This window comes from Amblyomma americanum, chromosome 1 (genome assembly GCF_052857255.1).
Source record: "Amblyomma americanum isolate KBUSLIRL-KWMA chromosome 1, ASM5285725v1, whole genome shotgun sequence".
NCBI classification, from domain to species: domain Eukaryota; kingdom Metazoa; phylum Arthropoda; class Arachnida; order Ixodida; family Ixodidae; genus Amblyomma; species Amblyomma americanum.
Genome location: NC_135497.1, coordinates 53,916,300 through 53,986,818, shown reverse-complemented (window position 1 = coordinate 53,986,818; position 70,519 = coordinate 53,916,300). Strand labels below are relative to the sequence as shown.

The following is a 70,519-nucleotide window of genomic DNA, read 5'->3' as shown; positions in this document are numbered from 1 at the left end:
TGGTAAGCTTATTTGTTAGCGGTTTTCGATGAGAGCCCTTAGAAAAATTTTGCTGATGGCTCATGGCTGCAATAACGTTACTGCGCTATAAGACGAAGATAACCCCGAAAAGAGCAGGACATACGTACGTGGTTATCCTATAGCGCAGTGACGTTCGTCCAGTCATGAGCCATCCCCAACAAGCGCAACTTGCTGCTTTACTGTAGCGATGGGGCTGATGCGCTCCAGCAAAACGTATTTTAACAGAGACATTCACTAGAATAAATCGTGATAAGAAATGAGAAGGCTTTTTCGTTTCGATGCAAAGGGAAAGATGACGATAGTGTCTGCCAATTGTGCAGGGTAGTGCAGGGCCTCTGCCCGCTGATTACTGGCACCACGCCTGGCTGTGGGTGCGGTCGATACACAAACTGGGAAGTTGTCCCTTGCGCATTTTTATCCCCGAGCATTTTTTTTTTTCACCACAGCCCTCTTTGCCTTCATTTCTTGTCTCATAATGTGTTCTTGCTTCAGTTGTTCAGCATGCATTACTTCTCGAGTTCTACTGGGGGAAAATCATGCTCACCCTCCCGCCGTCGGATTGCTATCCGGCCTCTCTCTATCCCAGTGTTTAACCTGTGGCAAAGCAGTATGGACTGGAGAAGCTGGCATAGCACCGCGGCGTGATCTTTGCCACGTTGTTTAGTCTCACATGATTGAGAAATGACGGGAAGCAATTGGCCATCTGCTCTTTTCCGCACGAGCTTCCGGTCTTTCGTCAGTTTCGGCAAGTAACCTCACATAATAAGCGATCTCCGCCTTATGTACATTTCAAATAATTTCCCATAAGTGGCGTGCAGTTCGGTGAACAGCAGCCTAATTTTAAGACAGAAGTGATTTTAATGAAATGATTTCGTTATACTGAGCGAACAAAAAGCTGGAGCAGAGTTCTTGCTTTGGTATAGGGGAGGATATGCTATGAAGGATTAATGCAATGGCCGGAAGAGGCAGTGATTACCTCCGCAGAAACACTGGTATGGTTGAGGTCGATACGAAGCCAATGCTGAGGCCTCTCGACGATGCGCTTCCATGCCCAGCACACTCGGCGACAAATCAGAAGGTCCTCGGTTGACAGGAACTGGACGACTGTTTCGAGGACATTTTCTGCAGGAGGGAACCAATGCTACAGAACTTCATATTTGCACTTAAATTGAAGACGATTAAGAGTAAATGACTGAATTTCAGTCGCAAAGGATAGCGAAGGGCTGAACCCGATAACTTGGTTGTAATAAAGTCACTTCGTTTTAAGCTATTGCAAGCATTCCCGACACTGCTCGGAAGTCTGTAGTCGACAACCCCGTCTGTGAAGTCAGTCCAAAACGTGTGCATACGTTTGGCCACGAAGTGTGCCTTACTCGGTCAATTAGAAAAGGTTGTCTTTTATGCAAGGTGCCCTTTTTATAATATTTTTCAAATTTTAATCGCGGAAGGCTCGTGCAAGTGCAGATAGATTGCGCCAGAATGCATCACTTTATATCCAGACAGATTCATTCATCACCATAAGCGTTTGCTTAGCTCAGTCCACTGCAGGAAAAAAATTTATGATAGATGATTACGATAGCCAATATTACGATGTTTTAGCTCTGGTCTTCACGTATTTTAGTCTTGCCACCCACCTTCCCGTGCAGCCCCCCTCCAGCTGTCCATTCCTCAGCTTTCGCCGTGACAGGTGACGTTTCGCTCTGCTACTACCTGGCAGGTGAAAGGGGGACCCACAACCTGTCGGGTGGTGCGTTACGCTGGTAACCACCCTTTGGGATCTTCCGGTTGCAGACACCTTCCAGGTTTCGTTTCGTTATTTGGGAAATGCGTTACGCCGACGACTACGCCAACGCCGACTACGACTTGGAGTCCAGGAGCGCGGCTGCACCCTAAGAAGTCTACTTCTAGTACTGCCTAAGTAAGCTTTCGGACTTTTCCCTAACGTTTAACCATTAACTTCCATCCTACTGGTATACTTTGCCTCCTTAGGTCTTCAATCATGCTCAGTGGTTCTTCCCTTCGTTAATTAGCAGTGAATTTTTTAACCGAATTGGATGCTGCTGAGGTGTTCCACGTTTACTCTTGTACCTGTTTTATTCCCAATACAATTCTTCGAATACCGCTGTAAACGTGCAATGCAGCTATTGTGGTCATCCTGACCCTTGCAAATTGCTGTTTGGACGTGGCCGTGATTTAATATCATCACCACCACCACCACCATAATCATACATACCCCTGAACTACGTCCCCTGCATGACTAAGGCCTCCTCCAAAGATTTACAACTGCGCCAGCTGCGACCACCCTGTCTCCGCAGACTTGGTCTTCTCTACCGCCCCCGATACGTTTTGCCTTTTATTGGAGAGCAGCGTCACTCTAATGAGCAATCAGTTGCCTTTTCACAGCATCACTTACGTAGAACTGGTTGGGCAGTGGCTCTGACCGCAAGTCGACGGTGGAGGCGCCTGGCATGTGCAGGGTGCCTATTGAGAGAGGAACCTGTCCTGTATCGTCAGCTACAGACAGACACCTTTTCACCGCCCCACAACCGAATTGCCAATCGCCCCATCGGCACATCTCCAAAATTTATCTTTAGTAGAGGTGTGAGAATATTCGAAAATTTCGAACAGTGAATCGAATATCTTTCTATTCGATTACTAAAACGAATCGAATAATTTATTTTGAGAATTATTCGAAATGAATCGAGTATAAGTTCAAACTTATAGAACAGTTTTCGAATAATCGGCAGGAGGTTCGAATAAGGCCCACGGTATTTTTCTTTGACGACTGTTCCAGAAGCGGCTCAAGCCGACGCCACGCACCATCCTTCCGCGAAAAGTATGAACGAGATGAAGAGCCACACTATCAGTCAACCTTCATCCGGAATGAAGGTTTCAGCGCTACGACGCGGTCCATTTACGTGCCGGCTTTCACAATGCTTGTATATATTCTTTAAAGCTGGATCAGGCGGAAAAATTTGGGCAAATTCAGCAAAATCCTGCCTTGATACTCGATATCCGAGGCCATGGTTCCTACGTAGATGCACCCAGTCTCGTTTTCTAAGGTGCGGCTCTAGTAGCGCCGGGTACCCGCCGGGTATCTAATGGGCACAAGGTTTCCTCAGGCTTGGTGCTCGGCTTTTCTGGAGTGAAACGTCCGCGAAAAGGGTCTTAGATGAATCATATAGATTATTGTTGCGTCTTTAGCAGCTATAATTTTAACTTGATAAGTTTTAAACTTATAGTACCAGACAGCAGTGCCACCACTGGCGCTTCACTGTTTCGCACAATTGTTCGTTCTGTACGAGTATTAGCACAGGTATTAACGAATATTAGTACTAATATTTGATTCGTACTGAATTCGGGCCTATCATTAATCTATTTGTATTCGATTCAGTTTTTGGCTACGCTGTTCATATTCGATTTGGTTTGGAAAAGTACTATTCGCACATACCTAGCAACTCAAAGTAACTACGTAATTATTCCCACGAGCTCACGAGCTCGAACGACTACATTCACTGCTTCATTTTTCTTCCGAACCGCCAGACTGGAATGGCCTTCCCCAGACATCGCTGCTACCACGTGCACATCTTCGTTTTTACAGCTTTTAAATGACCATGTTATTGAAAGATTACTTGTCACGAGATGAAAAAAAGCCCACCTTTTATGTAATGCCCCTACGGGAAGCTTTAAGTTAATTAACTGAACTGAACTGAATTCCGCTCAATGTGCACCTTTTTTTTCCTCATGTTCTGCTTCAAGTTCACCGCGGTTTCCAGACAATTTTTCCATTGTTCGCCGAGAACTGGTGCTCAAAACACCTGATTCAATGCAGCCGAGGCGGGCTGTGAATGCTCCACGCGTGCCGTCGCCCAGGCGTTCTAGAAAAGAGTGCCAATAAGCATAAGCCGCTTGCCTCAGACACCAAGAAGCCGCCGCGGTGGCTGAGTCGTTATGGCGCTCGGCTGCTGGCCCGAAAGACGCGGGTTCGATCCCGGCCGCGGCGGTCGTATTTCGATGGAGGCGAGATTCTAGAGGCCCGTGTGCTGTACGATGTCAGTGCACGTTAAAGAACCCCAGGTGGTCGAAATTTCCGGAGCCCTTCACTACGGCATCTCTCATAGCCTGAGTCGCTTTGGGACGTCAAACCCCCATAAACCATCAGACACCAAGAACCCGAAGTCCGAAAGCGAAAGGCAGATATAAGCCGGCCGACAGAGAATTCCATATTCAGAAGTTCGACAATAGCGTGCCGAAGCCGCCCACAAGCGCTTGGAAACTATTTTTTTTATAGGCAGAATCATTTCTGCACGTCGGCATAACTTGAAATAATGTCTTCGCAGCTAAATTGTATTGCAAAGGCACCTTTCTCTAATTAATCATTATCGCATGTGCCAGCTGGCGCTTGCATCCCCCGCATTATACCTTTGTGTAATCGCCATTTAATTTGTTTCTCTTTAGTATCTCTATCGCTGCTGAAAGCCCGTCTTTCGTTGCACATTTCCGTCGCTTGCAACAAAGAATGCCCGGATTCAGAAAAAAAAAATCCAGAAATGTACTCAGTCTTTACTTCATAACATCAGTAGTACTATCTGGGGTTCAGCGTGTCGAAGTGACACGGGGGTTATGAGGGACGCTGTACTGGAGGACTTAGACCACCTGGGTTTCTTCAGCTCACTTTGCTCACGCACAGCCCTCGCGCGTTTTTAAACTTCGCCACAACCGAAATGGGACCGCCGCGGCCGGGGTCGAAGCCGCGACCTTCTGGTCAGCACCCGAGAGCCCCAGCCACTGAGCCATCGTGGCGCGCCTTATTTTGTATCTGCTGCATAAGGCAACGAATGCCTCCGAAATTAAGTGTTGCACGACGTGGTTGAGTCGTTGCACCTGTGTTTCACACATTCATGGTGCATGATGCAAATAAAGAGAAGCTATATTCTCACTCAGAGCTTTATGAGATAGAGCAGTGCTAAAAATTTGATTGAATATATGTGCAAACATGTGAATGCAATACACGAAAGATTTCACATCAGTTTGACGTAAAATGTATTAGAATTGCCGAAAGGACATTACAGAAGCGCCAATTAGGTTACTTTCTTAGACACCTGACTTCCCACAATTTTGTTGCGGCGCATTGGGGGCCATTTTCTCTCTGCCTAGCGCCGACAGCCTTGAGTGTCTAATCCTATGCGTTAGCGCATCTCATTTCGTCTTTAAAAAAAGTATTTCGCGTTGCGAGAACGGTGGCGCTGAACCGAGTATCGAAACTGTTCGGAACGGTTCCTTTGAATCGTTCAGTTCTAAGATGGAGAAAAAATATGGGTTAAGTTCGGTTCCAGTTTCGGGAAAAAATACGGATTCGGTTCCGGTTTCGGGTTTTGGTTCGATTCAGGTCCTATACCCTGCTGCGGAGTGGTGCTCAGCCATTCGCAAACATGGCGTTCGCCGAGTCGGTCGTCCGTCCGTCCGCGCCGTCTGTCGAAAGTGCATGGCTTCCTGGCTTCCTGAAGTAAGCGAAGCAGTTAGCCTTGAAAATCTTCAAATTGCATTGCATCGGGAAAAGAATTAAGGGGTACCTAATCTCCGCTTTAACGATATGACGCGATAGAATTAATGGGTTGTAGCGCCTACCAAAGGGGGAAAGCAGCTGGGGAGGGTCAGCTAACAGCAGATGTGTTGAAGGAAGGTGGGGAGATTGTGCGACAACTAACCACACTGTATATGAAACAACTTATCACCTCGAGCGTGCCAAAAATTTTGAAGAACGCTAACTAACATTACCTGAATTAATAAGAAAGGAGACGTCAAGGACTTCAAAAATTGCTGACAGAACAGCTTAGTGTCTGTTGCGTAAAGGGTATTTACTAAAGTGATCGCCAATACAGTCAGGGCAACCTGACTCTATCGACCAAATGATCAAGTCAACCAAATGATCAGGCAGGCTTTCGTAAACAGTACTTGACAATGACCATATTCACACAGTCAATCAGCTGTTAGAGAAATACGCAGGATATAACCAATCCCTACTTATAACCTTCATTGATTACGAGACAGCAGTTGACTCGGTGGAAACCTTAGCAGTCACGCAGGCATTACGGAATCAGGGTGCAGAAGAGTCTTATACGAAAATACGAAGATATTTATAACGATGGCACAGCTACCATAACGCTTTGTAAAGTCAACAATAAAATTCAAATAAGGAAATGTTCTCAGGCAGGGAGACACTATCTCGCCAATGCTATTCACCGCCTGTTTACTGAAGATATTCCGAAGCCTGGATTGGGAAAATTTTGGGGTAAGAGTTAATGGACAATACCTAAGTAATCTGCGATTCGGTGATGACATTGCTTTGCTAAACCACTCAGGAGATGAACTTCAAAGCATGATAGTGACTTAGACAGGCAGAGCAGAACGGTAGGTCTAAAAATTAACATGCAGGAAACCAAAGTAATGTTCAAGAATCTCGCAAGGAAATAGCGGTTCACAATTGGTAGCAAGGTGCTGGAAGTGATAAAGGAATACATAGGGCAGGTGGGGACCGCTGATCGAGAGTGAGAGAAGGAATAACTAGAAGAATAAGATTGGGGTGGAGAGCATTTGGCAGGTTCTCTAAGATCATGAGTAGTAGTTTACCAATATCCCTCAAGAGAAAATTATACAACAGCTCTATCTTACGAGGCTCACCTATGGGACAGAAACGTAGGGGCTAACGAATAGGATTCAGCTCAAGTTATGGACAACGCAGCGAGCTATGGAAAAAAAAAATGATAGGTGTAACATTAAGAGACCGGAAGAGGGAAAAGTGGGTGAAAGATAAAACAGGGTTTAATATCCTAGTCGAAAGCAAGAGGAAGAAATGGGCTTGGGCTGGTCATGTACTGCTAATGCGAGATAACCGCTGGTCTTGTAACGGAGGGTAACGGTAAGGGTAACGGAGTGGATTCCAAGACAAGGCAAGAGCAGTATGGAACGGCAGAAAGGTTGGCGGATTAGATTAAGAAGTTTGTGGGGATACGGTGGCCGCAGCTGCAAAGGACAGGGTTAAATGGCGAGACATGGGAGAGGCCCTGCAGGGGGCGTAGTCAGGCTGCTGCTGCTGATGATGATTATGATAGCGAACACATGGAGTGACGCTGGAAAAGAAGAGGAGGTGTTGGACACCTTTAAGGTACTCGGACAGAGAGGACGTGTTCGCTGGCCGCCGTCCATCGCGTCTCAAGCCATCTGCAACAAACGTGGGGCTACGTCTATAGCGCCCACAATTGGTCATCCTCTACTTTACATTCTCTGGGAGTCCTCGTACCACTTCCGGCGCAGTGGGGCAGAGTTATCAAGCGATGCGCCACTGCCCTGCGATGGCAGATGCTGCCAGCGGTTGCACTTGTGCGACCGCTGTTACTCGTCCCGACCGACCTCTCGCGAACAATCATTAATTTAAATGACACCTGCCACGATGGGCAGTATGCTCACAATCCGCTGTGCTGGTTGTAATGAATTCGGAAGATCACGTGACCTAGGTGGCTCACCTAGGCTGCTTCTGTGGGGATTCTTCGCTCATGGTCAATGACGTCGACGGCGGTGTCGACAACGGACGCCGACGACAACTTTTCTACGACACGGGCTATACTTAACGCCCCCGTTAAAATTGACACAGACACCAAGCGCCACTTGCTGTGAAGATAAAGCAGCTGACTACTGGTACTCTTTTTAGAGGGCAGCTCTTAGGCGCCCTTTCCTGCGTTGCGCGTCGTACTCGTAGGCTTAAGCAGCAGAGCTAAAGGCCCCTGGAAGGTGGCTGCCCCGGAAAGGTGCCGGAGGGCGCCTAGGAGCGTAACACGCCACCGTGTGAAGAGTTAAACTCAAACCTCGCATTACCGACTATCGTAATCGTCTGTCCTTTTTTTTTTCCACAGAGATAGAGGCACCTGTCGGTGAATACGGCCGCGGAGGAGCACAATTATAGAGCGCGCGACATCCTGATTGGTTCAGGTGGCCGTAGTACCTACACTGCTGCTGCAAGCTACTCCTGAGACGAAGTATAGTCCCACCGTTCTGCTTTGCATGTTTAATTCCTCAATCATGTGTTCCGATTCCTCCCCAGTATTCGCTGGTACCGCAGTGCATTATATGCGGGCCTCATAACAAAAGGGGAAGCACGAATGCGACGGGTGCTGAAAAGTGCACAAGGTTCTCACCGGCGAGGTCCGCTGACTTCGAGGGCGCTGTGTCCCGGGCGTTGAGCGCGAACTTCACTCGAGGCTTTCCCGCAAGGCGCCTCGGGCGTGGTTTTGTCTGTGTGGCTCGTTCGATGACTTCGTCGCCGTGGCTCGAGTCATAAGAGCCTGTCATGTCCTTGGCTGGACAATACGCGTCCTTGGGGAAGTTAAACAGCTCATTGCTTTGGTGTCTGCGGATTTCAGCGGCTTGAACAGCAGCTTCTGCTTTGTCCCGAGATCCAACATTGCTAGAGTCAGTAACAGTATGAACAGGGTGTTGCCCCTCTTTGGGAACCGTGAGCGGACAGAACTCTTGGTAGACGGTGGCTGCAGGTGGTCTTTCTCGCGGGTAGATGTGCGGCGGCGAAGTGTCGGCGGCGTACATCTGATATGACAGCGCTTCACGGTCCAACTTCATTCTAGCTTCAGTGCGATGAAAGAAGTCAATCTTGGCACGTAGCTTGCCCTGTTCACGCAAGTAAGCGTCTCGTTTCCTCACAAGATAGTAATTTGGAACGCCCTGAAATGTAAAGCATAAAAAATAGAAATAGAACATTGAAAACAAAAGCCCTTTAGGCAGCAAGAGAGTGAAGAGGTGCTTAATGCTTCAGCGGCGTGCGCTTTTACCAGTCGTCATGTGGCGGCCTTTTTTTTTTACAACGTACGACCCACGACAGGCCTCGTGGTGAAAGGCTGCACCGGATTATAACTGCTGTACTGTAACAACTCCATTATCACCCAACAATTTTAAACTGAAACGTTTCCTGTATTCTCACTGAAATCCTTCAACCTAACCTGTTAGGAAACGCGTTGTTAACATGGTGCTCAGCGACAGAAGAACTGGAAAGCGAAATGTTGGGTCAAGATGTGCACAGGTGTCTGCTTTACACGGCGGCTGAGTTTCGCGTATTCGTGGAAGATCTAAGTCATGAGGCGTAGTGCATGGTGGCAGCTGTCAGATGTGCATCACAAAACTTCGATGAGCAGGTTGCGTACCCGCCCAGAAGCGAATACAGGAGTGCCTGAAGCCGCTCCAAATTATACCGGTAAGTCTTTTCCTTGCTTCAGCACAGATTTTGCTTTTCGTCACCGAATTTCCGTGCACAATGATCTCCAAGGTCCAGCCGGCATACTGGCAAACTTGACCTCGGCTTGTCAAGAAATGCAGGCGAGCCGTAATTTGATCCCCCACTCAAATGCGCGAAGTGCAATGATAAGCTTTCATAAGGCACCCACAAAACCTATTCGAATGATGCGCTTTGATTATATGCAGGAAGCTATGGTCTAATGGCCGTTGGAAGTAGAATTTTGATTTCTGTTTTCAGTGTTTCGTCGAAAATGTCAGAAGTTCGTAAAAATTGAAAATATTGGTTCCGTTTGTACAGCTCTATACCTCCGCGGAGAGAACAGAAGAATAAATTTGGTGCATTACATCTGTTAGATCTCTGAGCGGTTGAAAAAAAGTCTGCATGGTATTTTGTTGTAATCGGCGCAAGCTGGAAAAATATCAGATGCTTCACCGCTGTATGGCACCAGACCAACTGCGAAATAACTACAGAAACCTCCGACATTCTAGCGCATAGCCCAGAGAACCAAAAGCTGCAAAGGAGTTACAATTAAGAAAAACAAAAAAGAGGGTAGGAGGAGGGAGGGGGTGGGCGCGGGTTGAAAGGGTCTTTAAATTCAACCTGTGGTACTTGCAGATATCGACCACACTACAAGAAGTGGCTCATCCAAGCTGTTGGTGGGACTTTAAAAGCTGCCCGTTGTTAATATAGCAGAGTCGCGACACGTGCTTTCTCTACCACTGCAACGAGGCGTGCCATGCATACCTCGGCATGCCTGCTTGTCTTCGGCTAACCCGTAGAATTCGACGTGACGAAAGGCGCGATCATAAACACATGAATGAAGTACGCACTGCCAGTCTCTTCATGCTTGCTCAGTGCGGTGTTCATTACTACGCGATACCAGTGCAAAATGACGGAGGCTATTATTCCCTTTGAACTACGAGTTACAGCTCACGAGGCACGTGCCTTCTGGCCGGCGCGTCAATGCAAGGCACCCCCAGGGCTATTGGCTCGTGCAAGCGGGAAGCGAAGCGAATCTTCCGCTTACGTCGCTTTCGCCGCGATGCTCCGGGGCGGGCGGCGAGTCGTGACAGAAGCCGTGCCACCACTGCACGTGGTGCAACAGCGAACGGAAGCTCTTGCTGGCAGCCTGGCAGATGGGACAGCGGTACACGGGCGGCGCCATGGCGCGCTCGGGGAGGCAGCAGTGACAGCCGGATGTCAACACAGTTGTCATGACTACGCGCCCCTCCGGACCCGTGCGCGGCAAGTTTGAAGCAGGTTGTGCGCATTCTTCCCTGCCAGACTTATACGGAACATTTCTGCCAATCAGAAAGCTCCCCTGATAGTGTGACGCACTATACAGAAGTACCAGGGAATTACGGCTGTTGGAGAAGTACTATAGAACACCACTGGCACTCAATGCTCGTCTTATGGCCGAGATTTTTAGAGCGCACAGTATCTTTTTCAGTAATTAATAAAAAAATACCACACAAAATAAAATGGAAACTACAACCAGAAATCAGCCCGAAAGCTAATCCGCATTCGGCAAGTAAAGATAGCTTCTGGACGTGCACTGACATTGCACAGCACACGGGCGCCTTAGTGTTTTTCCTCCATAAAAACGCAGCCGCCGCGGTCGGGTTCGAACCCGGAAACGCCAAATCAGTAGTCGAGCGCCCTAACCACTGAGCCACCGAGGCGGGGAGCTCCACCCAAGCGGTTGCGGTTTAATGTTAATGAGCCGTTAAAAAAATAAATTCCCAGTTTTTTTTGCCAACACTAATCTCAATGCATCATAAACCACTCAGAAATGCATCATGAATTCAGCATGTATGGAAAAGAAATTAATGTGAATCTCAACAGGAAAAAAATACATCACGTCTTTATCCGAAGCTCGGTGGCCAATATTAATCACCAATGCATTAGAAACTCAACTCAGAAGTCGTCAGAAATACCCAATGAGTGTGACGGCTGAAATCATTGACATTTCGTCAGAAACTTGTCACAAATTTTTGTAAGGGTTCCAAGGCCTACCTTTAATCAAGTCGAACGGTAGTTTCCTAGAAGAAGAGAGCTGGCGCCTTGGCACACGCTGTCCCTTCCTGCTTTCATGGGGCAGCGGTTCGAATCCCTGCTCGACCATTTTTCTTTTGAGCGCAATTTCGTTTCTTCAGAGCCACTACGTAATGGCGGCAGAATGACGTGACGACCCTTTAGCCCTATAAGGAATTGTGTAGAGACGTCATCACTGCTGTGCTGTGTGATGGTTGTGGGTTGTTTGAGTTGAATGTTTTGAACGACGTCTGGAATTGGTTTTTGAACTATCTCTGCCGCCCCGCCGCGGTGGCTCAGTGGTTAGGGCGCTCGACTACTGATCCGGAGTTCCCGGGTTCGAACCCGACCGCGGCGGCTGCGTTTTTATGGAGGAAAAACGCTAAGGCGCCCGTGTGCTGTGCGATGTCAGCGCACGTTAAAGATCCCCAGGTGGTCGAAATTATTCCGGAGCCCTCCACTACGGCACCTCTCTCTTCCTTTCTTCTTTCACTCCCTCCTTCATCCCTTCCCTTACAGCGCGGTTCAGGTGTCCAACGATATATGAGACAGATACTGCGCCATTTCCTTTACCCCAAAACCAATTATTATTATTATTATTATTATCTCTGCCCGTTCCGCGTTGCAGCGCTCCCCGGTCCTTGCCCCTTCGCTGCCTCACTGCGGGCAAGGCCAATTTTAGAGATGTTTAGCATACCGGAGACGTCCAAGCGGAGAGGTACACCGGTTTTACGTACGCCTGTTGCGCACGCACAGAGGTCCTACCTGACTGCACTGTTGCCACTGCGCATGCGCAGCTGCCGTACGTAAATCGGCATAAGTCTCCGGTACGCTAACGCTCTCTTGTCACGTAGCGGGTTGGGCGCGGAGTAACCTGATTTGCCGGATGTCACTCTGCACTCTCCGCTTGCGCGCTGTTTTGGAATGGCGCGAGAAATGGCACAAATTAGTTGAGCCACAGCGGCAAGGATAATCGCGTTTGCGAAATTGTAAAATGTAATATGGCTATTACCAACGGTCGCCTACAAATCTCGTTGAAATCAGGCGCTTTTCGATAATAGTTATTGGTAATTAAGAATTTAGTTAATCACTTTATAAGTTAGCATAATTTTATTGGTTTCTGAGGTCCGCCAACAGTGGTATTACTACGCCGCAAAAAGCATCTCTTTACCTCAAAACCCTATTTTTAAAATTAGTGGTGGGCTTCCTTGAAACGTCTGGTAAGTTTTGTGGTTCGCCAAAGTGAAAATCGCACCAAAAGGAAAATCTTCATAATTTTACTTGCTGTCAAAGTCGCAGGACAATGGCGGGCGAAAAGATATAGGCCACTTGTCCGTGTTTAAAAGGGAAATGGCCATAGCACAGAAGAATACACAGGTATAAAAATCAGGCAAAGAGGTACAAGGAGAGTAGCGTACGCAGTGAAGTGTTCACGAACGTATCCTTCGAGCATGCAGCAGAGTTCAGACTGTCACTCGCTAAGAGAAACATTCCATAAGTTCAAATATTTCTCTATATCACTGAGGAGCTCAACCTCGAAGTCGTAGTGCTGGCCCTCGCTATAATGAGGTGGCTTATAGCGGCGGGCCTCGGACTTGTACAGGCGCTCCACCTGCAAAAGTTCGCTCCGAATAGCAGAAAGGGTTCCCACAAGTTTCTCATTGATGACATCGTCACTTAGGCTGGTATGGGAACGCAGAATCGTCTTCATTGAATTGCACGAAATTACACACCTAAGCGAATAGGCAGCTGCTCTGCTGAGCTTCGCGCCCAGAAGCAAGTCAGCCGCCAAGCAGGCCATCGTACGGTTCACGCGGAGCGATTGCTTTATGGTCGCGTCACACACTTCGAGACAATCTGGGCCGTGCAAAATGATCAATTCAGAGATGCTATGATTCTCGGCCAGGCCCGCTGCCAGGCGTTTCAGGAACACTTTCAGCTCGCCCAAGTCTCCTTGCACGACAGTCAGTTGCACGATACTTGAGTTGACGCGGAGTAAGTCTTCAAAAGCAATGGGCACGACATCGTCCGTCCCGCCGATCATCCAACCACTCCGGGTCAGAGACGAGACTGAGCGAGACTCTGCAAGACCCTGGAGCAAAACCAGTGATGTGTCCGGAGTTGAACGAAAGTCGAGCTTGACGTTCTCTAAAATCAAGCTGTCTCTGAACAGTTTGGCTAGAGCCTGGGTGCCTGTATCACACATAACTTCGTTACAGTCGATAGACAGTTCGGTCAAGGTGTCCTTGAGGCAAGGAAGAACCCCGAAGACGATGTCCGCTTCCGGGCCGTAGGCGCAACAGAATTTAAAATTTCGGAATCGAACGCCATTGTTTGTGATGGCTTTTCCTAGCAACCAAGCCTGACAGCCCATATAGCAGACTGAGACCCTGTCACACAATCTGTTGTCGCCCATAAACTGTAGCAGCTCTCGATACTCGCCTTCCCTTCCGCTTAGTTCCGCGAGGTCCAATAACTGTAGCGTCGAGTTACACCTTAGGCCCCCCAACAGTTCCATAGCACCATGGCAAGAGATCTGGCACCTATGAAAGTGAAGGTCCCGAAGACACTGGTTTCTCGCAATCTCATTCTTCAAGAGTTCCAGAGCGACATTCGTCATATTGGACACCGTGATTCGAAGCATCCGTAGAGCGCGTGCTTGCCCCACAATGGCTGCAAGTTCTTCCCAGATCCGGTCGTCGTCTATCGCCCAGGAAGTGTCTAAATCAAGCTCGAGGCTCTCCAGAGTCTCGCTAATGCTCACAGCACGCACAAGGCGATGCAGGGAGAAAGCCAGTGTGGAGCGGGAAACAATCGCAAGTTCAACCAGATCGATGTTTGTTACAAGAGCATCCAAGAACGGTTCCCAGTCACATTCCACACCTAAGCGAAGTTTCGTGATGTGAGCTTCGAGCAAGCGGGCAATACTTTTGCCGTCAGCCGTCCTTCGAAGAGCCGTCAATTCTAACTCGTCGAGTCCATCGTGACCATCGATGCTAGCGACAATCTCCTCCATCGAGGCTGCGTCTATGTAAAGGTCCACGAGAGCTAACTTCTTCAGACCTTTGTTGCGGGCCACGAGAGCTGCAAGGTGAGTTGCGTCCGCCACAGACAGGTTGAAACCCATCAGGACTAGTACGGTTAGTCGTTCCGCGTGTTCATGGAACACGCGGTGAATGGAGAAACTGTTTTCCTCGACATCCCGAAGCTCGACACTCTTAACTAATTCGCTTAGTAGCAGGAGGCTCCAAAACTTCTTGAGGGGGTGAGGCGCCATAATAGACGCATTCACGATGACGCTTCGAATGCACTGATGCTGGCGAAGTAACCACAAGAGAACAGTGGGGATCATAGCATCGTCAGTACCTTGGGGAACGTCGGTGCAGCTTATAGTTTGGCACAGAAGCGCGCTCTCCTGCATCTCGAACAATTCGACACCACGTTCGTTCAACATCCGGTTCAACATTCGCTGGTAGTTGAGTGCCCAGCACCGAGTGCGTTCGCCGTCGCCGTTACAAGGGGCCGTAAGCGGAGGGACGTCATCGTTGGTGCCGCGGAACAGCTCGTCGCCGCGTTGGAAGATCTTCAGTGCGCTCTCCGGGGAGTCGAACACGCTGGCGTCCGTTTCGTGGAGCAGTCGGCTGAACTCGATGGAAGCAGCGTTGATAGTTCGGCGTGGAACCTGAGGAGACAACATAAGAATCACAGCTTGTTTTCTCCATTGTTCCTCGCGTTCGCGAAGGTATCGTAAAACTGAAATTTGTGGCTGTTGGTACCCATACGGCGCGTTTCAGGAGTCCAACGATATATGAGACAGATACTGCACCATTTCCTTCCCCCAAAACCAATTATTATTATTATTATTATTATTATTATTATTATTATTATTATTATTATTATTATTATTATTATTATTATTATTATTATTATTATTATTATTATTATGTTGGCAAGTGTGCGTGGCGAGCACTTAGTGAAGAGAACGTTGTGCGAAGGGGAAGCTACATTCATAGGCGCTGCACGTTCACTATGAGAAGTTGGTGTTAAGATCGTGATAAAGGATGATAAGCACACACTGAGTAACGTGCAAAGACGCTGCAGATGTGTAATTAGGTCCCGCGTTTTCAGAAAAAAAAGTACCCTGATTTGCTTAGCCTAGCTTGGATTCAAGGATGTCAGTACGAAATGTCTGGATTGCGTAGGTTGCGTTACTACTTTCATTTATCATTAGGCTCAGTAGTGCAACATCACGCACTAACAATTATGAGCCTTAAAATGTGGTAGTTAATATTTGTCCAAGCACACATCAAGCTAAAGTTTCAGTCAAGGCTTCGACAACGCTATGCCCAATCACCTTGTGTGGTTGAAACTTGCAGCAGAGCGCTAAAAAAGAAAAATTCATGGATGTGTCCGCAAAACTATCACTCCGCCACCGTAATACAACAGTAACATTCCTTTAAGATAGGTTGTCAATAATACCTCGGCATCTACATCAGTACACACTTGAACTGGTCTCTCTCACTCCAAATTGCGACACTATAACGGGACATTCTTAATAAGAGTCCAACTACTTAAATCTAGAAAGCTCAAAATAACTTATTCGTGTGTAATGGAATAGACCGGCGTCAGTCCATGGGGCCCAGAAACGAGGCAGACGAAGACGAGCTAGTAGCCCGAGTGACGTCTGGTTGGTACCGGTACCGCCGTTCTACCAACCAACCCACGGAATAAAATCCACTTTACAACTAGTGGAGATTCTGGGCTTTCCTCCATTCTGCACTAGAGCTCCGAAGCGACAACCTATAAGTAGGGTCGCCCACTGCGGTGAGTATATATATGTCCCGAACTGAGATGACTTAACGTCATGAAAGCATCGAATTGCGTTGCGAATTCATCGCGATAGATAGGATCTGCTGAGTCACGGACGACTCCGGACACACAGCCGGAAAAACCGGACATGCCCAAGACCGCAGTGATACTCAAGTTGACGCTTCTGACAAAGCATCGCTTACAGCAGTGTTGAACTTGACGCTGGTTAGAGCGTATAAGCTTTGAGTCAAACTCTTCACTTTGCAGTGAAACACGAACCACCTTTGCAGGCTGAGTGTTCGAAACTGGGTTTGCACCCGACGTCCCGTCTGTTCTCCGTCAGGTAGTTACACTCAGTGACCGAACGCTCCGCGAGTTCTACGTTGAACTATTAATAACTGGACGCCCCACTCCAGTTGTAGCCAACACAGTGCTGTGGCCGTGTGTGATTTAATTCCTCCAACATGAACTAATGACGCGCACTACCTGTACACATTTCTTATTGTGTAAATAGTTTGTGTATACTACTTCTCCCCCATCCTCTCTTCCTGTCCCCTCACCTCTTTCATTTCATTTCTCTATTATGACTGCTATTCTTTATTTCCGCTGCCCCAGCTCAGGTGCTTCAATCGATGGCAGATGCCGGGCTAGAAAAAATCTTCTCCTTCCTTTTTACTATTATTTTAATGAAAAAAACCACTACCACCACCACCCAAAAGGGCGCAGCGGGGTTTGTAGAGCCTCCTCCAAGCACACATCCCTGAAGAAACCGGTCGCCGCGCCGGTGGTGGCTTGTACCCATTTTTACCGGTGGGTGGCCGGCGGTGGGTTTCGAACCAACCACCTTCCGCAGCCGAAGCGGAGGCACAGACCACTAGGTCACGACTGCGACTGAAAGCATCACCGGTGGTTCTGTTGATACCCATGTTGTTCTTTGCCAGCAACCACTCCCGACCGCCCGACCGGTATTAACTACCTGTCATGGTGGGCAGGTGGTGACGTCACAAGGTCACGTGACCTAGGTAGAAGGTGGGCCATCTGCTTTTGCGCTCTAAATCCGATGCTGGATTTTCTGTAGAACGGGAACTACATTGATATCGCAGAAATAAATAAATAAATAACCGCTTTCCGAAGTATCGCCCTTCAGGGATCTCGGCCGCCCAACGCAGAGGAAACCCTTGCGAGTGCGAGCACTTAATACTTCTGCCGCTGTGCCACTGCTCCGCCGCGCTGTTGCGTCACGGTATGTGGGCCCAGTGTCATCCAGCGCTATTTTCAGCAGGTTATCTTTATAGCAAGCATAACCGCTCAAGCAACGGAGGACGGCGGGAGGATAGAGTAGCCCATTGGCCTAAAGCTGCCAATCCGCTGTCAGCGTATTCAAAGCGTGTGCGCAGTATAATCCGCTTCAACGACACGAGTGAAGCTAGAACTGCTATAGAACTGGATAACCACGAAGAAAATATCGCGCAACGCAGCCACTAACCTCTTTCTCATGTGTTCCTTCGTGGCAAGAGCGCACATTTCGGATACTGGGAACTTCATCTTCCTTTGAGTTAAGCGCACACAGCAAAGGAAGCAACGTTGTACACTGGCACTGGTGTGTATGTGCCGTCCTTTGTGTTGTGTGAATACCTTCTGCGCGCTTCACTCAAAGAAAAATGCAGAAAAGGAACACTTGGCCCATGAAGCAATATCGATGTGCACCCTGAGAGCATAAAATGCTGCATTGCATAGTAGCTCGCAAGACGAGATTTTGACGCTCAAGCGCTGGCTCCAGTCGCATAATGATTGGAGCGGCATGGGAAAATTATTGCCTTTTTCTGCGCCAGAGCTACACCTGTGCCTTTTACACGGTGCCTGCAGCTGCGGCGCCGTAGTAAAGATGTATTAGTTTCAACCACCTGCTGTTTTGCACTGAGCGACGCTGCAGATTAATTCATGCTCCAAAGCTTTCGGTGGCGCTGAAGTATACATTACACCTGCTACTGTTTCGAAGAACTAGTGTAAGAACACATAGTGAAGGCACCCAAAAAAGCGAAAATCCTACCATATCAAACGACAAAAATGTTCGACACGCTGTTGGTGGCTAGGGAAAAAAACTTCACTCACTTGGGGCGGCGGTACAATTGGTTCCGGCATGGTAGTCTGGAAATCTGCGGCCGCTCGGCTGAGCCAAAGGCGGCGCAGACAAGATAGCAGCAGAAGCGCTATTTTCGATGTGCGTGCAAAGACAAGCAGGAGGAGCTTTGGCTCCTCAGTGTCCCGTACTACTGCCAGCCGACAACTATCGTGGTGCTAACTGACATCATTCGAAGACAGCATGGAATGATGGTATTGACGGGTACGACGTCACAGCGCTAACAGACTGGACGAGAGAGGCGAAGGCAAACACATGCAAAGTCCGGCCTGTCTGTTAGCGCTGTGACGTGAAATCCGTCAAGACGAATTTATCAGCCGGACCCAGCTGTCTTCCGCAAACACGGTGTAGGCTTATTTTAACTACACACCCAAAAATGAATGGGCCACCACCATGTTCTTCGCCACCCGTGGTCAACAGTTTAACGCTTCCGTTTCGAAGACTACCCCAGGAAACGATCTCAGATACGCCTACCGCCGAGGCCGCCAACAATGACCCCAGGACAGCCCCGGCAACTTCGCCGCGCCAACATCGCTCTGCAGCGGCACAGATAACGCGGCGCAATCTATCGCTCTGCTTGACGGCGACGCAAGCATGACGGATGAAGATTCCAGCCAAGTGACTGCGGCGATACCTGTGTCCAATCTCCTCTCTGTTCTTTGCACGGAAAACATGCCTGGAACTAACCCTTGTCAGGTAGGATCTTGTACTTCTAGGTTTTCGAAATTTGCCAACCAACCTATGATGGGGTTAGGCACTTCCCAGATCGCTCAAGAAAACGCTGGCTTTGAAGAACAAACGACACGGCTTAAAACTTTGCCGCTCGTAGACAGCTATAAATGCTCGCTACGCGGGTGCTCATTTTCGATCGCGGGGCTCTGCCTCGGCGCCCACGGTCACCACATTAGGCAGAATCAATCACTGTGCTGATAACGACCTTTCTGAGGAGGATTATTGGCAGCCTGTTAAACGAAAGAACAAAGCTACGGCTGCCGATCCAGTCAGTGTTAAATGCGCTGTGATATTTAAGCTAACTTCTCCTGGACAACTTCGCACACTGGCTGCACGGAGCCATTGCCGATGAGCTTCAAAAGATTCATTTTCCCTCAGGCCTTCAAGTACGGCCTCTTCAAAGAAGCAATCAGTTTGCAGTCGACATATCGCATACGCATGACAGGGATCATAGCTTCTTGGTCTACAGTGTCTCTTAATTTCTGGAAAGGCGCCTTCTATGCAGGTTTATGAAACCATTCGCCTCGGCCAGATCCGCGGTGCCATATACCGTGCCACCGGGTTAACAAGCCAACAGCTTAGGGCCAACCTCACGTGCTGCTAATGCAATATGAGTAACTCCTGGCCCATGGGCAAGAACAGAGCAGCCGTCATCGCGTTTCAGAGCTCCAGACTTCCCCGCAAAATTAATCTATAGAGCATATATACTCCTACCGGTAGCGCCTTATCACCCGAAATCTGTAATTTGTGAGACCGGTCACAAAATCGGGCACAGGACAAATCCGCGTCCACTAGTCGACCAACGTCGATGCTCGTTCCGCGGTCGCCGCGCAAGTGGCAACCTCGAGGTCTGTCCGACAGGAACACTATGCCGAAGTTGCAAAGGTCACCACATAGCCACAGATCCGAAGTGCCCTGCTCGGCGACAGGCTACCAAAACCCTGAGGAACAGCACTTCCCGCTGTATCCGAGTGTCACGACGAAAGGAGCGCAAGCAACAAGCCGAGCTTCTACGTGGCAACCAAACGTTGTTGTTGACTGGGCACAATTGAGAGCCCTGCCAGCACACGGCAACCAGCCTCAGAGCCATTTGTGCTTGTCAGTGAGGACTTCCCCCAAATACAAAGTCAGCCGTTACCAAAAACACGAGGCAGAGAACATAAAACTAAAAGACAAGGCGCACAAAAGCGCTCCACACAATCTGAGGGCATTAGTCTCAGGGATGCCGTTCTTTCATCCCTAACAACTTTCGAGCAGCCCGCGACGGCACCAAAGCAAGAATGCATACATCGGGCTTATGCTCCTACTCTCCGTTCTACATAACACGACGCAGAAACGCATCTTGCGAATGAGCTCAAGCGCACAGTGCACCTAGATGAAGACCAGCTCAAGCACATTATCGAACTGGTCACTGCCGAGGTGATCAAGCGTATGCTTCCACTCCAAGGAATGCCACAGGCTCCTCTGATTCAAGAGCCCGGAATCGGGCACATATCATCTTCACTTTCGCGCTCCTTCAAATTTAATAATGGCGGGTATTAGCACGAAATTTCATGATATTTTTGCTTCGGACTCTCCTATATGGTTCTCTCAGTGGGACTGCCGCGAAATCCGTCGCAAACAAGAACTTCAGAGGAGACTGTCCATTACGCCGACGCCTCCTCTAGCTATCCTACTTCAAGAGACTGACACTAATAGGCCCTATCTAATAGGGTACAAATCTTACTGCACCAATTCCATAGAGCACTGACGTCCCGGGCCAGGATCGCGATCTACGGATCCAGTAGCCAATGGACAGGCATGCGTTCTTGTTCCCTCGCGCGCTGCCAACACCAAGCTTAATACTTCCGCGTGGTGCACGCAGACGCAGGAGGTGGAGAGAGTGCGCCTTACCATAGATGGTGACAAGGAAGCCTTAATTGATTTTTTCGGTTTTCTGCCAGACCGTTCGGAACTTCGACATATCGAGTGGATCTATCTTTTTGGAACACTTCTCAAGGATATATCCCCAGGATCGCGTTACTGTTGACGGAGAATTTAACGCCATGCATAGCAGCTGGGGATATCATCGCTTAGATGCTACACTCTAAAAAAAAAAGGTAGTAGCAGTTACTAACTTTTAGGGTAGTAACTGCTTGTCACATATGTTACTACCTAGGTAGTACCTGTAGGTAGTAACTGCAAGGTAGTGGTTGTTACTACCTCCAGAGAGGTAGTAACAGGAACTACCCTATGTAACAGTTACTACCCTTGGGGTAGCAAGTATAGCTACCTTTAATGTAGTAACCACAACTACCTATAGTGGCATTTACTACCTCTGGAGGTAGTAACAGGTACTACCTTAAGTAACAGGTACTACCCTTGGAGTAGTAAGTAGAGCTACCTTTAATGTAGTAACGGCAACTACCCATAGTGGCATTTACTACCTCTGGAGGTAGTAAGTAGAGCTACCTTTAATGTAGTAACGGCAACTACCTATAGTGGCATTTACTACCTCTGGAGGTAGTATCGGGAACTAATTTTAGGAATACTTACTATACCCTGGATAGTAGTGATCGCAACCACCTTTTGCAAGCAGTTCTGCTTTGTTGTTGATGAGGCAACCACCAGCCTGAATGTTGGCTAACAAAAGTTACAAGCAATATGAAGCAGTGGGCTTATATGGCTGCTCCAAAAAGAACCAGACAAACAAATTGTCTTGAAACGATGCAATGTTTATTTCTTGCTGGAATGGCTTAATTGGCTTTTTCCAGCAAAGCAATCGCCCGCAGCGTGACTGGCTTCAGGGGCTTTGATTTTAGGCCACAGAAATGCTCTAAAACAGCAAAGGTGTTCTTGTTTTTTTTGGAGTATTCGATGTTCATGACCCAATATATTTCCATGACTGTGGCGAATCCACTTATCACATCTATTGCTTCCACTTTCATGTTTTCGAATGTTGCACATACATTTGTTGCAGTATGCGGCTTGTCATTCATGACAATGCAAGGGTAGCTGTCCTGTAATCAAATGGAATTTATAGAAAACAAGGCACTTTCAAGCAAGCCAAAAACCAAACAGGAAATCAAGTAAAATCTTACCGGTCCTCTTAGGTAGAATGCCTCCTCTTTCACCAAGTGTGGTAGGAGTTGAAGTACGCCAACAGCAAAGCAATCTGTGCGCAAGGAAAAGGAAATTCGTAGAAGCGGACAATTACAGAAACAAGAAAATAAAATGCATGAAATTAGAATGAATAAACAATTTCTCAAAACGTACATTTCTTTGCGTCACCTTCACTGTCAGCAATTGCCTTTTGTACCTCGCTGAAAATTTTTTGTGCTGTGCGTGATGTTTTAAGGATGCTGAACAATCTTTGTCCATGACCATTTATGAAGCCAAGTAACTTTCGTTCGAAGTCAACCTTGCAGATTTCCATGAACTCCTGGTGAATCTGAAAATTATGAATGAAAACGTAGCCACAAGTAAACAGTACAGTCTCAACGGATTGACAATTCAAAGCAAGCAGAGAGAGAACCTAATCAAATAAAACCCGGTGCTACAAAATTCAACACTGGGATATTTAGTCACTGTAATAATACATCACCATCACAACACTAACACAGCATTATAATCATCAAACTATGCCCACTGCAGAATAAAGGAGTCTCCCACTGACTGTGTGACCATTGTCCTTTGCCAACAGTGGACACCCGATAACCAAACACAGTAACACCTCGTTAATTTAGATTTCACGAGATTGGAGGAAATGCCCATCATAATTATGTATCAGAATTAATGGCAGGGAGAATCAATGAAAATTGTAATGCAGTGTCTCCATCAACATGCTTTTATGTAATGAAAAACTCTATAAACACCGATTGCTTTGTGTGACAAATTTCAGTGAAATAACCATGCAGTGCCTGTGATTTTTTGCTTCTGCCCCCAGTGTGTACGATACGTGCTCTTTAAGTGTGTGAAAACAGGCGTGGGGGAAGTGTCGTAGCAAGATGACCATTAAAGTTCATATGACAATGCATTTCCACTGCTCCACCATTCAGCAGAACTGCTAAATATGGTGACTGGTTTATGAGAGTTTAATGTCCAGAAGCAACTCGGGTATAAGGGGCGCGCCATAGTGGAAGGCTCTGGATAATTTCAACCAACTGGGATTCGTTAACATGCACAGACAACACGCAGTACACATGCGTCTTGTTTCGCCTCCCCTGATATGCAAGACACCTGTGTACAGTGCACTGTACACTCCCCCTCCCTGCTCATTTTGTTTTGTTTTCAAAAATGCAACCTTCTACAATTTATCTCCACATCCTGGTTAGTGCAAGCACTGCTTATGTTTCAACTGAATCTAATGCTTTCTCAATTTATTTAGCCTCTTACAGCAGCTGGTTGTATTTTTCATGTCTCTGAAACCTGAAGGATGGAATGAGTATTACTGCTTGTTGAAAACCTTTTCAGTAAACCAGCCTGATGCTCAACTTTTTTGAAGCTTACCATTTCCCGAAGTGTCAGGGCTGGATACTTGTCCAGCAATTCCTCCGTTAATGGACTGTTTATTTTTATCCATTTTCTCCTTGAGGAGAGAGTTGTCTGCATGGAAACTTTCAATTTTTGTATATCTGGATTGCACCGCTTCATTTCCTTTGCCATGAAGTCTACATGAGCAGCTACGACTCCATCAACTTCTTCTACTGTAGTTTCCAAGGTGTCTCTTGGCTTGCAACGAAAATATTGAAAACATAAATACGGTTGAGCACAATATCAGGAGTAAGGCCTAGCATAATTTAGTTAACACAGACCTGCTCTTCTAAAATCCTGATTATGATCTATGACCTCGGCAAAACTTTACAACTGGATATCAGTCTGTCTTGTCAGCACTGAGCAGCTTTTGTATTGAGCTTTATGAAGTGCTCTTTCTTTAGTCAAAGCCTAATTCTCTAGAGTACCTCCAATGCATGCCTTTGTAGCTATTGTAATTAACTGCCTAGTCCACAGTTTCCGACCTTGATAGCTTTGGGGAACCGCCCAGAGTTTTTGAAAGGTGCTGCAAGACCTTGTGTTTTTGTTTCTGTCTTATTTTGCTTGATGTGTGCAAAGTACAGAACCATGCATATGCAGGTCCCTTCAAGAAATCCAGAAATAGATCGATGACTGTTGAATATCAGCAGTTACATTGCTGCAGTATGATTTGTGCCAAAAAAGTGATTACCTACAGATCACTGAGCAACCACTGGGCTCGATAGAACTAATTTTGAGAAACTATTTGCTACATTTGAATGGTGCAAAGGAACACACACAGGAAGACAATGGAACAGGAAGAGCATCCCCTTGTTTTCCTGTCGTTGTCCCTTTGTGCCATTTAAATATAGTATGAACAAGCTAGCCCAACAGCAAGTACTTCTTAAATAGACTCCAGTGCAAAGGCTGATGGGGCCCTTATATAAATGAAGGGTCCTCCTTCAAAGAACGCTAACGGGGAATACTAAGTTAAGCTATACAGATAAGCTAGCGTTACCTTATAGAAAGTGTTATTTTTACCACACACACAAATATATTTTATAACCCACAATATTGTGCAAAAGCAAAGCACCCTTGGTGCCACTACTAAGAAAGACCAGCTGCCATGGGTGATGTCAGTACAAGCTTTCTTAAGGAATGCTATATCGCTCTCTTGAAGTGCGATCACCATCAAAATAAGAGGAAAGCAGCATAGCGGGCATAGGCAAGAATATGAAGAGTCCTGTACTTGGCTAGATGCGAACACGAGCACTGAATTGTTCACCTTGCATTCTGTGCACTCAGGCTGCATGTAAGTGTTGCAAGCTCGCAACAGCATTCACGCTCTGTTCGATTTGCTGGGTGCTAGGTGGCCAGTGAAGCGGTTTCCCACTTAAGGTAGCGCATTATATACAGCTGCAACGTGGTGAATCTTGACAAAAAATTCAATATGCGCATGCCCAATACTGATCAAAAATGCAATTAACTATGATGGAAGAATGCGTTTTTTTTATCTGATGTTCCAGCATACCTCTAATCCACAAAGCTCATTTAAAAACTGAATGGTTCTGTTAACTCTATTTCATGTACATTTTTGCTAAAACAGACTCAGCACAGCCAATGGGACAGTTGCACTGCTAATGAATCCCTCCTATACAGGCTATGTAAGGAAGGTGGCATACCAGGCCCCACAAACCGGTGGCAAAATATATGTGGAACAGGCGAAACACCTACTAGCACGTCAAGTGACCACCTAGGTACACATTGCCAGGATTGTGGTGGTGTTTCAAGCCTAGCAAAGGTACTCCATGACATGGTTCACATGGCCACGAGTGTATAACCTCAGTAGTTGTAATAACAGTCATCGTTTGGCTCTTATTTTTTGCTATCTTCTGTGCAAGGTTTCAAATTAAGCATGAAACACCAACTTGCATCAAATGCAGCTATTTTACAGCTTTGACGTTATTGTACTTTAAGTCTAAGTCAGGTCTGCTCGTTATATTTTCTTTACTCATTTCATTTAGAGATGCATGCCCAACTAGTGGTCTGCACTGATTTGAAGCCCTCCAATTACTTTCATGGCTATGTTTTTTTTGTTTCGTTAGTAAAATAAGGTGGTAGAAATTTTTTCTTGTTATAAAAGATCTTTACGGGGGCCAATATTGTTACTTCATTACAAAGCCCAATTATTATAATTTTCTTGCCCACTTGTGTGCAATGATCACAGTAAATTTTAACATGCAACTCCCCTTCGCAAACTCAGCGCAACCGAATACTTTACTTTTCAGAGTGTTTTAAATACTAATGTTTAGCTGTAGTTTCACTTACCACGCGGCATTGCTTCTTCAGACCACTTTTGTCTTGGAAGTTCCCCTTCCTTCCAAACTTCTTCCTCGCCTCTTCAACATTAGGATCATTGTCCACGGATTTTCGGATATTGCCCATTTTGTACTTAAATGCAACCGTCCATGAATCCTGTAAAACAGTGCCACTGCATTATAAATTCAATCTGACCGAAATGGCCACCTAGCAGCCATCAGTCACAAATACAGATTTGCCTTGGAGAAAGGGATGCAAGAGGGCATAGGTTCCACATATGCCTGTGCAGTGGCCACTTGTGCTTACTGTAGGAAAAGTTAAAAGCAGCACTGCCTTGTTCTAGCCAAAGCAGATATGCATGAGCAATCCGAACGCACCTGCTGCCCAGTGCATTATTAGCACTGTACTTAATGCCTGACTCAAGGATGTTTGTGAACAATACGCAGTGCTCTTGATTGATGCTTGTGCATGACGGCCCTCAAGCACGCCTGTACGGGCACAAGAAAGTTTACTTCCGCACTTTTAAGAGGCTCTGAAAGGGGCTCTAATAAAGTTGAGATATGCCTGGAATGTTAAAGCACCCCACACCACGAATAATGTCCAGCAAGAATTTTTTTAATGCATTTCACGAAAGCTGTTACCTGTAGTCAAAATTTTAATTTCAGCATCTTCGCGCTTTTCCCTCTCCTCTCAGCCCTTTTTGCACGCTGGAAGGTAGGCGCTCCTCCGATTCCTTACCCAGAGCAACGTGGCTTATTGGCCGTGGCCATAGCTGCCCGACGTCTGAAAGAATCTAACCAATAACCATCTCCCAACTGCTATACGCAGGTGCAAGTGACAGAGTACGGTGCGGGCATGGAAAATTCGCTGGAAAGGGCTTACCAGCTTTCGTGCGTGATTGTGGATTCTCTGCTGCATGTAGAAGTGAATTATTTTGGTCAGGCTTTATTGCTAATAAAAACACAATGCAGTGGTTGGGTGAGTTTGTGTGCTGTCCTCGGGAGGTGTTTCAGAGCCCCTTTAACTATGGTAGTGCATTTCCCATCAATGGCCAAGAAAATTTTGTTCATGAATAAGTGCAGCAACCTGACACCTCACAATACACTTACACAGAACACTTTGGTATGCCAATTTGTCCATGAGCATGCACAGCAGTGACGTTGCACACGAGAACAAAACCATCCAAGATAAGGTTACCTCAAGAAAATGAGCCACCTGACAAGAAAGCAGCAAGGGAAATATATCTTGCTAGATAATCCATGAAATGCATGAAAAATATGTAGCAAAAGCAGAAAAAACAAATGCTGACATGACGAAGAAATGAACGCAAACCTGTGCATTGCATGCATTGTGCTCCGCCGGTCATTTTATCGCAAATGAATATTTCTCTCTGCTTTTCAGAAAAAAAAATTGTAATCTACGAACCACAAAGCATTTACTAATTTTTTTTTTGTTTGAGAAGATGGTTCACTTTAAAAATTTATAGTAGGCATCATTTTCCAAAGTGTTTTTGTGTGCCAATATTACCAATTCCTCATTTAGAGTGACTAGCAAGCAAGCATGGCGATTCATGTACTTACATAACCTGTCCCAATCGTATCCCTGAGGACAGGATACTTCAGAACAAGAGCCTTGGCCGCAGGCTCGTAGAATTTTCCAGGGTACCTGTGAGCACATTGCAGGCGTAGCATCAGAAATTGCGCACGCAACAATACTAGGCAATACTTACCAGTCAATTGTCAGCAAATGTGCCGTGATCCAAGACACTATACGGTTTTTCGTACGACTCGACACTTCTCCTAATGTTGTACCCTCAGTGTCTGCCTTGATATCCAGTGGAATAGGAGGCAGTTCATACAGCGGTTGCTGAACAGTGAACAGGCGCTTGTCTGGCTCACTACAACTGGGAGCCAACACCAATGGTCCATCATCAGTACTAAAAAAAAAAAGAAGACAGGGGACAGAATTTGGTGCAACATAAGTGCATTACTACAATGTACCACGTAATAGTTCTAGCATTTAAAGCTGGCCTACTCACCCAGTTTCGAGTGGCAAGTTTTGTTCATCACTGCTGCTACTGCCAACGAGGTTTATTTTATCTCCATCAGAAAATGTGTGCCCCTCTGGAACATCGACATATGTGTCGAAACGTGAGTTGTAGACCTACAACAAAAATTACCTTGTGAATCAGAAGCCACAAACACATGAAAGTGAAGACAACTAATTACACAAATTATTTCACTGCGGGCACGCTGAAACCTTTTAGTTTACCATCTGTTTGGAAGACTGTCCTGGGCATAAAATGAATTATCTTTTGTAACACAGGCAAAACCCATGTTAACAGAACTTTTCCAGAAGTAACACTAACGAGTGAAAGGCTGCAGATGCCCAAATTCTGAAGGTTGAACAATGCCTGACCCCAGATGAGCATCATATATACTGCAGTTAACAGCATGACAGACATCGTTGTTGCAGGCTCATCTTTTGCTCACAACTAAGATACATGCTCTAATAATTGGGTAATTCTAGGCAAAACGTCTCAGATGCTGTGCTCTACAATATCTGATTTGTTCAAAAGAATTCATGGAAACTCATCCGAATGTGCATAATTGAAGACGAAATTATTTTTGCCAAAAAAATTTATTTGTAGGTGAGCGCAGAAAGATAAGAAACCAGACACTGCTCAATAGTTAACAAACAGTCCAAATTTTTAGTAGTCACTCCAGAAATTTTTAAGCGACATTTGCAGATTCCGGCTTTTTATCAGATTCGGAGCATTTATGCCATACAAAACTGTATGTTCCGAATCTTATTGAAAGCCAGAATCTGTGCAAATGTCATTTAAAAATTACTGCAGTGGTTTATAAAAATCTGGATTTTTAATAATTATTGAGCAGGGCCTGGCTTCTCACCTTTTCGAATGTTGAAACTGCGCTCAATAAATTTTTTTGACAAAAATAATGTAAGCTTTGCTTGCGCACACTGGAATTAGTTTCTATGGATTTTTCCGAACAAATAGGAGATGGTCGAGCGCAACATCTGGGACGTTTGGCGTGGAATGACCCAAATACATTTGGCGCCTGTGTCTCAAGGTTAGAAAGCAAATTTTCGACACAGCCTAAAGCCTGTTTCACATGCGAGCGAAAATGCTAGCCAATCCTGCCGCCGCGGCGGAAAAACCTGTTGCGAGTCGTCGAGGCGAAGAGCGGCGAGGTTCCAACAAGTTGTAAATTTTCGCTGCGACGCGCCGCTCAGTCGCCTGCATGTGAACCAGTCACGATATTATGTTGCCCTTGCGCGCATAACCAACTACGACCGCGACCGCGTGCGCGCGAGGAAGAGCCCCGAAAGCACCGAGCGATTAAAATAGCAGCAATATTTGATGGGAATAACGCGCTACACAAGAAAAAAGACAACTGAAACGTGTCCGCTTCTGTGTGTAGCGCGTTATCCCAATCAAATGTACAACCAACTAGCCCACATTGCTGCCTTGTTAGCAGCAATATATCGTATGAAAATAAAATGCACGCACCTCTATTCGGTCGCACTGCAACGAAGCCCATGAATCTGCTAGCATGGCAGCATTGATTACATCTGACTTCTTGCGGTCTCCACCGACGAAGAGAACCTGTTTTCTGCCTTCCCAGGTCACAAGGCATTCAATGGGCGCCGATGACATTGCGTATCGCAGGTTAAAGGACAGTAGGCAGTTCGAAATGACGGATGAGGTAAACAGTGGTACTCAACAGCAAAAACGAGTCAAAGCACACAGCAAAGCCTTTTTACCATCGCACGCAGGCTGCGGGCGCGCTCTTAAGCGGTAACCGCATGAGGCGAAAATTCGCGGCGACACGCCGCGCGATGCCATCGCGCGGTGGGCCGAGGGCCGCCGAAGCGCTGTCGCTCATCGCGTCGCCAAGGTTCTGGGTTTGTAGAAAATTTCGCCCATCGCCCGGAAGTGCTGTGCGAGACTAGCCAATGACGGTAGGCCTTGCGGGTGCGTAACTTCCGATCCGATTTGCACGCGAAAGTGTTTTTTTTTTCTTCCGGCGGGCTTTCAGCGGAGCAGCAGCCGACGCATCCCTCACCATGGCAGCTATGCAAGAGTTTAATGAAAGGCTTATTGAACAAGTCCAGGAGGAAAGGGTGCTGTGGGATATGTCCTACACGCACTATAAATCGCAGCAGCGCAGGAATGTCGCCTGGCGCCGCATCGCAGCGACCCTTGGGTCCACTGGTGAGTCGCAAACCTTCCGCTGTCATTGTCGCTTCTTGCACGTGCGCTTTGCGCACGGGCTTTTTTTTTTTTGATGCCGCGTAATTACGTGTCTATATTTATATTCATAACTGGAACGTTGTCAGTGTGTTTGGCTCATGATGCTCAGTGGAATGCGAAGATATGGAATATTTCGGCTGCTGGCATTTCGTTTAAATGTGAATGGTATGCGAGTGCTTTTTCAGCGAGTCGCGTGCTTATCGCCCGCGGCCACGGCATTGAACTTGACAGCCTGGAGTTTAGTTTGTGGATCGTGAACATGACTGAGAACAGCGCGTGGACGCCGGACAAGCGCGTTAATTACGGCACCGAACCACATGAAACGTCTGACTTGTACTGTAATCATCGCTTAACTAATTAATGCTTGAAGCATTCTCTGTTTAGCGCACACTTGCGTGGTTATAAGTATAATCTACTTTCGCAGTTCCTGACGTGAAGGCCCGCTGGAAGAACCTACGGGATACGTTCCGGAGGTTGTATAAGGCCCGCAACCCCACACCCAGGAGTGGTGCTCCTGCAGAAGACGACGACGAAGACTGCTTTGAGGGCGACGACGCTGCTACGAAATGGTTTTTTTATGACCGACTGCTGTTTCTAAGAGACACAGTCACTGGCCGTCCGTAAGTACGCTGAGTTTTATTTTTCAAAGTACAAGATGCTGGGCAGTGATGTAAACATTTTGTCATCATTAATCTGTAAGCCGCTTTTATCACTCACAGCCTTTATGTGCATTTTCCTACCTGTTCCTTTTTCACTGCAGTCGTCAAGAAGTGGCATCTATATATTGCATGATACAGCTATAGCTATAGATCTGGGACAGTTATCACTCTACTGTGATCAAAAAGCTGTTCGGTTGGTCATCACAAAATCATACTGTCAGGAAGCATAAGGCATGCACACTGTTTACTTTAGTGTTGAGCACCTTTGCTTCCTCGTATCTCTTCAGGACTTCAGGTAACCTGGAGCCGCTGGCAGCTGACGACTGTGCCAATGGCAGTGTAACACCAGAGCAGATTTTTGCAAGCATGTATGCAGACGATACATGCACGGACACTGGTGCTGGAGACAGCGATGCAGGCTCCACAACAGTGTTGCAGACTCCACAGCCATTAGTTACGAAATTGGAATGTGCTGCTGGCCCTAGCGGCATCACAAAAGAAAAGCGAAAACAGGTGTATGATGATGAAATTAATGCTCTTTCAAAAATAATAGGTAAGGAAGCTGATGAGGCTGAGCATTTTGGAATGCTAATTGCTTCCTATGTCAGGCAGTGCCCAAAAAGGCTGCGTGTACAAATGCATGCCGATGTGCTTGCGACAGCAGCGAAGTATGTGCAGCTCTCAGACTGACTTTTTTTTAACACTCTCTCCATGTAGATGCAAACATAACTCCTGGTGGAATTTTTACTGATGAAGTCGACTTCAAATTTTCAGCAAACACGCTGCAGTTTTGTGTGATGACTGCAAATATACCATTTGATTTCTTGTAAAAGAGGATTTTGTTCACTGTGCAATATATTATGTAAATATTTGTCAACAGCATTTAAAGATATATTCAAGGAATGGTTTGGTTTATGTCGGTTTAACGTCCCAAAGCAACTCTGGCCATGAGGGACGCCGTAGTGAAGGGCTCCGGAAATTTCGACCGCCTGGGGTTCTTTAACGTGCATTGACATCGCACAGTACACGGGTGTCTAGAATTTGCCTCCATCGAAATTCGACCGCCGCGGTTGGGATCGAACCCGCATCTTTCAGGCCAGCAGCCGAGCACCATAACCACTTAGCCACTGCGGCGGCTGTGTCAAAGAATGCAATAAAGGTAAAATTTTCATCCTGCCTACCAAAGAACTAGAGTTATAGAGCTTTGAAGTTGTCACTTCAGAAACGTGAAGTATATTTTTTATTCCCATTCCTGAAATAGCAAATTAAAAACCTTGTCAATCAGGTTTTATGATAGGTAGGGTGGTAATATAACCCTTATATTGCATTCCTTGATGTTCCAAAAACTAATGGCATGAATATTGGAAAGTTATCTGTAGCAAAATTTCTTATAAGCTGTTCACAAAAAATTTGCATACCATGCCTCATAAGTGCACAAGGACTTGTTACATGTGAAATCAAATGGCATATTTGGAATCGGCACACAAAAATACATGTTCCCTGAAGGTTTCATCATTGTTACTTTACAAGACCGTCTTCCATCCCTACACATACGTTTCATCTCATCTGTCCATATCTTGTATACATTCTCCTGAGACCTGGCTATGGAAATTTTGTCCTTAATGAAGTGGAACAAAAGGCTGTGGCTGATTTTGTTTACTGCTGTGGTTGGTTAGCAGAGCAGTACAGCACTGTGGACCGTGGGCTGTTGTTGACAACTGCTGCTTATTTTTAAACTCATGCTTTTAGTCAGGTAGACTGACATCGTGGCGAGTTTTCGAGTGCGCTGTGCAATATAGGAATGTGAAACGAGTGGAACTAACTGATGTCCATGACAGTACTATACTTTTTGTCACGAATTCTACAGGCAGAACAATGTTTTCTATGTAAGTATTACATGCTTGTACTAATTTCCGGAGGCCTCCACTACGGCGTCTCTCATAGCCTGAGTCGATTTAGGACGTTAACCCTCACAAACCAAATAAAATCTATATTGTATACTCTTTCATAGCAATGACGAGCACTGTCAAAATGGTCCTAATTATAAGCCACTCAGTGCTGAACATGTTTGTATAGCTGCAGCTTATTTCCTATTTATAATTCATGATTATGCTGTACTGTACAACAGAAACAGCGGGCTTCAAGTACCTACATGTACAAATATGCAAGCAGAAAGCTTTTCATGACTTGTATAAATGTTTTTATTCAAGTTGAACCAAAGTTATATGTGCATTTTTACTTCTTCGTGTGATATTTACTCAAGACTTTCTGCATTGTGGTTTTTATGCAATACATATGTGATGTTAACTCAAGAAAACCTTGCAAGTTTTCTATTTTTCATTTCTGTTATGTGATGTTAAGGTAATTTGTACCTTTTAGTTTCTCTCACATGTGATTTGCTCAGGACAGGCATAAGTTACTTCTGCATTAAACTTGCCCTGTAAGAGGCAGGAATAGTTGTTTTTATTTTTTTTATTTCTGTACTCAAAGCAGCAGGTTATTTGTTTCTGGAAAGGGACTTTTTCCCACCGTGCTGCATCTTCATGCTCTGTGATATTAAAATGAAAGTGATTTTTTTTCCACCATGCTGTATCTTCATGTTCTGTGATATATGAAAATGAAAGTGATTTTTTTTTTCCACCATGCTGTATCTTCATGTTCTGTGATATATCAAAATGAAATTGATTTTATTTTCCACCATGCTGTATCACCATGTTCTGTGATACTAAAATGATACAAATGACAATGGTCCAAATGTTTCCATCTTTAAACAATAACTGCTCTGGCGTTTTCAACGCTGCTTTCCTGAAACGAGGCATTTTGTTATCGAGCCCGCAGGCTGCATTTTGATGGAGGTAGGATGTAACAATGCCACCACAACAGAAATCAGCTGGATGTTCAGAGAGCATAACTGTAATGACATGACTGATATCAATCAATCAACCACTTTATTTTGAACTAAGAAAAGCCAGTTTACAAGTTCAGGCCTGCCAAAGCCTCATTGGGCTTTTACAGCAGCGCCTGGCAGACAGCGAAAAGTCATGGGCAGTGCTTTATAGAAATGAGGGATATATAAGTACAAAAGCAAACATAACGGTAGGTCAGAAAGACCGAAATTACATGGGACCGAACACTACATGGGATAAAAGGACAGGAAATTGTGACCACGAAAGGGCCATAGAGGAGAGAGGTGAGGAATTGCTGTATAGCAGAAATCTCTAACATGCAATTGAAAGGTAATGGGAAAACAGATGAATGCAATAGCTTCTTTAGTTTATAATTGGCATTCATAAACGAAGCATTTGACAACAATGGCCTGAGGCATCTACTCGGAATATACTGAACTTTACACAGACTTGATCAAAAATGCTTCAGCACAACTGTTTCAAATAGGAGAAAGAGAAAATTTGGAAGCCTTAAAAAAACAAAAAACATCACATTCCTTTGAAATTTGAAAATCATAAGCACTGTTTTTTAACATTGAGCACAAGATGGAGTTGAGTCTTTTTTTTTTTGCCACCGAAGCCTATCCTTCAGCACTCATGGCAGCTGCTGCCGCACTGGCCTCTGCACTCCAGGCAGGTTTCATTGCCATGGCACCTGGCCCTCGTTAGAAAAAAAATGGATGAAATTCCTGCGGACACTGGCTGCAGCTTGCGAGCTTTTGCGCGCCCTTGTGCCTTGCAGCTCAAACATCCCTGTTCGGCCTGGATCCTCACTTCTCCACGCTCCCTCCAAAACATTGCCAAATACATCCTCAGCGTCTGCATAGCCGACAGGGCAGTATTCTGACTCTGAAGCACTCATTCCGCTCAAAAAGTTGTGTAATATACATGTTGCTTTTACTACGCTATCAGCATTGCTTGGCTGCAGGTGGATGGTACGGCCATAAATCTTCCACCGTGAAGCCAGAATGCCAAATGCATTCTCTACACACCTCCTGGAAAACAAAAAGTCAGTTTCCTTGTTTAAAAATACAGCACTGTTTCAGCAGGAAAGGCATGCAGGTACACTCACTCTGTACTGCAGTAAAACTTCTTCTCTGGCAGTAACAAACTGCGCAAACAATTGGATAGACATTTAACTTGTGTCATTACAGAAGACAAACTACACACCATAGATGCAAACAAAGGCAATCAACATCCCAAAATGACAGGAATTACACCAATACCTCTTTGTTAATTTTCATTTCTGTTTTCTATACGTTGCAGACAAAAAACTTTTCATGATGTAAAAAATAGTGCGAAGAAAATGTAAAGGGCGGACAGGATGACTCAGAGAAGCATCAATTAGAGAAAACTCGAGAGAGCCTGCAATTCTGGAGGGCAAAATCAGTAGCGAAGATGCCAGGAAAACATCCCAGCCTTACAAGCACAGGGAAGAGTGCCGTAATGACTGTAGCATCATTAAAGTTGAGGTTGTTAAATGGAAAAGAGCCCACTGAACTAGAAATCAGATTAAGTAAAGCTGAAAGTTAGGCGAATTGGTGAACATTCACCAACTCGCCCAAACTTTTGGCTCTACTTAAGAGCACTTTTCTGCTGTCGTTTAAAAAAATTCATATAGAAAGGCTCGAAGCAGCAAATTTGTGCCATGCTGTATATACCTTGCACGGCTCAGGCGGTAATTGAAGATCACCTCTTCATTGCTCGTCCGGCTCCCAGGTAGCGGCCGCATAAAATCTGGACGAAGCTGAAATGCCTCGTCGCCGATGAACACGTGAGGCAAAGTTGCAGCTGATCCTGGCAGTTGGGCTGCCCTCGGCAAGTTCAGCTTTCCCTTTTCAAGTCGTTTCCCAATAGGGGAATCCTTGAATATTCCTCCGTCGCTCAGGCGTCCAGGTGCACCGACATCAATGAGCCTGAACTGGTACCTGCTGTCAACCACTGCCATCAATACAATGGAGTAGGTGCCCTGTAAAGACATATACAACTGCGGGTAATGCATGCATTACATTGCACATGATATCACAGAGATGTTAGATCCTTCAGTACTGTAACAACTTAAATAAAGCCAACACTGCCATACCTTGTAGTTGAAGTAGAGACTTCCAGACTTTTTCGGCCGCTTTATATTCACATGCTTGCCATCAACTGCACCTAAGCAGTTCGGAAATTGCCACTGGTGCCAAAAACCTGCAGCTATGTCACGCCATTCACTCTCTGTTGGAGGCTGTAATAAGATAAGACACGTGTTTTGTATTGCTACAGTACATAATAGAGTGCATCATGATTGATGACATTCATCATACAACTTCTGTTAGGTGCATTTACTGCAGTATGTGATGTGGACCTTTGGTTCATAGTGTGCCTGCCAAGTGATGTTGGAGCAATGCTAACCATATCCATGCACAGTATAACAGGAACCTGCAAGGCATCAGCAATAATAATAATAATAATAATTAGTTTTGGGGGGAAAGGAAATGGCACAGTATCTGTCTTATATATCGTTAGACACCTGAACCGCGCCGTAAGGGAAGGGATAAAGGAGGGAGTGAAGGAAGAAAAGAAGAGATGCCGTAGTGGAGGGCTCCGGAATAATTTCGACCACCTGGGGATCTTTAACGTGCACTGACATCGCACAGCACACGGGCGCCTTAGCGTTTTTCCTCCATAAAAACGCAGCCGCCGCGGTCGGGTTCGAACCCGGGAACTCCGGATCAGTAGTCGAGCGTCCTAACCACTGAGCCACCGCGGCGGGGCGCATCAGCAAACAAGGAAAAAGTATTCGTGGCGTAGTAAAGATATTCAAGAAAGTTAATTAGCCTATATTTTAGTAAGTGATCTTTCACATGTGCAGTAAAACAGGAGAATACAGCCTAACGCATTTTTGTGTCATGCTAAATAATGTATTACACATATTTCCTACCTTCATGTACAGAGGTGAAAGCACGTCCCATAGCACCTGGCAAGTGAGGTGTATAGCCTCCCTTGCCGTCTCAATTCCAATCCGGAACGCCATGGCGACGTCCGGTATGGGCATGCCTGACGAGAGGTACCTGCAAATGCGCATGTAAACATATACTCATATGCATTCAGATGACATATATAATTTACGACATACAGTACATAGCCGCACGCAAGCACACATACTAGAAAGCTGCTCAACTGTGATGCCATCGCCGAATTGCAATCAAAGGAGCCTGCACATAGCGTGATATAACATGCAGTGGGTAATTACAATGTTTAAATTACTCACCGCAGCGTCAAGGCAAGCCGTTCACCCGATGAGATAGGGTCTCTGCATAGCCACTGTTTAGATAACTTCTCGTCAACCATGCTGTGCAGCATGTCGAATATCTCCGGAGACATTCGGTAATATTTATGAAACAGGCTTTCGTCCCCATTCTTCATGAGCTGCATCTGAAAACGTTTCAAGGAAAAATGGAACCAGTGCGCTAACACTACAGCATGTCCTGACTTACCGCTGTGAAGTACTCGCTCTCCTCCGCGCGGTTTTGCCACACAGGACGCACCCAGTGCCTGCGAACTCCAGTCTGCAATTGTTTTAGAACCAGCAAAGTTCTAAACATTGCCATTTTCCGGCGGCGTTCTATGGCAGACGACGATGGCGGAGGCGCGAACAGCAGAAAGAAAAAAGCGCGCGCTTTTCTGCATCACGTGATTTTGTGTAGTAGACTAAAAATAAAATCAGCACCTAAATATTTTTTTCAGTGTTTTTAATGTGTTTTATCTCGTATGAAGCCTTAAGAGCGTTGTTCAATGCGTTAATTGACGCAAAATGACTGAACGCTGAAGCTGCCGCAATCGAGCAACACTGAAAACGCGCCGCTCCAACGCCGAGTCCCGTCGCTTCGTGCGGTTTGCGCCAGCGACAGCGATGGGCGACGGCGGTGTCATCGCGCGACGTATCGCGAAGGAATATCGCCTCATGCGGTTACCGCTTTATTCTCGACACCAGCCGCGATCTGTCGGCGCGCGCGGCGCGCACTCCGACCCCATGTAATTCTTGTGTGAAAACAAGGCCGCCTCTTGCAAGCTCTCGCGAGACGAGCGTTTGCGAATGGTCCGAGACTCAAATGGCTGGCCTTTTAGTGTGACGGCGACGTAGGCCATCCGCAAGTACATGCTTCAAGATGATTCATAGGTGTCCGCGTTGTCCCTTTTCATCAAAGAGGTTTTGCAAAGTGGTATGGCACATCAGGGACCACCGCTACGATAACAATTTTTCTGTGATGTGCGGTGTGGAAGGCTGCGCGAATACGTACCGGCAGTTTGAGTCTTACCGGAGGCACCTCTATCGTCAGCACCGAAGTTATATGGACCTCGACACATCTGGCGATGCCGCTGTCACTCAACAAAACAGTCCTGTTGTGCTGCGGTCGGATGCTTCGGCAAGTGAGTTGCGGCCGGACGCTTCGGCGAGTGTTGACATGGCGGAAGTCGATGTTTTGAGTGAAAGTGAACTGCTGAGCTCTAGCCTTCTCATGGACGATACCGATGGCGAACAAGAGGTCGTTTCCAGTAGTGCTTTTCCAGTTGGTAGTGCAGCTCTCGACTTCAAGGCGCAAATGAAGAAGCACCTGTGCTTACTTTTCTTCCGCATGACAGAAGTGCACAAGTTGCCACACTCCACAATGGAAAACATCATTGGTCATATCAAAGTGGGTTTCCGCGATATGTTTCACCTGTTTGCTGCTAAGATTCAGGAAGACATCCATCCTCTGCAGTTCGGAAAGGACATGCACTCGTTGCTTACCTGTGACTTCCTAGACGAGATTTTTGAACATGTGCTGAGCAAGCACAAGTGAGAGCAGTTCGCCAAAGAATGCCTTCCGTATACAAAACCTGAAGAGCATGTCTTGACTGCTGGAGACACGTTCCAGTACGTACCTGTCACTGGTGTTTTGCGTAACCTTATGCTTTCCGAATCCTTTCGCAGTCATTTAAATCCAGACTCATTAACTGCACAATCATCTAAAATATTGCGCAGCTTTTGTGATGGCCTGATGTACAAGGAAAAGTTGTCGGCCCTCATACAAGATGGATCTCAGTTCACACTGTTCCTTGTTTTTTATTCAGATGAGGTTGAGGTTGTGAACCCGATAGGGCCAAAGCGCGGTGTGCACAAGATGCTTGTTGTGTACTTCAGTGTGTTGAATATTCATGCGCGATACAGGTCTCAGCTTAGTGCTATATATGTAGCAATTATTGCACAGTACAAACTTGTTGGTAAGCATGGAATTGATGCGATTTTGGGCCCACTTCTCACTGAGTTGTCAGCTTTAAGCACATCTGGTTTTACTGTGCAGCTGTCTACTACCACTGTGAGAGTCAGAGCTTTCCTTGTGGCCTTCTGTGGCGATAACCTGTCCATGAACAGGTTAGGTGGTTTTACTTGTTTCAATAGAGGGCACCCATGCCGTTTTTGCACCGTGGCATTCTCGGAGATGGATACAGTTTTCCACGAAAAAGATGTACAGATACGAGATGCCAGTTTGCACAAAAGGCATGTTGAACTTGCAGCTGTAAATCAACCACTAAGTACGGCACTTCATGGGGTGAAAAGTATGTCAACATTGTCAGGTATCAGTTACTTTGATGTGACACAGCAACTGCCGCCTGACATCATGCATGATTTGCTTGAAGGATCCATGACTCATGTTCTAAGACAGGTCTTGCAAGGCCTCATCAGTTCTAACGTAATTAGCTACTCAGATCTTGATAGAGTTACTTTGTTTGAGTTTGGGCCACAAGACAGGAAAAACAAACCTGAAGCACTCGAAAAATGCTTTGTGAAGGGGGAAGCGGCTTATAAGGGCACTGCGTCACAGAAGTGGTGCTTGTTCCGTTTCTTTTCACTTATATTTGGGGACATTGTTCCGTACTCCAATGAGCACTGGGAAGTGTACCTTCAGCTAAAGAGGGTCGTTGACATAATATTTGCCGACGAAATACCACATGTCCACCTTGCATTCCTTCAAGATGAAATTCGGTTTTTCTTGACTAATTTTGTGGCCCTTTATCCTGGAAAAATGACCCCAAAGCTTCATTTCTTGTTGCATTACCCAAGACTGATCAACCAGCTAGGCCCACTGAAGCAATACTGGTGCATGCGTTACGAAGCAAAACATCAGTATGTGAAAATGATAGCGTCTCGCAACAGAAATTTCAGAAATATTTCGAAGTCAATTGCAGAACGGCACCAATTGCTTCAGAGCTTCCAGCTGTTTGGAGATGAATTAGACGTGGGCATTCAAACAACAAAGGCCAAGCCTCTCAGACAGGAGGACTTAGCCCCATGCACTCATGAAGTCTTCTGTGAAGGTGTTCCTGTCTGGGGAGTTTCTTCTGCTATTGTTGGAAAGTGTAAATACAAAGTGTTAGATGTAGTGGTCTTGGAGAAAGCCCTGCTGCCCGTTTTTGGACAGATTGTGGGTCTGTATGTGTACTGTGGATCTCTCTTCATTTATGCGAATGTTCTTAGGACTGTGTCATTTCAGCGACACCGCTGGTCTTATGCTGTTTCCAAGACGGCACAAGAGAGAGTTGTACAGCCTGCAGAACTGCAGTCATCCCAAGTTCTAGACATGTATTTTGGAAGTGAGCTAGTACTGAGGCCAGAAATAATGATCACAGATTGAACTTGCAGCATCATTTGCAGGCTGGCTGTATTTTTTGGTTGGAAATGTGTAGTGTTTCTGACTTCTGAAATAAAGATTAATGTTGCCTGCATATTGCATTTTCTTAACCACATTTTTTTTATTCAAGCATACTGCGGTAGCCTCTGAAGAGGCTGTGGCAGGCATTGGGACACAATGCACAGCAGTCAAAACGACCACTCACAGATTATCCGGAGCCCTCCACTACGGCACCTGTCATAGCCCGAGTAGCTTTGGGATGTTAAAGACTGTAAACCATAATAACCACAAGATGGATTTGCAAAAAACTACAATAGTATGTGCAAAAAAATACCACATAAGGAAAAAAATTGTGCACAGATGCATCTTCAGTAACGCCAGAAGCACAAGATGAGTAGAAGTCAGGCGCAATAGCTTGAAGTCGGTAAAAAAGTGCAATAAATATAATAACAAGCACATTTCTTGAACATGCGGTATACACAAATAAATTCCATTCAGGTTATTCAAGAAGCAATATCAGTGCCAATGCAAAATACAGTCCTAAAGAAAAGCTACCAAGTCAGACAAATATTCTCTAAGAGCATGGCATTTTACAAAATCATCAGGCAGCGCATTCACCTCTCATAGGTTAGGGAAAGAAAGGGAACCTAAATGTGTTTTTCTTAAACTGATATTCTGTTAAGTGTCTAGTGGATTTCATTTTTGTGGGTGCATTTTAAAAGGGAATAGATACTTACTGGTGTCAATTGGAAAACTACAACTCAGCAAAAGGAAAAGAAACTTAGTGTGCTAGAATTGTGCTCTTTTGCTCATTATTGGGAGACCGACTTTATTAAGAGCTCTTTCAGTGTGTCATTGCGACTGTACTTATTGTAAATAAATGTCAACACCTTTCGTTGCACGCTTTTAATAGCTTGAGTTTTCTTTTCATATGGGAACCATATGATGACAACATGCTCTAGGACAGAAAGTGTCATATATGCGAGCAGTTTAATCAGTGGGGAAACAAACCTAAGGCTGCATCAAAGGGTGCAAGGTACGGAGAGTGCCTTAGATGTAATATATAATATATAAAGCCATAATCTGTACAAATGTCATTTAAAATTTTCTGGAATGATTTCTAAAAATTCTGAATTTTTAATAATTACCGAGCAGAGCCTTGTTTCTCACCTACTCAAAATGTTCAAACTGCGCTCACCTCAAGAATAATTTTTTTTTTCAGCATAATATTTTAGGCTTTGATTACGCACATTGGGATTAGTTTCCATTAATTTTTTTGAACAAATTAGAAATTGCCGAGCGTAAAACCTGGGACATTTGGAGTGGAATGCCCCAGAAGCACTATATAGTGTTTTTTTTTTATCTTGCTGCATGTATGTACTTTAGAGAGGCCTTTGTATCATAAAACATATGGAATCGGGCAGCAAAGCCATCAGGACTGTTATATATACTATCATTCCGTGGTCGTGCATGATATTGGGCATTTTCTGTTCAAAGTAGTAACGTTTACTACCTAAGCCATGTTAGTTGCACCCGCATTTACTACCTACGCTTCTTCTGAAGTAGTAGAAAGGTAGTAACAAACGAAAAAGGTAGTAACGGCAGCAGTTACTACCTATTTACTACCTCTTTCTTCTTTGAGGTAGTAACTAGTTAGTGAAAAGGTAGTACAAAGGTAGTAACAGTGAAAAAAGGGTAGTAACTGCAGCAGTTACTACCTTTTTACTACCTTTTTTTCTAAGAGTGTAGGGGAAGACACCTATGGCAGTACATTGTCAAAGCCAAACTCACCGTCGCCAACGAACTCACGCTACCCACTCACTGTGGCCAGCACACATGTTAACAAGACACTTCTCAAGACCTGAAACTTGTTTCCCATCACTGTGACATCCTATAGTCAGAGGCTGATGATCTTATGGGCAATGACTTATGAGCAGTGATCAAAGTGCCTTCTCTCACAAAGTCCTGGCGCTGTGCTTAATGGTTTTTCGAAAGAAAGCATGAATTAGGAAGAGAAAACCTGTCCTACCCGTAAACGACGATCGTGTTCACGATGACAAATGCAACATGCGGGTATTTGCGTGAAAAAATTCATGAAGTGGAAGTCCTTACTGCATGCAATGCGTGGCCACCGCCAGTCTTCGAAATGAAGTACAATCAATCCTCGGCGAGTACGGTGTATATAAGTTGCGCTTGTCGAAGTACTTCCCGCTTTTAAAAGATAAGTGACTCCGCGACTCCTACGAGAAGTTTGCAGAGTGGTCACACTGTAGCAGACTGTTCAGTTCTCAGTTGACAAAAAAACTTTGTTCCCTTCTTGTACCTTTCAGTGCATAGGTAGCACAGGTTGCCGCTGAGGCAATCCAGCTGCGTCAATGGCTCCCACTGATGGGGCAAACGGGCAGCCGCCCTCGCTTACGTGCAACCTGGTGCGAGAGACGGCGGTGCTGGCTCCGCGCAACCAGGGATGAAGACGCCGACCTATGTCGTTTTGGGGGGTTTGCAGATGTAAGAATGAGCCAACTTCTCTCTGCAGCGCTTCGAAAGTCGGGAATGCCCAGCTCTGCGCACATATAGAAAGCAGCATGACCATCGTACGCTGGACGTGACTTTAGACGAGCCTACAGCGACGTCACCCGTGCCTTTATTCAAAATCGACTGGGAACATCAGACGTATCTTTAGACACTTCATTGTATAAAACGATGTGTACAACAGGCCGTCAGCCGCTTTCTCTCTCTCCCTATTTATTCCCCCTCATCCTCTGCTCGAATCACTAGACCAGGCTTCAAGCTATGGATTTGGTATGGTATGGTATGGTACAGACCTTTTCTAAAAGAGGTCGATGGGTGCCGCCGTATTGGGCACTGGACTGTGCTCGTAGCACAGGAAAGAGTTGAGGATTAAGCTTTCCCACGTTCTCCCCACAGCCCAGAAAACCGGTTTTTACGAGGTTCGTGAAAAGGATTTAGCACCCCGAATCAACAGGTGATCTATGAGATACGACGCGCAATGGTGGGCTTGATATTTCACTCCCATGCTGCAGATCTTCAGCTTTTTTTTTTCAAAGGCGCTAGGGCTAGGTCATCATGCTTACATTTCAACGTGAGAGTGTTAAAGGCCCCGTTCCTCAGAAAATCCGGTGTCGGCGGCGGCGCTGTGAGCGAATAATCACGAGCATATATCTGGCAGATGGTCCCCAGACAGCCACCAAGAAGGTCGGAGGGGGGGGGGGGTGCTTAGCTAGGTCACGTAACATTGCGGCGTCATCACAACCTGCCCACCGGATAGCGAGCAAACTGCCAACCGTGGCAGGTGGCAGTTAAATTAATGATTGGTCGCTCGGGAAGACCAACCTGAGTCGCACGAGGCCCACTGCTGGGAGCACCTGCCATCACAGGTTATACTGGCGCATCGCTTAATCGCTGTACCACTGCGCCAGGAGGTTGCGAGGACTCCCGGGGATTTGTGAATGTAAAGTAGAGAATAACAGTCTACATATATGGGAATTAACCCATTACGCTATCGCGTCATACCCTTAAGGCGCAACTTTAGTGCCCACCAATTTTTTTTTTCTCCTTGCATGCTTCTCAGTACACGTGACTGCTTACCTATACTAGTTGTCGCAAATCATATGGTAGTCGAATTACGCTTTTATAATCCGACAGAGCAGTTTTTTTTTCAACGAATGATTTTCCTTTGTCACAATAATTCTGGTGTCGCCTCTGCCCGGTGACTCGGGACTTTTCTTGAAAGGGCGGCGTGTAATGAATGAATGAATTTGAAGAAAGAATTGACATGTTCAGATGCAGCGCCACAAAGCAAAGGGGCCGCAGAATTTTCTCGCGACATTTTTTCTTCTTCATCACGCTTAATGCCCTGCCATAGAGAAACATGCTTCGTAAAGAGCGGACACTGGCCGTTTCGCGGCCGAGAGAAAAAAGGGTCTGACCACCCGCCGGGCGGCAAATCTTTGCTTCCACTCTACTTCAAAGGTCGACAGCTTATCACACGTACACCGGGTTGCATCCAAGCGTTCCACCTCCACATGGAAGTTGGCGGTGCGCCGGTCATGTGCCGCCGGTTACGGCCAACTCACCGCGCTTTTCAGCGCGTCGCCTCGTTTTTTCGGTAAGTTGTTTTCTTTTGCCTTCAGGACTAATTAGGATGCTTCTTGAGCTACGAACATTGTAGCAAGTCGTTTGTTATGCTGCGGGAACGCATTTTGTACGTGTAGAACATAATATGAGCCGTGAGGCATCGGTTTCTGCTTGTACTGCCTTTTCCGGAAGAGCATGTGCATTACATCGAAAGCGTAATTTTCCAAAAGTCACTCGCGACACGTTCGGCTTAAAACACAGAATTTATCGATGGCTCACCCGTATCATAACACAAACCTTTTATATGGCGTGGGTCGAACAGTGTAATGCACATTTGAAATCGACCACGTGAAAATACGTTTGCCACACGAGAAGCGGGCAGTTTGATCGTGCTCGGTGAGATCTTAATCGGGCCTCTATATACCCCGATCGCGTTTTAGCCGCGTTTAGGAATAGTTGACTGCCATCGGAGCACCGAAATCAAGCTGCCCCATTGCGTTTGAGCCGCTATCAGGAGTAGTTGACTGCCATCGGAGCATCGGAATCAAGCTGGCCGATTGCGTTCGAAACCTACTATGTGTTTTTTGTGTGTGTCATAAAGTGCCCGGAAACGAACAGCAAAAGAAAGACGCCTAAAATGTCAAGAAGAAATGTTGTTTTAGACTGCAGTAGAACAAATGCTAATGCGTTTTATTCAGGCATAATTTCTCATATCTGTGGCAATACCGCCGACATTATGTGTTTCAGAGAATTTCAGGTGATCGGCATTGATAGGTATGGTTTTTAGCCATGAGACGAAATTGAAATATTTTTTTCTGGAAAAAGTAATATACAAGGAATTTTTTCTGCCAACTTGGCAAACATCGTTGGGTGTTTCGCACCTACTTAGAGGCATCCGCTGCGCTAGGGATGTTCTTACTCCCGATCTTTGGACCGCTATATCAGCGATCATTTTCCATCGCTATTGAAAGTCTGATCCCGGTCGAGGGCTCGATCACAATCGAAAGTGTCCACGTGAAGGGGTATAAGAAAATCATTGCGGATATTACGATCTACGCAATTATTACGACAGTGTGCGATCACTTTAAATTGAAAGTTTTTCACTGGTCCTTACCGCATATAGGTACGGTCTGGAAGAAAACCAGAGGCAACCATTGACAGCAATCAATGCTTTATAAACAAAAAATCAGTTTACGTCAGCTCGCTTCCGCAAGGGATTGAAGCTAGTTAGACAGCATTTTTCATGAACGACATGTTAACATGCTTGCCTGGAAACATATTATAACTCATTAGGGAGTTTATGTTTCTTTTCTATCTTTTTTGCTGCGATATATATCACTTTGCCGTTTGATGACTGCAACAATCTTTACAGTACATACGCAAGTCCGCACTACAATAACACGGAGTGGATTAAATTACGGGAGCTACTGCTGCGTTTCATGGTGTGGGAACAACGGGCGAAGACAAAGGAAGCCGGGGACAAAGTTCTTCCGCATTCCTTGTGACAGCAGGCTATGGACACCTTTTCTGTGTACTTTAAAGAAAATATAAAAGTTCTGCCAATCTCTTGTTAGAACGGGCTACTATGCGCATGTTTTTTTTTAGCCAGCCAGTAAAGCGAATAATTACTCGTTATACTGCGCCATAATTGTTTCAGGTCGAAGGCTTAGATCGAGTATGCCAAGAGGGGGCGACCTCTTAGAAAAGTCGCCGACGCCGCTGTACGTCGCGTACCGGATCTGCGGGGACCATTTCACCGCATATGACTTCATGGACCCCGGGATGACTTCGCTGAAGACGGCTATTCCTACTGTTCAGCCTACAAGATGCTGGGATTGTCAGCTCACTAAAGGTGCATTTTTTTGCTTGGTGTCTACATCTTGGGCAAAAAATCGCAATAATCGCCTTTTATGAAAAGTGCAAGCTTACCATTGGGTTACAATGATGTATTGAATATGTTGTGCTTGTATTTCTGGACAGGCTATGAACCTATCACTCAAAGCTCCTTATGCGCATGAATCGAGCGTGCTATACGTGCGTTTTTAACCCCTTAGTTGTGTCTAGCTGTTGACAACTCCTGTTGTGTTGTTCGCACGGGTGACGTTTTAGATGACAAACCCGCAGACGTATGTGCAATATTTTTTGTTCGTGGCATGGTGCCGCCGGCTTTACCATAACTTGTTTCTTGTTGCTCTTTGTATAATGATGTATTCTATAAAGTATGTGTGATCGAGTAGGTATTTTTTTCTGTACAGTTCAAACTGTAAACAAGAAAAAATAAACTCTTTGTGTGAAACCACTCCCTTCTATGTTTGCAACTGCAAGAGGCGGCGTAATGACGGCACAAAATTACAGCAAGGACAGCTCTGATTGCATTATTCCAACCTGCATGAACTAATTCAGCTTGCGTAGGTTCCTCGAGACGCTTGGTGGTATTTCCAGTAAAAGTCTGCTATCCTAGCATTCATTACGTCTATATGTATGGCATGCTTAGAAATGAAATATTAAAGCCCTTGTGCTCCACTCAGGCGATGTAGTTGAATATTTTAATAGCCAAAGGAAAAACCAGAATCGAAAGCACTGCTATGAAAACCGAAACTAAATCAGAGCTGAAGCACGGGCCTAAAATCTCGGAGGACGAAATTAGCGGTCCGACAACCCGCTCGGGGCACTGGCGGCAGTGTAGTAGCTCGATCGCAGGGCCCTACGGCACTGTCCGCTCTTTGCGTAAGTATGTTTCTCTATGGCCCTGCGCATTCTGCTACAAGCAACACTAGCGACACATGCCGCTGCATTAAAAAAACTTATGAAGTCGTCGCTCTCTGCGCTTTTATAAGTTGTCAAGAGAGGGCGGTAGTAGGCCACAATCCTTAAAACCCCTATATAATATGAAAGTACCGCCAACCATTGAACTTTTCCGCCGCCCCGCGACCTCCTTGCCTTCTCCTCGCCCCATCTCGCCCCTTTCCTGAGGGTCGGCTCTTCGCCCGATTTCCTGAGCGACGATTGGTCTCCCTGCCGTTGCCCTTGGAAACACGTGGGTCCGGTGTTTTGCTTGTGTTTTAATTTTTCCTCCGCTCCATTTTTCTCGTATACTCGGCGAGTGAATATTACAGCGCCGTGCTTTTATTGCAACGTGCAAGCGCTATGGTGTGCTGTTGCCCGTACAACAGCAGCAAGCGGCCTGATGATGGTTATGCGGTATTAATGATACCATATATATTCTCGTTGGGGGATTTTCACGTTGTTGAGGTCGGTGCTTTGTGGTGTCTCCCCTCGTGTCCGTGTTCGTCTTTGCGCTGTGAATGTAAGCATGAAATACCAACTCGCCCGGCCACTCATTTTAAGGATTAACCACGACGTCATAAAAAATGGCTGACACCGTTGGTTGGAAGGCATCATTCGAGGGTTGTTTGCTGCTTCGTTTTTAGGTCATTTTTCATGTGAGGCCAGAACGGAACGAATCTCTAAATCAACCGCGCATTGCATCTTCTCTGGAAATAGCGACTGGGCTCAAAAAATGCTAGTTCTCGCACCTGTAGCGTCGTCTATTTCACAACAAATAGGCAATTTTTAACAGACAGTCTTTTAACCTAAGATCCTATTGTCCATTAACTTTCGCTTGCATGAAACAGCTGCATAGATGTACAAAGTGACGTTGATTTGGGCTATGACATACACCACTGTTGTATTTCCTTGAGCATGTTTTTCTCAACTGTCATCAATACTGCATAGCACATATATCTACACTAGCGCGGATGCTGAATATTTTGTGATACTGCCGTCTGTTACGTGTATCTTGTCAATCAAGGTTCTTTTGCGTGCGCGAAAATAAATCATCCTGCTGACCATGCTTTCATTTTCTTTAATGATACATTTTAGATGATGCCTAATCAAAATACCAGCTTTAGATCCCCTACTACATACTTGAACAAAATTTCAGTGCAAAGTATAATATTACATTATCGAGAGGCGTTCATCTTGCCTACAGATAACAATGCGTTCTCTCATAGGTATACCGAGTATATTCTTATGCTTCCTTAGCACCAGTGCCTAATAATGTTCGATGAATGGTTGTCCACGCTCTTTGATCGCATTGTAAGTGCGCAATTAAATGCAAAAGCAAAGAAAAACATTTCGAACCAGTTCGTGTTACGCCTAGTTAGAATGTTAGCTCTGTTTTTGTGAGGATTTTCTGTAAGTTTGGCCAACTAGCATAACGCGTTTACCCTTGCCCTTAGTTTTGCATCTATAGTGGAAAGTTAGGATTTAACTGCAGTTAAATATTCAGCACTTTTAATTCGGGTCGATAACTAGCACACCTCATTTGAACTGAACCTAAGCTTTCGAAACGTATATGACTCGATACTACAATGCAAAGGGTGGTTTTGATTGCATATAGCTGAATAACGCTAATTAATAGGTATCGTAAACTAAGTCAGAGCATTTGCATTCATCCTAAGCTTTCCAACGGTATATGAGTTTAGCAAGGTGGAAAGTTGGGCTGGTTGGTACATGATTTTGCGGCAGGAACAGCGCAGCACGAGACAAAGCGTCGTGTCTCTCCTGTCCCTTCTTTGTCTCGTGCTGCGCTGTTCCTGTTGCAAGGTATACGACTTCATCATCTAGCTCATTGTTTGGTTTTGTAGCAAATTAACTAATTAACGCAGATTAATGTGGATCGCTGACTAGCACGGCACCATTACAGTTGGCCTAAGTTTTCTAACTGTATATGACTCGATGTTGCAGCGCAAATTTGGGTTTTAATTGCAATTTACTAAATTTCAATTAATTTGGCTTGCAGTAATTAGTCATAATAAGTATATAATTAACCAGTGATTCAAACTGACGGTTTACCACGTGACATATACTATGCCTAGACTCACAGCTTGACAGTAGCGAAACAGAATAAGTCCCGCTTTGACCTTCTCTGATCTTGAAATTCAGAGCACCAGCCCGGGTCGTTTTCCGAAGTTTTACTGCGGCGACAGAGTTCACGCTCTAAAAAAACAAACACAAAAAAAGTCAAAGGCAGTACTAAACCAGGAGCACAAACTAAAACACCTCATCATGTGACTTAAATGTCTGCTGTACCGAGCTCGCCTGAAGGCTTTGTTTACGTCAGTATTCTCCATTCCACAGTTCTAAGAAGAAATCATTCTCTTCATGAACGTTACTTTCGGCATTCTCAATGTTTTTCTTGCAATTTTTAAAAGTTTTTGTGCACTCCTGGAGCGCAGAGCTGGCCCAAAAACACGCGCTTCGCTCACTGCTGCGGTCGGCCGGCGGGCGCCAAGGAGAAAAAGCGTGTCGTGCGCAGAGCTCACAGCTGCCGCGCGAGGAGAATCGAGGAAAGCGCGGCGCGGAGGAGAGTGTCGCTACTTTCAAATTATCAAGGGGCTTCAACAATCCTGACAGTTGACAGCCGCGCGGTACGGACGCTTGTCTCGGTGCTCTTCGGATTACGCGTGGTGACCGGGACCTGACGGACGGTCGACTGCGAGAGCGCGTGACTACAAGTCGATGAGTTATTTCCTTTAATATTTTGAGAGCTTAGGTTTAGGCTAGGTTTAGATCTGGGCTAGTTAGGTGAAGTGCTCGCGAAAGAGCAGGTCAGTGACCTAACGGCCGGACCTTTTCCGGCTGACAGCTATAGATCTGCAGGGCTCACTTGTGAGCCAGGTAGTTAGTATTCCTTTAGTTAGTAGAAGACAGGTAGTTCGTATTCCTTTCTAGGTGATTGGCTTTAGCGGTAGGCAGAATTTTATTTTAGCACGTGGTTGCAAGTGTTTTTTTTTCTAGCATTTTGTGGTAGAAATAATAGAGTGCTGCTAAGATGGTCAAACAACTGAAGGTTAAATGCAAGGAGTGTGAGACGTTGGTGAATCTGAAAGAAACGCGGTTCGAATCTGTAGAGGAAGCCGAAGGCGCGGATTTTATGTGCAAATGCTGCGTATTAGGTGCACGCCTGGACAGGGCTGACGAAGCAAACACCAGCCTAGCGCTACGTATGGATGCCCTAGAAAAAGAGCTGCAGGTAGAGAGAGCAGAGAAGCGCAAACTCCAAGAGCAGCTTAGTGAATTGTTGAACGCAAAAATGGCTGACACCGCCAAGCGAAGCGACATTGGCGGACATGCAGCGCCAGCCACGATGATGGGGCCTGCCCCTGCGCAGGCATGGACAGCGATAAGGAGTTAGGTCAGGCGGGTTCAGACAGGAACAGCTACGCACACGTGGTAGCTAGGAAGTCTGTTGGAGATGGAGAGAAGGGGAACAAGATAACTTCCAAGAATGAGGTCGCAGCCACAGATAAGAGGCGGCATAATAAACCGGAAGTTAGGATGGAGGAAGCGAGTGCCCAAGTACTTATCGGTGGTGACTCAAATATGAGTAGATGAAAAAGAACTATAATGGAGCGTGTAAAGGGTGATAAGCGGGCAGCATTCGGGGCATTCCCAGGCAGGAAAATGGACGCAGTACTGAGAGAAACAAAAAACGAACTTTCTAAGAATGTTGAAGAGCGCAATTTGGTAGTGATAGCGGCGGGACTAAATGATGTCTTGAATGGTGAAGCTGCAAAAGTAGTGGAAAGATTAGCGGAGGGAGTTGACGATTTAAGGGCGATAGCACAGCAAGTCCAGATCATGGTGTGCACAGTGCCGGAAGTGCAAGGACGGAACTGAGAAATTGCCAAGGACGTTGTGGCTGTTAATCAGGAGATATGGAAGTTAAGCCAGGAGAAAGGCTTTGAAGTGGCAGACATAAACAGGGAAGTGCATAGAGCAAGCTTTGTCGGAGGCTTTACACGAGATGCCATCCACTTTAATAGAAGGCTAGGAGCCGAGATCGGGTGGCGCCTGGCAGGCCGGGCAGTAGCTTTTTTAGGGGGTCCACTGCGGCTCAGGGCATAGGGGTAGGTAGAAGCAAAGTATAAAGTGTAGCAATGAAGGCTGACGCCAATAAAATGGCCACTAAGAGGTCCAGGAAGAAAGCTACCAAAAAGAAATTTAACACTAGGATCAGGTACATAAACATGCAAGGCGGTAGAAAGAGAGCGAAGTGGTTACAGATAGAACAGCAGTTGAAGGACGAAGAAATAGGTGTATACGCGCTATGCGAGACACATCTCAGGGATCTAGTAGACCCATTATTTATTGACGGCTACGTCTGGGAAGGGAGCAACAGAACAACGGAGAGGAAGGGAGGAGGAGTAGGTATGCTGATACATCAAGGAACAAATTGGCAAAGAATAAAGTCAACTTGCAAAGAACATGTCTGGGTATCGGGTACAATTGCCGGTAAAAAGACATGGCTAGGAGTTGTTTATTTAGGGACAGGGGACAAATGCAGGCAAGAGAACACAGATCTAGTTGTGTCTCAATGACGATATAAAGCAGTTTGGAGAAGGCGCCAATATTATTCTATTGGGGGACATGAATGGCCACATCGAGGATCTGGATGGATACACAGATTATAACGGGAAGTTGGTGCTAGACTTGTGTGAGCGACGCAACCTAGTTATTGTAAATAGAGAAACTAAGTGTGAGGGACAAATCACGTAGGAATCCCTTAACAGGCAAACAACCACTGGCTACTGCTTAATCTCGCAGGGGATGTATAGCAAGCTCGCAATGATGGAAATAGACGAAGAGGGGAAGTACAGCCTCGGTAGTGATCATAAGCGTATTAGTCTACAGTCTGGAGCCCTGTTCAAAAGAGAAATGAAGGGGAGTCAAAAAGGGTGCGGAAAATTAAATGACGAACAAATCGCGCAAATAGCGGCGTGCATAGAGGAAGCAATAGAGACACATCCCATAGAAAAGTGGGATTATAATAAGTTAGAACACCTCATTAGTACAAAAAAAACAAGTAAAAGGAGTAAACCGCTGGAGAGGAAAGAGGAAGCCACGAAGTTGGTGGAATAAGGAAATTCGAGAGGCCATCGAACAACGACGGTTGGCATCACGGGAACACAGAAAAGGAAAGAGGGCGCAGTTATCTGAAGAGGAAATGGGCCGAAAATGGGAATCTTATCGACAAAAGAAACAGCAAGTGCAGGTCCTCGTCCAGGCTAAAATAAAGCAGTCCTCTGATCGCTGGCTGGCTGAAGTTCGCGATGCAACTAAATGGGGGCCAAGAAAATTCTGGAACCATATAAGCTGGCTGGGCAAAGCGAATCACAGAAAGAAGGAACAAATTCACGATGCGGAAGGAAAATGTTTAGAGGGAGATGACGCTGTGAACTACATTTCATCAGTTATAGCTGAGTCATTTAAGAAAGACGATAGAGTAATCACCCCAAATGAGGGAGCAACACAGGAACGCACATTAGAAAACAGCGTGGAACTGACGAATTTTAACTGGAAAAAGGCCGAAGCAAATATTCCAAGATGTACGTTAGCAGGGATCAACGAAATTCCAATCAAGCTAATTAATGAACTTGGCCCAAGAGGCAAGGAAACCCTGATAAAAGTATTGGAGGCAGTCATAGCGAATCAGCAAATTCCGACCAGCAGGAAATAGAGTAAAATGAATTTGATTTATAAAGAAAAAGGCAATAAGACGAACATAAAATCCTTCCGACCGATTACGATAACATCAGTTACATACAGGCTGGCGATGCAGGCAGTGAAAATAAAAATGCAGTCATGGGTAAGAGTAATAGAATGCTCGGAGAACTTCAAAACGGGTTCAGAAGTGGTAGGCGCTTAGATGATTGCCTGTTCGTGCTTACCCAGTGCATAGAAATAGCTAAGGCGGAAAACAGACCTCTGTATTTAGCCTTCTTGGACATAAGCGGTGCATACGACAACGTGAACAGGGAACTCCTGTGGAACATATTAAAAGGTGAAGGTGTCACTCATGAGGCAATTAATTTTCTACAGGAAATATATCGAGAAAATGAAGTTGAAAAAACATGGAAAGGAAATAAGAATACAACAAATATCCAGATACACAAAGGATTAAGGCAAGGTTGTCCTCTATTACCACTGCTGTTCATGTTTTATATGATAAGTATGGAAAGAAGGCTACAAGGAAAAAATCTAGGTTATGATCTGTCATACACATTAGGCGGAAATGTTGTTGAGCAACGACTACCGGGTTTAATGTATGCGAATAATATTGTACTGTTAGCAGAAAGCCAGAAAGATTTGCAAACTTTCGTGAATTGCTGTGGTGACGAAGGAGACAGTCTAGGCTTCAGATTTAGCGCAACTAAGTCAGGTGTGATGGTTTTCAACGGCACAACTGATCAGAAGCTTACAATAGAAGGCCATGAAATACCCCGAGTGGCCTAATACAAATACCTCGGGATATGGGTAAACAACGGGCATATGTACACGGAAAAGCACGAACAGTCTCTCATAGCAAAAGGGCGAAGAGATGCTGGGATAATGAAACATAGGGCATTGTGGGGGTACAACAAGTATGAAGTCCTCAGAGGTATTTGGAAAGGAATAATGGTGCCGGGGCCTACTTCCGGGAATACGGTTCTATGCTTAAGGGCTGCAGTTCAGTCGCGATTAGAAGTAAATCAGAGAACTGTCGGAAGATTAGCACTAGGTGCCCACGGGAAAACCACAAATGAAGCAGTACAGGGGGATATGGGCTGGGCAACGTTCGAAGCACGGAAAGCTCAGAGTAAAGTACTATACGAAGAACGCCTGAGGAAATTGGATGATAACAGGTGGGCAGCTAAGGTATTTAAATACCTGTACAGAAAGAGCTTTGGCACACAGTGGCGGAAACGAACTAGAAAGCTGGCCAGTAAGTTTGCCAGAGACGAGGAAGGAGAAAGAAAGAGCTTTAAACGACAGGTTAAAAACGTCGAAGGTAAAAATTAGATAGCTTCAATAGAAAAGAAGCAGAGTGTAGAACTAGATCGATGATGGAAAAGGCAGATCAGGAAAGAAACGTTTTATGATAACTCAAGAGGCAGTGCCCTCCTCTTTGAAGCTAGGTCAGGGTGTCTTAGAACGCGCAGCTACAGAAAAAAATTTAACGAAGATGACACATTTGCTGTTTGTGGTAAATCTGAGGAAACAATAGAACACCTCATCCTAAAATGCGATGGTATCCATCCCGATGTCGACGCAGGCACAGTCACTCTTCCTGAGGCCTTAGGGTTTAGAGATAACAATAGTCATGTAAATAAATCTGCGGTGGAAATTAGCAAAAATCGATTGGTGGATTGGTGGCACAAAAGCAGAGAGGTGACATAGATTTTAAAGTGCAAGAAGACGTTTTTTTTAAAGGAAATGGCGAATTGTATTAACAACTTACAGCAGAGTAAACAAAAATAAAGGGAAAAAAACTGAGCATAGTGGAAACAACCACTGCCCCGTTTCAAAGGGGACGCTCCTACCTTCAATCCATTCATTCATCCATCCATCCATCCATCCATCCTCGTGATTAGATCGGCGGGGGGAGCTTTGCTTTTAGTAATCGGCTTTGCCATTTTGGCTGTCACCATGGGAAGTTCTTTCTAAGTACAATGCATTACCAACTAGCCTGGAACCTTGCTCTTCTGCACTGTAACCGGCGTGACAGCGTAACTGCGACTGTATTATGGAAGAACGTGCTCACCATGAAGAAGCGTGCGGCGCAAACGAGACAACGAATTCCTGAGCTCACAAGTAAATTACACGGCCCGACTCCCACCGCGCGCGCGCTTTGCGGTAGATGTAGATGTAATGGATTTAGCCGCAATACCTGCCCAATACCTGTCGTCTCCGAGCTCCTCCCTATTATAGTGCCTTCCCTATGGAGATGGGTGTCCGCGCTCCTAGTACATGCGGCGGTGGGGCGGTGGCGCTGCACGCAGTTTTTTCGGACGCTTTTTTTCGGAGCTCCAGCGACTACGTCTGAAGCTAAGTGCCTTTTGGTTTTTGCGCTTGTACATGCTTTCGGGCAGTAGTTTTAAACCGAGTTAAGGGTAGAAAGGCTAGCGGAAGTGTGTGTGCCGAAGGTTTTTGCGTAGAAATTTTGGAAGGCTTTTACCTTGCGTATTGCTGAAAGTTTTTGGTGTAGGATTTTTGGCGGGCGTTTACGTTGCGTAGTGCCGAAGGTTTTTGTGTAGGAATTTTGGTGGGCTTTTACGTTGTGTAGTGCCGAAGGTTTTTTGTGTAGGAATTTTGGCGGGCTTTTACGTTGCGCAGTGCCGAAGGTTTTTGTGCAGGATTTTTAGCGGGCTCTTACGTTGACTAGTGCCGAAGGTTTCTTTTGTAGGAATTTTGGCGGGCTTTTACGTTGCGTAGTGCCGAAGTTTTGTGCAGGAGTTTTAGCGGGCTCTTACGTTGACTAGTGCCGAAGGTTTCTTCTCTAGGAATTTTGGCGGGCTTTTACGTTGCGTAGTGCCGAAGTTTTGTGTAATATTCTTGGCGGGTTTTTACGCATAGGAATTTTGGCGGGCTTTCACAAGGCGTAGTCGGCCGGACGATGGGTCGGCAAGCTAGGAAAGTTAAGGAGGACAAGGACGGGGAGTTAGTACAGTGCCAGGAGTGCGACCGTTGGTGTTACTTAGATGAGACAGGGTTCGGGAGCTTAGCCGAGGCGGGTGAGGCTAGCTTCGTGTGTAAGATGTGCAAGCGGTTTGGGGACGCCGTTCATGCGTTAAAAGGGGAATGGGAAGCTGGGTTTAATGCACTTAATGCGGACCGGCAGGTCGAACGAGAGGATCGGATTAAGCTGGAAGCTCAGGTCGCCGATTTGATTAAAAAGGAGGAGAATAATGCCGCCCTGTTGAAGCGAATGGTGGGCGAGATTAAAGAAGAGCGGGAAAAGCGGACCCAGCTAGAAAAACAGGTTGAAGCGCTCAGGTCGCGGCCGGCTGGGCACCCCAGTTCGGAGAAGTGTCAGGTGGAGGACGAGGCTCGTCGATCGTACAGTGCTGTAGTGCAGCGAGCATTGAGTGAGAAAAATGCGAACGAAATGAAAAAGGTTAAAGCGGGCATGGAAACTCGCGACAATAGCGTACAGCGGCAGGAGAGTCAGCTAGAGCGATCCGGAGGCCAACAGATGGAATTAGGAAGCGAACGTTTGGGGCACAGGAGAGTTCTGGTGGTCGGGGACTCGAATGTAGCGAGGGTTGAGGGAGGCGTTCTGACGGCAGTGAAGGCAGACAGGCGGGTGCAGGTGGAGGCTCAGTCGGGAAAGTGCATGGTGGATGCAATGGCCAGAGCCCGGGAGGTGGTGGTGGGTAGCATGGATGGCGAACACCTTGTGGTCATCCATGCTGGTCTCAATGATGTACTGCAGGGGAGGAGCCAGAATCTTGAGACGCAGTTGGAGGTGGGGATGCGTAGGCTTAGAGAGGCCTCTGAGAGTGTGCATGTGACCATATGCACAATCCCAGAGGTCCAGAGGCAGGCTCGCGAAACGGAAAGGAGGGTCGTGGAGACTAATCGGGTAATTAGGCTATTGAGTCGACGACTAAGATACGAGGTGATGGAGGTCAACAGGGAAGTGTACGAGGTTAGGCCCCACCCTTTTGCACAGGATGGCATCCACTACGGTGGTGCCACTGGCAAGAAGGTGGTTAGTAGGATAGGTCGCCAGGCAACAGCTTTTTTGGGGGGACCCAGAGCTCTGAAGGAACCAGTGTAGAGAAGGAAGAATTAAGATCAAACGGACAATGGAACCATCGGGGAAGAAAGAGACGCAAGCGCCAGGGCCAAGTTAATTCAGATATAGGTTTCATTAACATGCAAGGTGGCAGGAATAGACTGAAATGGGAGGAAATAGAAGAACAGTTAAGACAGGAGGAATTAATGGTATATGGTTTAGCGGAAACACATCTTAGAGACATGGAGCAACCACCCTGTAACCCAGACTACGCATGGGAATATTGCAATAGAACAGAGGGCAGCAGAAAGGGAGGTGGAATTGGGGCATTCATTCATAAAAGTATGAATTTTCAAAGGGTTAGACTGGGATGCAGGGAAAATTTATGGCTAAAAGGAACAGTGGCAGGCAAGCAAACACTCCTTGGCTTTGTATACCTGTGGACAGGGGTTAATGCCGAAGAGGAAAACAGGAAAATGTTAAAATGTATTGCAAGCGACATTGATGAGCTAGGAGGACAGGGCGAGATAATTATATTAGGCGACATGAATGCACACATAGAAGACCTGGATGGGTACACGGATTCGACAGGAAGCATGCTGCAGGACATGTGTGACAGGCATGATTTAGTTGTATGCAACAGCACCGAGAAGTGTGAAGGGCTCATAACATGGGAGGCGGGGAGTCTGCACTCGACGATAGATTATGCACTAATGTCACAGAGGATGTATAACAGATTAGGGGTAATGAACATAGATGAAGATGGTTCCAGAAGTCTAGGTAGTGACCACAAGCGTATCAAGCTGAGCTTCAGAAGAAAAAGCAATGTAGGACTGAATCAAGATAAACAATCAGGGGGAAATTTTTACTCAGAAAAGCAATTGGAAGTAGCAGCCAAACAAATCGAGAAAGTAATTTTTGAGGATAGTGAAACAGAATGGACTTATACCAAATTAACTCGATTACTGGAGCTAGAGCTAGCTAAGGTGGGAGTAAAGCTAAAAGGAAAGATGCAAACCCAAGAGTTGGTGGGATGAGGAGGTCAAGAGGGCAATAGAAAAGCGCAAGGAAGCATCAGGGAACACAGATATTCCAAGAAGAGGGGGGAACCAAACCCGAAGTAGACAGAAAATGGGATACCTTCATAAAGTGTAGAAGGGACGCATCCTATTTGATTAATGAGAAAATTAGAAGAAAGGGTGCCCAATGGATGTCAAAAGTAAATAAAAAGGATAGAAAAGCAGCCCAAAAATTCTGGAAACATCTAAATGCAATGAGTAATAAAACTAGGCTAGAACAAAGGTTTATTGTTACAGATGAGGGTATTCGACTAGAAGGGGATGAAGCAATAAAACACATAGGAACAAGGATGACGGAAAAATTTTCAGCAAAGCACGTGGTACATAATTTATCGAAGGAGGATAGACCGGTTACAGCAATAGCTTCACTTGAGCAAAGGAGAGTGGGAAAGGGCAGAGAAGAAGGTTCCTAGTGGCACATCAACAGGACCAGATGGTATCCCGATTATGTTGATAAAGAAGTTAGGACCAAAATCCAAGCAAACATTAATACAGGTAGTGAACAAAATGATAGTGGATGAGAAAGTCCCCGATGAATGGCGATTAAATAGAATGAACATGATATATAAGGGAAAGGGGGACAAAGCAGACGTAAGTAACTATCGCCCCATAACAGTGACGTCTGTGGTTTACAGGGTGGTGATGCAAATTATAAAGGATAGACTGCAGGCTTGGGTGGAGAACGAGGGGGTGCTAGGCGAACTACAGAATGGGTTCCGGAAACAAAGGAGGTTGGAGGACAATCTATTTTCATTGACACAGTGTATAGAAATTGCGGAAAAAGGAACATAGGCCCTTATTGCTAGCATTTCTGGATATTAGGGGAGCCTATGACAACGTTACTCAGGAGCATTTGTGGGACATATTGGCACATTGGATGTAGAAAATGGAGTAATTAATCTTTTAAAAGATATATATAGAGGTAACAGAGTGCTCATAAAATGGGAAAAAAATGTATCAGGGCCTGTAGAGATACAGCGGGGGGCTTAGACAAGGATGTCCTCTGTCCCCTTTGTTGTTCATGTTGTACCTGCAAGGTTTGGAGGCCAAGCTAGAGGGGAGCGGACTAGGTTTCAACCTATCTTTTTTCAAGCAAGGGGAATTGATTAAACAGACATTACCGGGACTAATATATGCGGACGATATAGTGATAATGGCTGACAACAAGGAAGACCTGCAGAAGTTGTTAGACATATGCAGTACAGAGGGAGATAGATTAGGCTTCAAGTATAGTAAGGAAAAATCTGCAGTCATGACATTTAATGAAGAGGGGCGGCGAGCATAGAATACAGGAGTTCGTGCTAAAGGTAGTAGAATGAGTACAAGTATCTTGGGGTGTGGATAAATAACAGTGTTGAGTATCTGACAGAGCATGAAAAATATGTAATGAATAAAGCTAGTAGGAATGCAGCTGTCATGAAAAATAGGGCACTGTGGAATTACAATAGGTATGAGGTGGTAAGAGGGATCTGGAAAGGGGTGATGGTCCCTAGCCCTGACCTTCGGGAATGCGGTCCTGTGTATGAGGCCAGATGTTCAAGCAAGGCTGGAAATTAGGCAAACGGGGAGTAGGGAGGTTAGCTTTGGGAGCACATGGCAATACACCAAATCAGGGGGTACAGGGTGATATGGGATGGGCGTCTTTCGAGAGCAGAGAGGCTAGCAGTAAGATAGCATTTGAGGAACGATTGAGAAGGATGGAGGAAAAGCGGTGGGCTAGGAAAGTTTTCAGATACCTGTATATAAAGAATGTTGACACGAAATGGAGAAAGCGAACTAGAAAATTGACAAGCAAATATCTGGACAGCAGTAAGGGGGCAAATCAGCAATTATCGGTTAAGAAAAAGGTTAAAGGAACAGAGAGAGCTTTGTGGAAACAGGGATGCTGACGAAATCGGCACTAGAAACATACCGGACCTTTAAACAGGAAATTGTCAAAGAAAATATCTATGATAATTGTAGGGGAAGTTCTTTGTTGTTTGAGGCCAGGACTGTAGTTTTGCGGACTAAGAAGTATAGAGTCAGGTACCAGGAGATAGACACTTTGTGCATTGCGTGCGGAGAGGAGGAGGAAACGGCTGAACACTTGATTACTTTTCTGTAAAGGGCTTCACCCTACAGTGGAAGGCAGCGGGGCTGACTTACCAAGGCATTGGGTTTAGGGATAGTGAAGGGAAAGTGGATTTTAAGAGGTTAGAAGTAACCAAGCGAAGGTTATCTGATTGGTGGCTAAAAGCAAGACAGGAGTAAAATTTCACAAGACATGGCTAGGTGGCTTGAGCCACCGCCGATGTAAAGGGTTCAGCCGTATCCATCCATCCATCCATCCATAGTTGTGCGTTGCGTGCGGAGAGGAAGAGGAAACGGCTGAACACTTGATGCTTTTCTGTAAAGGGCTTCGCCTACAGTGGAAAGCAGCGGGACTGATTTATCCAAGGCATTGGGGTTAATAAGGACAGTGAAGGGAAAGTAGATTTTAAGCGGGGTAGAAATAACCAAGCGAAGGTTATCTGATTGGTGGCTAAAAATCAAGACAAGAGTAAAATTTCATAGGTCATGGCTAGGTGGCTTGAGCCACCGCCCGATTTAAAGGGTTCAGCCGTATCCATCCATCCAACCATCCATCGATCCACCCATCCACCCATCCATCCCATCCATCCATTCCATCCATCCACCACCACCCACCAACCATTCATCCATCCACATCCATCCATCCGTCCCATCCATCCATCCATCCATCCATCCATCCATCCGTCCATCCATCCATCCATCCATCCATCCATCCTTCATCCATCCATCCATCCATTCACCCACCCATCCACCCACCCATCCACCCATCCATCCCATCCATCCATCATCCAGCCAGCCAGCCACCCACCCACCATCCATCATCCATCCATCCACCCCACCCACCCACCCATTCACCCACCCACCCCCCATCCCATCCATCCATCCACCCATCCACCCACTTCCCCACCTACCCATCCATCCATCCACCCACTTCCCACCCCCACCCATCCATCCACCCACCCATCCACCCATCCATCCATCCATCCATCCATCCATCCAGCCACCCACCCATCCATCCATCCATCCATCCATCCATTCACCACCCGCCCACCCACCCATCCCATCCATCCATCCATCCATCCATCCATCCATCCATCCATCCATCCATTCACCCACTTACCCCACCTACCATCCATCCATCCATCCACCCCACCCACCCATCATCGATTCATCCATCCATCCATCCATCCATCCATCCATCCATCCTTCCATCCATCCATCCATCCATCCATCCATCTATCCATCCATCCATCATCCATCCATCTATCCATCCATCCATTCATCCATCCATCCAGCGCGGTTAATAGGGTCTTCGGCTGAGCCCCATTGCCTTCAAGACGGGGCTTAGGAAGTGACGTTCAAATACTACACGAGTGCCACGTCCACTTGCATCTCAGCCGAGCGTGCGAAACATTCGCAGAGTGCCGTTGCTCTTTCTGCGCTCTGTTCACCGTGGCTTCCGGGACTTTTATATATCTCAGAGGCCATTCTTACGAGCGGCCGACGCCAACGACTACAGTCAGCAATTTGTATGGTTTGCCACAACTCCTTCAGTAACAGCGCGCAGGACCGGCGTTCATAGAAACGGTGGGAAATGCGGGAACCACGAGCATGCTCGTGAAATGCTGCGATTGTGCTTGTGCAGGTTTGTCGGACACAACACCGCGGCGTTATGCTTGCCGGTTTCGATGCATACGCTGCAGAGCAGCAAGAGTAACTTCCGAAAATATCCGCCTACGATTCCTCAATCCAATCAGAGCTCCCTACATGGTCGATGTATTTATATATATATCTTTAACCTATGCTCACGTTGACAAAAAGTACGATGTCATGAAGTGCAGGCATGCCGGATGAACCGCATCCGCCGTTCGCTGTACTAAAAATACTGCAAAAAGGCACATATGGCTCGCAGGCCTGTGGCTGTTTGATTGCAGCGTGAATAAATAAAATGCATTGCAGCTGCTACAATATTCATCATTTCTTTAAAATATGCCCACTTGTGAAGCTTGGTCTGTTTTTTCTCATCGTCGATGCTTCCCATCGGCCACTGTGTAGTGAAATTGTCTGCGCCAACAGCGTCGTCTGCCCGCGACCTCTGCTAGCGCGCTCTGCACGACGGTATTGCACCGCGTTTCACCGGCTGCTGCATCAGTCTCCACGATGGCGCGCACTCGAGCCGTGCTCGTCCCAGCCGAACGTACGGCACTGCACGAGTGGCATCCAGCCGAACGTGGGGCACCGCACGAGTGCGTGGAAAACTCCACGAGTGCCGTCAGCCGAAGACACAAGAAAAAAGTTAAAGAAACAGTGAGAGCTCTGTGGAAAAATGGGATGCTGATGAAATCGACACTGAGAACATACAGGATCTTTAAGCAGGAAATCGAGAAAGAAAATATCTATGATAATTGTAGGGGAAGCTCTTTGTTGTTTGGGAGTTTTGCGGACCACGAGATAGGCACCTTGTGCGGGGCTTGTAGAGAGGAGGTGGAAACGGCTGGGCACTTGATACTTTTCTGTAAAGGGCTTCACCCTTCAGTGGAAAGCAGCGGGGCTATTTATTCAAAGCATTGGGGTTGAAGACAGTGAAGAAAAAGTAGATTTGAAGCGGGTAGAAGTAACCGAGCGAAGGTTATCTGATTGGTGGCTAAAATCAAGACAATTGGAGTAAAAGTTCACAAGTCATGGCTAGGTGGCTTGAACCACAACTCGATTTAAAGGGATCAGCCTTATCCATCAATCCATCCAACAATGGTTTTGTAGCGAGAGCTACACTGGGCTACCAGTCGAGCATTTTTGTACCAGAGCCAGGTGGCTCAATGGATGTGCTAAGGTTATCTGTTCAAAGTGTTCAAAAAACCTCGCAGTTGGCCTTTAAAATAAGAGGTGCCTACACAATGCGTAGGCTTGGGGCATTTCCTTCCTCCATGTTTGGGGCCCTATTCTCGATATTCACATTCGCCTATCGGCGCAGGGTTCCCTCTCTGATTGACTGTGAGACATAGAATTTCTTACTATTAACTACTACTATTACTATTAATACAGTTCCTTGCTATTAACAAGGGGTATACTAGAGGGAAAGCTGGCGGCGCTGCACCTCAGCCACCATGGGCACTCAAAGCGTCATGGGGCGATGGGCTGCTTGGTGCGAGACAGTCGGTTTTTTTCCTGAACACAGAGTAGCGTTACTGAGATGTTCCGTTCCGTTCACGGCGCAGACGACTTTGGCGCATAAAGTTTTTACTATTAACTAGAGAGAAAGCTGGCGGCGCTGCACCTGAACCTCCATGGGCACGCAAAGCGTCACGGACGTTTTTTTTTCAGGAACACAGAGTGGCATTACTGAGATGCCCCGTTCCGTACATGGTGCAGACGACTTTGGCGCATAGAGTTTCTTACTATTAACTAGGGGAAAGCTGGCGGCGCTACACCTGAACCTCCATGGGCGCGCAAAGCATCACCGGGCGCTGAGCTACTTTGTGTGGGAGAGTCGGTTTTTTTCAGGAACACAGAGTGGCATTACTGAGGTGCCCCGTTCCGTCCACGGCGCAGACGACTATGGCGCAAACATAGTGCGCAAAAGCCATAGTAAGGAAAACGGAGCACCACACGACGCCAATAAAAGGTTTTTGGTTTCCAAAGTGTCATTAAAAAAACCTCCTAAAGTGTTCAAACAACAGCATTTTTGCAAATATATTTATTTTTAAACATCCGTCTGTTAAGCACGAATTATTAGTTTTTGTGGTCTGCAATATTTGGCCAATACGGGAGCTCGCGATCGCTTATTTTAGGCAAACTTTTCATTCACATGCTTTTCCTCTCGTTTGTTGCAATTTACAGACAGGATACTGAATGTTAATGCATTCTTTTTATCAAACAACGTTTATTTTTTCATTATTTCTTGGCCAAAAGTTGTGGTTCTGCCGTCGGTAGCTCTCCGTCCCATGATACTTAGAGCGCCCATGGTGGCTGAGGTGGTCTCGATGAAGCTCCACTCAAACTCCCATAGACGGGGCACCAGCTTTCCCTCCACGTAACAGATGGCACACTCTTCAGAATAGTTCCCAGCATGCCATTCTATGAAGTCTTCGTTAGCGGTTCGTAGTTTACTTACACCGTTGACATAATTGCCGAAACTAGCATGGATTACAGCAATGGTAAAGCCTTATCGACGGCGAACGATCGAATCAAGAGCGGCACTTTACCAACCTTAAAAAAATGTTGTGAACTACCACACTACTAATTGGTACATTGGGCAAATCACCTAGTGCCATAAAACGCAACATCAGGTTTGCTGCCTTTTATAGTGCAGCACTTACAACATTCACTTCAACTCATCCGTGCTGAACTTTCACCACATCGACAAAACTTTCGATGAGCGGTCTGTTATTAAGGCTAATCATATGAGTGTTAAAATGTAGTCATTAATGCACGATTTTAATATTTTCAATGCACAGTGCAAAATCCATATAAAATTATTGGTGAGTGAGCTCTAACTATTAGCGCCCGGGAATTACGCATTTCACTGCTTCAACAAAAGTAGCTGGCAGTTTCATTGCTTCGCATTGTTAATGTGCACGTAATTCCACTATCAGATATGCCCGTGTGGTCACTACGCGCTTAATAAAAGATGTACTTGTCAAGCCAAAGATTATACTTAAAATTTACTCTATATACCTAATAGAAGGCACGCGCTTTCTTGTAGCATTTTATGTAGCAGCCCATGGTCATAGCCTCACTCCGATGGACTAGGTACCTTTGATAGAAGTGCGCGCTCGTATGGCTCGGCTCAACCTCCCAAAGCAACCTACCAGAGCAGGGAACTGTAGCAGGGGCACAGTAGCAGGGCACGGCCGCCTCGATCACGCTCGCGCCCATCCAGGTGGCCGTGAGCAGGCACGTGTGCCTTGCCAACACACCGAGAGAGGGCGCCCCACGTGTCTTGCCCATGCTGAAGATGCATGATCAATAGGAAAACAGTGCAGGAAAACTTTTGCTTCATTAAAATGTAAAATGCATTATATTTCTTAAAAGGTAGGACATTACGGTACCAGAAGCTCCGAAAGCTTGTCGATATTTTGTAAATTAGTGCTGTGGTGAGCGCTAAAGTGAAGTCAAGTGGGGTATTTTTCAGGACTTCGCCAAAGGCCCCATTATATCGTAGCCCATTGCGCATGGTAAACGCAGGATGTAAGCTACATTGGTGAAACTCTTCTAAAAAAAACTTTAAGAAGCATTTAACATCCAGGCGAGAGAGCTAATCTCTAACTTTTATGCGCGACGAGGTATTAATTTTTATTTTTCATTGCCCTTGAGTTACGCACCGCCGCGCCGCCGGCTGTCGCGAGATGGCGCGACCGGTTTTTCGAGACGCATGGGCCAGAATCCTGGGGATTACCTCGAAAGCATTTTTTTAATTATTTGCTGGAGCGTCGGCACAGCGGTCGCGTAAATCACCGTCACCGCAGTCTATGGCCTCATCGAAAGAGTCCTGTCAGTCTTGTGCGCAGCTTAAGCCCACAGCATAAGATAACGAAGCGCTGCTGTAGCTTGTCAGGGCTCTGATCTCTTTTTTAATGGCCGGCGGCATATGGCCGACATGCACTCGTGCGTCTATGACAGACATAAGGCACATCGTCTTCAACGTCGGAGGGAAGCCTAGCACGTGCATATCCGTCAGCACCTCTACGAGCACTGCAGAAGTCTCCTCTATATCAGACTCCATCTGCTGCTCGAACCTTGCGCTGGATTTCAGGCCTTTACCACCGAAGATCAACACCCTGTCGTCAACGGCGCCGCAGCCCGGGTATCTCATGGCCGACGGGCCTGACCGCTTAGGCGTAAGTGATGAAAACTGTTCGAAAACGCTTCTTTTCAGGGCTGTCAGGGCGCCTTGAATGGCCTCCACGCTCCCCCCCCCCCCCCTCCCCCCCTCCTAACGACCATTTAGGCCCCTGTTCACACGATAAAACCGGAAAATATCGCACGGGGAGATTTCAGGCGAGGATGGCGGATGGAGAAGTACAGTAATGCTGTGCTTGCCGAGAACTTCTGTCACGATGAGAGCAGTGTGCGGCCTTGCGTTATCGTGGAGAAGGCTCCATTGTCCACATGGCCATAAGTCAGGGCGGCGGCGTCGCAGTGCGTCACGCACGTTTTGGAGCGCGCGAATATAAAACTCCTGATTCACCGCCTGCCCTTGTGGTACGAATTTGTGGTGTATGACACGTGTGGCATCGAAAAAGAGTTATCAGGATAGTCTTTGTTTTGGTCTTCTGTCACCGCACCTGTCTTGACGCCGGAGAGCTCGTGGTCAGCCATTAGGCGCTTTGCTTCTTTGGTTTATGGTTGTATTGAAAACACCATGTTTCGCCTTCAACAACGATGCTGTCGACGAATTCAGCATCCTTCTCTGCCTCGGGGAGGACACTAGCGCTCAGTCATGCCCGGGTGTCCTTGACCTGTGTGAGGGAGTGAGCCAAAAGCCTGGCATCCAGCTTTCGTCTCCCCAAGTTCTCAGGCAAAATTTTGTGGCATGTTATCTTATTTAATCTCTTATCTTACTAATATACTTCATATATATATATATATATATATATATATATATATGAGAAAGGACAGGCTCTGTCCGAAACGTCGACTCAAAATAAATCTATGGCTAAATGAAGCGTTTTCAACTTTGAATTATATATATATATATATATATATATATATATGTGCCCCTGAAGAATATATATATATATATATATATATATATATATATATATATATATATATATACTGATATGTGCCACTGAAGAAGATGTAGAAGCGCCTGCATTCGTAGAGATAGAAGATGGCTCTCTCTCGCTCGCGTTTCGGGACCGCCGCAGTTTTACATCTCTCATCCGGAGGTTGTCCTTCGAATTACTCGTAACATTTGGTGGAGCAGTGCTGGGTACCCTTCCCAACATCACTACGGACCTCACACCTGTCCACCAGCGACCCAGTCGCCGTATCCGCGGAGAGTCGCCCGAATTTGGGCCCCTTCCCCCGCCAACAAGGACGACCCAGCCTAGCCCGTTGAGTCCAACTGCCATGGTCACTGACACCCAGCCCCTGGCGCCGATCCTTTGCCACCCACCGCGAACACCGCCATCTTTTCACGGTGACGTGTTCGAAGACGCTGAGGATTGGCTGGAGACCTTCGAGCGGGTCGCCCGGTACAACGGCTGAAGTGACGAGCGCGAGCTCCACAATGTATATGTTGCTCTGGAAGAGTCTGCCTGGCCATGGTTTGAAAACCACGAGACTATTCTCGAGCCACTGCGGTGGCCCACATTGCTTCAGTCTGACATTAAGGCAAAATCCTTTTAGGACCATGTCTCGTCAGCGGGGATGTTCGCAGAAAAGTGTCACAGTATAGCTGTCAATCGAACTGATCACGTCATCAAAATAAAACATAATAAAAAGCAAAAACATTACGACTGAATGAAAATAAAAATAAAACCAAAGAAAAGGAATAAAATAGAAAATAAAATAGAAAAACATGAAATAAAAAATAGAAAATAAAAATAAAAACAGCAGCCGAAAAAATATAAAAAATACAACGCGTACTGCCATCGTGGAAAAAACTAGCGTTCTATAGAAATTCCATGCTTTCACATTCCTGCACGTGAGCAGACTTACGTGCCCTAAGAATTTTTTATGCGGTTTTGGGTTGCTATAATGTGTGCGACATGATGCTAAACATTAATTAGTATAAGCATTTGAGCATCTTTCGTCTGTCTACTGCGGCCTCTACTTAAAGCATTGACAACATTTCTTCTGTGAGCGGTGTCGTCATATAAGTGTCGAGGCGTTCACATCTCCTCTAATCAGTTGTGGGAACGCACATTGATTGTAAAGTCAAAAACGTTTGAGAGCACTGCGGCGACCCGCACTGGAGATATGCGAAAGCATGTGGGTGCGAAATTGAAATCACGCAGATCACTGCTACTAGTGTTGTACCATGTAGGGGTTGTGTGTTTTAGTTCAACTCTTGCAACCTACTTTCTCACAATTCTTTTCGGCAAGTCATCTTGTGACGTGACTTTGCTATGGCGTCATCACTTTGTTACGTGACTGCGTCACGTAACTTCGTAATTGTTAGCGTAATATTGTCACGTGACTTTCGTATGGACGTCATCTCTCTGTCACTTTGTCACGTGGCCTAGAAATTTTTCTTTTCATCTTGTCGCATGACTAGTATAATTCATTACTTTGTCACGTGATCTAGAATTTTTGCAAGTGATCTTGTCCCGTAGCTTTGGTATGACGTCGGCGTTGAAATTTTGCGTCATCTTGTCAAGTGAATTTGGCAGGACGTCATCACATTTCATCATCATCACTTCCATCATCGTTATCATCCTAAACATATTGGCCTTAATTCAGTTTTGTTGTCATAAATTTGTTATCAGAATTAGCATTAACCAATTAACGACATGACGTTATCAATCTTCATCACGACATATTACATCGCTCATTATTTATTACTCAATTACATACTCACGCACAATCACACATTCATTCAAGTTGTGAAGCCATAGTGTGGCCCCACATTTTCCCGAGACATTTTGCGGACACGACCTTGAGACTGCGCAATCTAATGCTTTCGAATTAATAACGCCATCCTCATGTCTGCGAATTTCTGCAGATATTTTGCTCCCACAGGAAGTTCTTGAAGGCTGCTACTTTGCAGAACTCTGGTCCGCTCGAAATGAGAATGTGGTGCACGTGGTATGGAGCGCAGACACCAAAATCACTGGTTTCCGCTTCGGAAGCTCTCCACACTTCCCCTCACCAGTTGTGCAGCGCCCCTTGAAAACAAGTTTACCATCACCGCTTCTTTCGGATCGCAGCTCTGTAGCTTCAGTACGTGTTTCTCATATATTTATGGGAACTGCAATCCTAAAGAAAGGCTACTAATAACACCATCGTATATTTCAGGAAGCACTGATAACCGTTACAAATCCGGGGCCTCGTCCTTTCATGCCAAATGTTTCCGCGTTTCTTTCACTCTTAAAAGCTGCATCAGTTGGATTCACATTTGCCATGGCATTTGCTGAAATCAGGTACAAACTGCATTTTGCAAAGTTATTGAATAGAATTTTTGACTGTGTGCTGATTGCTGCATGTTTGTGTGTTTTTGCTGCTCGTATTGCACCTGTGAAGTACCCATCTGCCCTTGAAAGGCTAATGAGCTTGAGGGTAAAATTTATAATTACATAAGTAATGAAAAACAAATTGGGAAAACCGAAGGCTGTTGCCATCTGCAAATCCTAGGTAGGTATGTTTCTTTATATAGTTCAGCATCTGTGAACAGCACGTTGAGGCATTTGCAGAGAGGCTATTTTTTCTATCTTTTTATGCAGGGTTTTTCACATAAGACTTTAGGCGATTCTTAATAATTTACGGTTTGAGTTAGAAGAGCGCTTTTTTCAGCATAGCATTGTATCTGGTGTAGTACATCAGAATATAGCTAAAATGAGCTAACTCGCCGGCTGGTTAACAAATATAGAGTAGTTAACTTTTTAACGATTACCGTAAGTTGCCTTAATTATTGAGAGGCGTGTAGCCCGCCGCAGGTAACAACCATATCAGCTTTTAGAATTTCGAAAACGTGGTTACCCTCGGCGCTGTGGTCCAACAGATTTTGGCTACATTGCGACAAAAGCATGCGCTATCGAGAAGTTTGCAGGCAAAGCAACCTCTCCAGTGCAAGTAACTCTTCGAATTTTATTATTTTTTGTTTATTTTTTGGTAAAAAGCATTGTTCATCGAAATATGCACAGGGCTTGATGGCAAACGGTTGCATTCTTGCACAGTTCTAACAAAAGAAAGTATCCCAAGACCTCACCCCTACAAGAAAATTCTCTGACCTTCAAATCATGGTCCAGTCGCTTCGATATATAATTTGGTGCCTGGATGTACTTTTCGCGGTTGAGGCCTGTTTTAGTGTAATAAATGTGATGAAAAAAATTTTATTCTAGCATTTGTTCTACGATCCTTTAGCTCTTGCCATTAAAGTTCATGTTTGCTTTGTGTCATGATAAGTTTCCGGCTGTAATTTCCAAGACAAATCTGACTGCCCTCTTCTAGATTTTTTTTAATTCGTCTATAAGCTCAGCTGTGTGAGGATCCCAACAAACACACGCATACTCAAGTATTGGTCGAACGTGGCTGAAGTAGAGCTGGGTGTTTAAGCCACTTGGAAGATGACTCAAATTCCTCCTCAAAAAACTCGAAACTGATGCCATCTTATTTTGAATATAGTTAACGTGCCTGCTCCACCGTAAATCATGTAAAA

The 70,519-nt window shown here is 45.8% G+C and overlaps 5 protein-coding genes across 5 annotated transcripts; 1 reads left to right on the top strand and 4 right to left on the bottom strand.

The window, feature by feature from the left end:
- Positions 1–12,827: 12,827 nt before the first annotated feature.
- Positions 12,828–18,552, bottom strand: LOC144095831 (uncharacterized). Its single transcript, XM_077629363.1, has 3 exons — positions 18,278–18,552; positions 14,025–15,038; positions 12,828–12,968 (listed from the first exon to the last, which is right to left on the bottom strand). Exons 1-3 carry the CDS (start codon positions 18,305–18,307, stop codon positions 12,828–12,830), a joined length of 1,185 nt encoding a protein of 394 aa, XP_077485489.1. The 5' UTR covers positions 18,308–18,552.
- Positions 18,553–21,772: 3,220 nt separating this feature from the next.
- LOC144095684 (uncharacterized) lies at positions 21,773–23,566 on the bottom strand. Its single transcript, XM_077629358.1, has 4 exons — positions 23,526–23,566; positions 22,293–22,467; positions 22,118–22,191; positions 21,773–22,036 (listed from the first exon to the last, which is right to left on the bottom strand). The coding sequence occupies exons 1-4, from the start codon at positions 23,526–23,528 to the stop codon at positions 21,773–21,775; spliced, it is 516 nt and encodes a 171-aa protein (XP_077485484.1). The 5' UTR covers positions 23,529–23,566.
- A 3,843-nt stretch (positions 23,567–27,409) lies between these two features.
- LOC144132830 (uncharacterized) lies at positions 27,410–29,526 on the bottom strand. The gene is made up of 4 exons (XM_077665514.1): positions 29,380–29,526; positions 27,886–28,010; positions 27,577–27,783; positions 27,410–27,512 (listed from the first exon to the last, which is right to left on the bottom strand). Exons 1-4 carry the CDS (start codon positions 29,524–29,526, stop codon positions 27,416–27,418), a joined length of 576 nt encoding a protein of 191 aa, XP_077521640.1. The 3' UTR covers positions 27,410–27,415.
- A 179-nt stretch (positions 29,527–29,705) lies between these two features.
- LOC144132822 (transcription factor Adf-1-like) lies at positions 29,706–31,478 on the top strand. The gene is made up of 2 exons (XM_077665502.1): positions 29,706–30,084; positions 30,548–31,478. Exons 1-2 carry the CDS (start codon positions 29,937–29,939, stop codon positions 30,745–30,747), a joined length of 348 nt encoding a protein of 115 aa, XP_077521628.1. The 5' UTR covers positions 29,706–29,936; the 3' UTR covers positions 30,748–31,478.
- Positions 31,479–35,329: 3,851 nt separating this feature from the next.
- On the bottom strand, positions 35,330–37,353 carry LOC144132820 (uncharacterized). The gene is made up of 5 exons (XM_077665486.1): positions 37,207–37,353; positions 36,981–37,144; positions 36,651–36,780; positions 35,811–35,954; positions 35,330–35,696 (listed from the first exon to the last, which is right to left on the bottom strand). The coding sequence occupies exons 1-5, from the start codon at positions 37,318–37,320 to the stop codon at positions 35,331–35,333; spliced, it is 918 nt and encodes a 305-aa protein (XP_077521612.1). The 5' UTR covers positions 37,321–37,353; the 3' UTR covers position 35,330.
- Between the last annotated feature and the right edge of the window lie 33,166 nt (positions 37,354–70,519).

What these genes read in the sequence shown, in the direction of transcription:
- LOC144132830 (XM_077665514.1), bottom strand. Translation starts at nt 29,526, where the DNA reads ATGTCATCGGCGCCCATTGAATGCCTTGTGACCTGGGAAGGCAGAAAA. An exon ending in TGCAGTGCGACCGAATAGAG is followed by an intron (nt 28,011 to 29,379) that starts GTGCGTGCATTT and finishes TTTTTGTTGTAG; the next exon opens with GTCTACAACTCACGTTTCGA. An exon ending in AACTTGCCACTCGAAACTGG is followed by an intron (nt 27,784 to 27,885) that starts GTGAGTAGGCCA and finishes TTTTTTTTTTAG; the next exon opens with TACTGATGATGGACCATTGG.
- LOC144095831 (XM_077629363.1), bottom strand. Translation starts at nt 18,307, where the DNA reads ATGCCGGAACCAATTGTACCGCCGCCCCAA. An exon ending in CAATTGTACCGCCGCCCCAA is followed by an intron (nt 15,039 to 18,277) that starts GTGAGTGAAGTT and finishes TTGTCTCCTCAG; the next exon opens with GTTCCACGCCGAACTATCAA. An exon ending in GGGAAGAACTTGCAGCCATT is followed by an intron (nt 12,969 to 14,024) that starts GTGGGGCAAGCA and finishes GAACTTTTGCAG; the next exon opens with GTGGAGCGCCTGTACAAGTC.
- LOC144132822 (XM_077665502.1), top strand. Translation starts at nt 29,937, where the DNA reads ATGGCAGCTATGCAAGAGTTTAATGAAAGGCTTATTGAACAAGTCCAG. An exon ending in AGCGACCCTTGGGTCCACTG is followed by an intron (nt 30,085 to 30,547) that starts GTGAGTCGCAAA and finishes CTACTTTCGCAG; the next exon opens with TTCCTGACGTGAAGGCCCGC.
- LOC144095684 (XM_077629358.1), bottom strand. An exon ending in TGAAGGTGACGCAAAGAAAT is followed by an intron (nt 22,192 to 22,292) that starts GTACGTTTTGAG and finishes CCTTGCGCACAG; the next exon opens with ATTGCTTTGCTGTTGGCGTA. An exon ending in CATTCTACCTAAGAGGACCG is followed by an intron (nt 22,037 to 22,117) that starts GTAAGATTTTAC and finishes ATTTGATTACAG; the next exon opens with GACAGCTACCCTTGCATTGT.
- LOC144132820 (XM_077665486.1), bottom strand. Translation starts at nt 37,320, where the DNA reads ATGGCAATGTTTAGAACTTTGCTGGTTCTAAAACAATTGCAGACTGGA. An exon ending in AGAGCGAGTACTTCACAGCG is followed by an intron (nt 37,145 to 37,206) that starts GTAAGTCAGGAC and finishes AAACGTTTTCAG; the next exon opens with ATGCAGCTCATGAAGAATGG. An exon ending in GTCTCTACTTCAACTACAAG is followed by an intron (nt 35,697 to 35,810) that starts GTATGGCAGTGT and finishes ATGTCTTTACAG; the next exon opens with GGCACCTACTCCATTGTATT.